General features: G+C 42.6%; 3 long non-coding RNA genes across 3 annotated transcripts; all 3 read right to left on the reverse strand.

Moving 5' to 3' along the window:
* Positions 1 to 13,802: 13,802 nt before the first annotated feature.
* Positions 13,803 to 19,849, reverse strand: LOC118496839. Its single transcript, XR_004899399.1, has 2 exons — positions 17,937 to 19,849; positions 13,803 to 14,739 (listed from the first exon to the last, which is right to left on the reverse strand). It is a non-coding gene; the product is annotated as an uncharacterized LOC118496839 (long non-coding RNA).
* A 9,400-nt stretch (positions 19,850 to 29,249) lies between these two features.
* LOC118496841 lies at positions 29,250 to 52,705 on the reverse strand. Its single transcript, XR_004899401.1, has 2 exons — positions 52,385 to 52,705; positions 29,250 to 31,331 (listed from the first exon to the last, which is right to left on the reverse strand). It is a non-coding gene; the product is annotated as an uncharacterized LOC118496841 (long non-coding RNA).
* Positions 32,927 to 43,204, reverse strand: LOC118496840. The gene is made up of 2 exons (XR_004899400.1): positions 38,915 to 43,204; positions 32,927 to 34,047 (listed from the first exon to the last, which is right to left on the reverse strand). It is a non-coding gene; the product is annotated as an uncharacterized LOC118496840 (long non-coding RNA).
* Positions 52,706 to 72,089: the final 19,384 nt, after the last annotated feature.

Genomic DNA, 72,089 nt, shown 5'->3' on the forward strand with positions numbered 1-72,089 from the left:
GGTTTTATTCCCTCCCTAACAAATATGTTTGACTTATGAAATGAACGGCTGAATGCAGGCCTCACTGCAAAATGCCAGGTGTAGCTGAAAGCCTATTGTAGAGTTCGTGGGTCTCTGAGAATGCTCTCCCCAGAATGCCACTGGAATCACGTAAAAAGTGCGTGTTAAAATGCACACATGGCAGACGGGATAGGAGAGAATTAAGGTTGTTTTGCTGTCTGTGTTCAGTTCCTGGCATGACTGGTGAGTGATAGGTTTCTGATGAAAAGAGGCATCTCTTCCCCTGGTGACGAACACAGCCACAGGCAGCTTGCACTCACGGTGAGAGGCAATTCCGGTTACCACTCATCTGCCGTGAGCTTCTGACAATGTGGGGTCCTCTGTGTGGAGGTGGGCAACCTGTAGACACTGCAAGCAGTTTCAGGCAACAGAAGGATTGTTGTGGAAGTACCATGTTGTAGCTGGGGCCAGGCTGCATTGACCACGTTGGGAGACAGGCAGGGCTGCAAGGCCAAGGCACAAGTTCCTCATGGGTCCTTGCTCCCCATTTTGGATGGGGGAGACACCTGTAAAACTGTAAGAGTGGAGATCACTTTTAGTATTTGAGACACTTAGGACTGGGTTCCAAGGCCCACCCTTCCAGCCTGAGTGGGTTGTTTAATGTCTCGAAATGTCAGTTTTAACATGGGCATAATCATACTTTCATCCTCGTGAGGATTAAATAGGATAACGTATGTCAAACATCAATACAGGGTTCAGGACTCAGTAAGCCTCCAATAGATGTGAGTTTCTGCCGCTCCCAACATCACACTCTCTCTCCATACTCTTCTTTATTTTTAAGCATTGCTTATATGCATTGTTTCTTACCCTGTACCCTTATCCATCCATCCATACATCCATCTATTTAGCCAGTCAGAAAGAATTTGGCCTCAATTGTCTGGGTTTAGGTTGAATCTCTGAACTCCGTAACTATTCAGTTAAGTTAATCTATGCACCAAGTATTAAAAGAAGCATCTTTTCACATATTATATTCCATTGTTCTTACTTAGTAGGTCTGTAAGAGCCATTGTGTTGGTTTCTAAGCTATTCTAGAGTTACCTGACTTCTTAATAAATTCATTCATTCAATAAATATCATCACTTATATTCAAGAACCGTGGACCAGGTGCTCTGCCATCTCCTAAAAGGTATAAAAACAGAAGTTGCTCCTATCCCCAAATTTACAATGGGAGACACCCCAGGAAATAGACAATTATAGTGTGAGGAAATATTATAAAATAAATATCCTCAGTGTTTTATATAAATTGACATCATTCTTCTAAAGATTATTTTTTGAATAATAAGTTATTTGAGGTGCCTTTAAAAAAAGCTCAAGTTGTGCCTTATTATGATATGGACACATTTAATATTTAGCCACCACTCCCCTCCCCCACCCCCCCGTGCACACCAGAGTGTCCTAAATGGGAATCCATCTTCTAAACTTGTGGTTCCCAACCAGGGGAAGTTTTGCCCAGCAGGAGACATTTGGCAATGTCTGGAAACATCTTCTGTTGTCACAACTTTGGGTGGAAGCGCCACTGTATCTAGAGAATCGAGGCCAAGAATGATGTTAAATACCTATAGTGTACCCCACGCCAGCACCCACAATAACGAGTTTTCCATCCCCAAATATTAACAATGCCAACACTGAGAAACTCTATCCTGGACCTAGAGACTTGCATATATTTATAAATTTATACATGTCCACGGCATGGTTGCACCCAAGGGTCACCTTGTTTAGCCAACTCTCCAAACTCTGCTCATGGGTCTGCAGGTACCAGCCATATTCTATAAATCTCTGTTTCAACAGTTTTGACAAACATTTACTGGATAACCTCTTATGAAGCCAGAACTTTCATAATCATTCTCTCATTTAGGGAGTATTGCAAAATCCCACTTTACTAATGGGGAAGCTGAAACTCAGAGAAGTTAAGTCATTTGCCAAAGTTTCGCAGCTGGAAATTGCAGCGTCATGGTTAGCATGAGTTTCACCAAGTCATGCTCAGATATCTCTCTGCTGGCCACCAGCACATCTCCTTCTGAGTAAGTTTTGTCTTAAACTAGTGTCCTCTGTCTGGAGACCCCACACTGACTTGTGGCAGCACATCAGTGTTCAGAAGAGCCCTCTCATGTATTCAAGAGGCAGAAATGCTTGCAGCTGCCACAGCAGAAGCTTCTAGCCCCACGTATCTTCTTCTTATTTGTCCTTTCTGTATTTTGTATGTGCATAATTTTGAATAGTCCCAGGTCTCCTCTCCCTGCCCCAGTGTCTGTTATTACTGAAAGAGTGACAGACTGACCTCCTAGATTCAGGGACAGAAGACTTTCCTGGGAAGGGTGTATCTAGACAAATCCCTCACTCCCGGTCCCCAGCCCCCAGTACCTCTTTTCCAACAAGACAACCCCACTGTACCTAAAGTGACATCAAAAGTCTGGGTGCCATGGAGAGCCGTTATTGTTCCCAGTCCCACTAAGTAAACCCTTTAACTTTTACCTGCCCTCCACAGGCAAGTTACACAGCCAAATACGAAGGCACATGGCAAGCGCACAGTTAATCTTTCAAGTTCATCTTGAAAATAAGGAAGCAATGAATGAAAAACACATACATACAAATAACCCGAAACTATTGCTATTCTTAGGAGACTGGTATGTTACAGGCTTTCTTTTTGTTCACATCATCCATAGATTCAGCAAAGTTTCTCTCTATATATTAAGCTTCTCTCAAGCCCTAGGCCCTGGGCCAGGTGCTCGAGAGAAAAAGATGAGCATAAGCAGGCAAAGACCCTGTCCTCACAGGGCTTACGGCCCAATAGCACATCTAGATTTCAGTCAAGCTCTTTGTATGTGTGATTATGAAACACGCATAATCTGAGGAAGCAGCATGGGGTGTCTGAGAGTGTCTACCAGGACAGCCTCATCAGGCCTGGCCAGGCTGGGCAGGGAGACGTTCCATTAAAGAGGACTCAAGCACTAAACCTCCAGGAAGCTTCTCCACCTTGAGTGTGCTCAGCAGCTGGAGCAATGGACAAGAACGGCACTCTGAGCAGGGGTCTCAGCAACAACACCCTTACTGACGGGCAGAGCTGGGCTAACTTCCCAGGGTGCCAGGAGCAGCGACTTCAAAGCACTTGCCTGCTCATGCACCAAAAGAACAAAAATTTGGTTCCCGTCTTGCAAAGGATACAATTTCTAGTAGTTTGTAAATGTTGACATTTTTCAACAAAATTGTAAAACATTCATTAAAACATGATCAATAGATTCTAAAAAAATCATAGTAATTTCATAACCACCTTAACCCATGGGAAGAAGAAGAACAAGCTCTTGTGTAACAGTAAGATACTTTACATATCTCTTTTTCTCCATGAACTAATAGTTTCATTTCACTTTCCGCACAGCATTTTAAGCTCATGGAATATACTTTGATGCTTTAAATTTTTTTATTGATCATATGTATCTGCTACAGAAATATGTATGTAAATTGACTTTTATGTTTTGTTTGTAATTCATAGGGCTATAAGGTTCTAGGTATTAAAAATAATTTTTGTGCAAAGAAATATTTTTATTATTGCTAAGCCACGGATTAAAATAAAATGGAGACATTAAAATTTTGATAAATATTTATTTAACAAAAATAATGCAATTGTATTGAAAATGCGTCTTTTAATGAGATGGATCCATGAGGCTTTTATGTTTCTGAGAATAATTGTGACTAATCACATGAAAGGAAGAGGATTCAGTATCAATTTTATTTCTTGCTTATTTGTTTTTATAGACATTAAAGGCTCAGAAAATGTGTTTACAAAAACAAGTGCATAAAAATGGAAGCTTTTTTCTAACTATTGTTACTCAAATTTACTACAATCGAGGTATGTAACAAAATCACAGTGATCTAGCATCAAAAATATTTTAAATGTTTTTGAATTATCCCTTTGTTTGCTGTCCTGGAAGTTTTTCACATTAGTATAAGGCATCATTGTAAGGCTCTCAATGGGTAAAATGTATGTTCTATTTTGGTTCCTCCGTCCCCCATGGGAAATAGGAGAATGTGAAATAAAAAGAAGAAATTCAAGGACCAATTCAGTTAGACCAATATTGGGAAAGAGTTCATATGGAAGTTGATGATCCAATATACCTCTTGGAAAAATATGTATAAATCTTCAGAGGTATATATACTTCCGTGTAAAGGTCACTGACTGAGGATCAGGTAATACTCCACTCAACCCAGAGACTGATAATATCCTTGGTGTCATTTCACCTTGCTAACCTCCCAACATGGGGAAAGAAGCTACCTGGGAGGGTGTTGCTCAGCCCCACTCCCCGCCACACTTCTTCAGGCTGAGAGGCTCCCTCCTGGACTTTTCAGATTGTATTCCAGTGTAAGGTAGAGTTCCCTGCTAGAAATGAAATACGAGGAAGGAAATAGGTAGGTAGAAGAAGAATGGATGGTACAACTTGATCCTGGAGGTCAAGAAAAGCTTAACTGAAAAAGTGACATCTGATTAAAGACAAAATAGATGTATAAAAGTCAACCAAGCCAGGAGAAGAAGTGCCAAAGGGAGAATATTTCAGGCAAACAGTAGGTGGAAAGAACTGAAGAAGGAAAGGTTATGAGGGGCTCAGTTTATTGTCAGTGCAATAGGGAACAATTGAGTGTTGTTAAAGAATAAACTGACATAATCAGATCTTCGCTTAATGAACATCTCTCTGGGAACTGCTGGTGGCCAAGCCCTGGAAAGAAGCACCAATCCAGAAAGGAGTTGAACTAGACAGCAAAGAGCAGAAAAGAACTGTCACCTCCTTTATTCTAGACAGCAGACCTTGTTTTATACAACCTGGACTCTTTGCAGCCCCCCCCCCACACTGAACTGCAGCCACTGGTGTCTCTCTCCTTCTTTCTCAATGCCATTGAGTCACTTATCCTGACCTTGTACATTAACATTTGTCTTTCTCTTCTCAGAATAAGACTTCATAGTTATAAGGAAATTCCAAGACTAGAGGAGACAGATAAGATGGGTTGTCCCTCCCCTTGCACTCTGGACACCGACAGCTGCTGCAGCTCCTCTAGATCGATTCCTGACTCTTCCTTTACTGCTGGCCAGATAACAGGTAGCAGAGCCCACTTCTCAAAAACTATCCAGGTTACCAAACATTTATAATTAAAAATTAATATCCTGAAGGTGCTATAAAGGCCTCTATTTTAATATCAGTATGTCTATTCTTTTTATCTCTATCTCCACCATCACTTTACATATTCAGATGTGGGTTTACATTTTCCCACTCTGTAAGAGGTAGATAAAATCTACCAAACCCCCATTGCACATCCAGAGCTTTGTCAGAACCTCACAACATCCCTGGAGACTTCTGGGCTCCCCTTCTACTGAACACTTCAGTTTAAGCCACGCTCACCCCATTAGTGTCTTACCCCATTCATTCTTCATCAACCCACACAACTCTTTTAAATTCCCACCCAATTAAACATTAATGCAAAGTGTGTGAGTGTATAAAAACCATTGACAATAATTTTGGAAGAAGCATGGATTTGTGTCATTGCAACACAGAGAGTTTGAAGTTAAGCTGGAGCTAGCCAAGCTCCTAAAAACTACTAAAATTCTAAAACTTAAACACCAGGCTCTTGCCTTAACGCAGGGCATATTTTTTGTCTTGACATATTTCTTTTCTTGCTCCTTCTCCCCAAGCCTCATTATTGATTCATCTCCCTCTTTCTTTGATGACCATGGTGTCTAATAAACTATACATTTGGGTTTTATCTTCTCCCCCAAAAACTTCTCCAGATCCCCTTTTTTCCTAAGCAGAATGCTGGTATGAGCAATTAATGTAATATCCTCACCCCATTACACATACAATCATATGACTTGATATAGTGCATATTATATATTTTATAATGTAACATAGCATACCATAACATCTTAAAGAGTTAACTATAAAATATCCACAATGAATGACTTAAAGCCCAAAGTAAATATAAACATTAATAAAAACAATTTTAACATACATTATATTGCAAGCTCTTCTTGGACAGAGTAGCATTCCAGCAGGTTAAGCTGCTTCTGTGTGGTATAAAATATGAGAAAAAATATCAGATTCATGGACTGTGGTTAAGTATTGAGTAACAAAATAATACATTGTAGGCTTGGGGGAGAAGGAACAAGAAAAGAAATATGTCAAGACAAGAAATAAGTCTGGGCTATCTGGGCTTGGGCATGGGGGAGCAGGAATATGATTCTGTTTCTTTCCTGTAAAACCTTCTAGAGTCATTATCATGCAATTATTAATGTCTGTGATATAACCTACAAAGTTTTCCAAACATCTTTAACTACAGCACACTCTCACCCAGACCTTCTTGCTGGCTGGTGTTCTGCAGAACACTCTTCAGAAAACACAGTAGCTGAAAGATGACTAAAATTGTCTATACTTTCTAGTGCCTTGGGATTCTCAGACCCCCACCCAAACCTGCAAGTGAAAACTAATCCCCTTTCTTGGCAAGAAAGCCCTTGGTTCCCTCTTCCACCTTCAACTCCAGTGCAAAAGTATTTGCTCCAAGTCCCAGTGATTTAGATTGATAACCTCTGTGTATTAAAAACACATTTGAAACATGAAGTAGACATGGTGAATAACTTTCTAGAGAAAAATTGAATTGAATTGGGTACTTTGAGTTCCTTATGATCAGGAACCAAATCTCATTGACTTGGTGGCCGGCTTATGGTAAGCACTTAGAAAACAGTGGTTACATGAATGAACAGTAATTAGCACACAATCGGTACTCTATAAATGGTGACTCCCTTCACCCTTTTCCTAAAACACAAAAGAAGACATTGCACACATATGTAAGGTGTAGTTCGGGGGCTGATCATCCAGGATTTAGCGCAAATTGCATTGGTACTCTCTGTGTCCATGCACCACCACTCCACCAGTCTTTGCACTTGGGAACCTCACAGCCGTGTAGGACTGCATTTCGATATTCTCATATCTTTCTGAGTTTTTAGAAGTTACATTGACTTTTGACTTGTTTATACCGAGGCCAACTTCTAGGTAAATGATTCAGGATAATCCTTCTCCATTTTTTTCCCTCGTAAGTTCTTGGCCAATGAAGATGAGGTACTGTAGAGCTGAACTGAGGAAGTAAAACATATAACTCGACCATTGAAGAAAACCACCCTGGTTTCTAAATGCACTGGCTTTCTTTCAGTTACAGTAAAAAGAGAGAGAAGCACATCTTGGAAACTGCTGCGGGTGCATTTCTGTGCTTTGGGCTTCGCCACCTAAGAAAGGCATGCAACACACTTCCCAGAAAAGTGACCATAGACTGCCGCATGAAAGGGGTCCTCCTGGGCCTCTGCTGGGGGCCCCACGCAGCTCTTTAGCTGGGTGTGTGTTTTCTCCTCTGGTCTGCTTAAATAGGCAGTTTGTTCCTGCCCAGAACATGTCTGGGCAGGGACTGTCAGTCCTGCCTCCATAAATGGGGATCTCAGTCACTTTTCAACATTGATACCCAGGGAGGTCAGCATCCTTCCCAACTGGCTCTTGCCATCTTCTCTGGAAAGCTGGGCCATACCTTCTAGTGACCCATCCCCATCTTTGGCTGACTGTCTGTAACCACGTTCATGGCGTGTTGGAGGTGTAAGAAAATATACCACAGTTTGCCGAGTATAGTGTGTCCTCATGCATAATGTGCATCCTTATTTTTCTCTAAAAAATATGGACAAAAAAGTGCACATTACACATGGCAAAATATGGGTAAGTACTTCTCTGAGGACCTCAGACCTGCTTACTACTCAGAAGCAGACTGTTGGGACTTGGACCCACACTTCAGGTCCATTGAACCTTAGGTTCCTTTCCCTCTGAGAAGCAATACATAAGAATACAGACTTTGGCCCTGGCTGGCGTAGCTCAGTGGATGGAGAGCGGGCTGGGAACCAAAGTGTCCCAGGTTCGATTCCCAGCCAGGGTACATGCCTGGGTTGCAGGCCATAACCCCCAGCAACCGCACATTGATGTTTCTCTCTCTCTCTCTATCTCCCTTCCCTCTCTAAAAATAAATAAATAAAATCTTTTAAAAAAAAAGAAGAATACAGACTTTGGTCAAACAGACCATGGTTCAATACAGATTTTACCATTTCCCAGGAGATCCTAGACTGTTCCAGATACAGTTCCAAATAAGTTTACAAATATAAGTAAGACCAAGCTCTGCTCTTAAAATGCTTTCAGACTAGTGGGATAGGAAGGGATGTGGAGAAATGTTTTATAACATACTATAAGGATATTTTTGAGGAAGACATGTATCTGAATTAATCTTACCTGTGGTACTCAGGGGAACTAGATGGAGATAGAAATATTTTAAGTGGGTTTTGGAATATGAGTAGGTGTTTTATGAGTAGTTAGAATTGGCAATAATATTCTATAATAACAATAAATTTCTAACTCTAAATAGATAAACAGAATAAATTGTATTTTCTACTTGTATAAAGTCTGATGCAGATGTTCGAGTCAGTTGGCTGTCCTAGGTAGCTCTTCTTTGCACAGTGATCTAAGATCCAAACTACATCAGTTAACTGGTTCTTCTGGATTTTCACTGGATCCTCTTCATCTTCACCATGAGGATACAGATTATAAACGTCTCAAGAAGCTTTAGAGACCAGCCAAAATATTTCCTTACATTACTGGTATCACATTATAACACCTAGAAATAGTCACATGGCTCCATTCAACTGCAAAGGAAGCTGGGAAATGTAGTTCCCCTGTATGCCCAGGGGATTAGAAAAATGAGTTTTGTTAATTCATTGTACTGACTGTGCAAGTATAAGATTTATCAAGAAGAAAGAGCAAGACCTTTCAAGGGAAAGGAGTGGGGATCTATCTTCACAAATACAATGTGAGTGGTTACTCAGTGGAATCACTAGGCAAAACAGAACCTTTCTAGAAAAATATGTTTGGAAATCAGTCAAGGGAACTAAAAGCAGAGCTTGAGACTTATCAAGGAAGGTTACAAAGAGTAAAGTGAAAAGCTGGTCTGGTGGGTCAGCTATGATACAAGTTCTTTTTTTTTCCCACTGGGAAAAAAAAAAAGCTCTTTCTTCTAAAGAGCCTACACATGTGACCTCCATTCCTTGCACAAAGAGATAAGTCCCCAGAGAAGCTCCCACAGAGAAGCTTTGAAATGGTCTGGCCTATTTCAAAACATAAGTTTCTTTCTTTCATTTTCTTTTCACATGTCCAGACAGTTCTCAAACCCCAGAGACCTAAAGACTTTCAAATGGGTCCCAGGCTCACCACTCTGTGTGGGAGCTTTCACCTCCTTCCTGAACCCATGCAGACTGTGCACTCTCGTGTGCACCTGGAGGGAATTTCGAAGGCCAGTGGAGGCATGGTCTGAGATAGAGGTCAGTGGCCTTCAAGGGAGAACCCTCTAGAGGAAGAGGCAAGTGATGGCAATGAGCCCTGATGCCTCCACTCTGTCTTCTCACCCACCTTTGGCAGGCTTTGAGACCAGAGGTGATAACTGACTCTAATTTTGAAACAATCTGTCCAAGAGTGTGCATTTTTTTAATTTATTTATTTATTTTTAGAGAGGGAAGGGGGGAGAGAGAGAGAGAGAGAGAAAGAAAGAGAGAGAGAGAGAGAGAGAAACATTAATGTGCGGTTGCTGGGGGTTATGGCCTGCAACCCAGGAATGTACCCTGGCTGGGAATTGAACCTGGGACACTTTGGTTCCCAGCCCGCGCTCAATCCACTGAGCTACGCCAGCCAGGGAGTGTGCATTTTTTAAGTAAAATTATTATTGGCTTCCATTTCTTTTGATAATATATTTACCAACAAAAATTTACGTGATGCAAAAAAGTATTTTTAAAAAGTTATCCAAATACCATATGATCTTACCTTTAAAAGGAACCTAATCAACAAAACAAACAAACAAGCAAAATATAACCAAAGACACTGAAATTGAGAACAGGCTGACAGAGACCAGAGGGGAGGGGGAGGGAATTTCAGGGGAAAAGGGAAGGGTTTGCAGGAACAAGTATAAAGGACACATGGACAAAAATAAGAGGGGTGGAAATGGGAGGGAAGTGGAGGGGGCTGGGGCCATGGGCTGGGATGGGGTAAAAGGCAGAAAATTGTACTAGAACAATAATTAAATTTTTAAAAAAAGAATATAAAAAAGGTTATCTAAAATCTTACAACTTAAAAGTTGAGCATTGAGTGAATATGTTCCTAGACGTCCCTTGATATATAAAAACAAATGGAAGGAAGGAAGGAAAGTAGAAAGAGAGAGAAGAAGGAAAATAATTATATATCACAATGGAACTGCACTTTACACCTTGGTGTAGTACTTTTACACATTTTTAAAAATCAGTAATATTTATCGACAATGAAAACAAATACAAATACAACTTTAAAGAAACTATCTTTAATTCATTCACCATGTTACTGGGATTTCCTTCACCTGAGGATTCTCCTTAAACTAGCCATTGAAGCCACTGTGCTACCTGCCATTTCTCAGTCTTTCTTAAATTTTTTAGCTTTATTTTCATTGTTGACACTAATACAGATGTCCCCATTACTGCCTTTACCTGTCTCCACTTGGCCCACCCTTCCCTCTGGCCATCACCATACCGCTGTCTGTGTCTGTGGGTTATGTACACTCATTCCTTGGCTAATCCCTTCACCTTTTTTCCTTGACCAAATATTTATTGAGGACCTGCCATGAGCCAGGGCAGTAGGCCAGTGCAGGGAATGAGCAGTCAGCAACACCAACATAGTTTCTAACCTCCCGGAACTTAGGTACAGAAGAATGTTTCTTGGAGCGTGGTTCAATATGTCAGGGCATCTAGATTCATGGATTTAATGCGAGGTTCAAACACTGGCATTTGCAAAGTTCAGGCAGGTGAGTTGGAAGCACATTGCAGTTTGGAACCACTGCGCTAGCAGAGCTGTGTGCCGGTAGAACATCGCCCAGAGGAGGCATGACAGGTGTATATGACCAATTCCAGTGAGGAATCCAGGTCAAAGTAGGCAATGACCCAGGCTGGTGAAGCTAGACTGACCACTCTGGACATGATGTAATCATGGGTGTGCAGACCAGTGTTACCACTGGTGTGGGGAGGCCACTTTGCTCACAGGCAGCAGCATCGTTACAGGTAATGGACTTCAGCAGGTGTGTACGGCAACCTGCATCCTTTGGGTAATCTCATGGATAAATTTTCAAGAATTTTGATATAGGAATATTAACCTCAGCTCCTATGAACATCTGCCAGCAGTGACTTGATTGTGCCCTGGCAAATGTCATGAGGACTTAGAAGCTTCAGCACAAAGACTCCCAGAGGAAGAAACAGGAAAGGGCTGAGGATTAGGGTCAGCTTCCTGCCGAAAGCTGGGTGCTCTCTGTGAACCATGTAGCTAAAGGATTTGATTTTTCTTCTCTATTTGGTTGACAGGTTGAGATCCACACTAACTGTGCAGGAGAGGTTGAGACCCAGCGTGGATGCTGAGAGCCTGTGGAAGGGAACTGCTTTTCACATTCAGATAACACTGCTTAGCTTGGTAACAGGAGGCCAGGTGGGAAGCCACTTAAGAGATTCAAGCAATTATGTAAATTGAATGAATACACTATTTGGAAGACATATAACATTTAGATAACAACATTCAGTTTTTAATCACCCTCCAGCCTTCTGAAGATACATGTTTCTAAAGACTCATTATAAATATCATTTCAGAAAATGTGAAAGGTGCAGAGGTCTATCAGGTAATAATGTTTATTATTTTAATGAGTGAGTAAATGGATGTTTGCTAAAAGACTAGAAGTTAGTTTTTAAAAATCTCCGGAATGATCAATAATTCTCACAGACTCATATCTTTTTTTTCATACTTGCCTGTAATTTTTGTTTGTATTACTGCTAGTGAGATTTAGTATCTCATTTTTTACTGACATCGGGAGAGGCAGAAGTAAAGTTAGGTGTTTCTAGTCTCTAGGAAGATAAACATGGATTGCTACAAAGGGGATTAATTGAGAGTTTGATGATAAGGGAAAATAGAAATATAGCAATAGTAAAAATCAGATTTAAAATTTAAAAACTACAGTTGTCTGGTAGCATTCAATACAGAGACAAGTGGCCTTGACTATTCTTCACCAGCTTTGAGTGCATTACACACTGCAGTAACTAGCAGTCATTCCAATGACTTCTGGTTAGCAAGGAAGTCTGTGATATAGTCACATATTCTAATTTAAAAGACTTGGAGAGGTATTATACATGAACATTTCTGTCGTTTTTTTAAGTTTTGGTATTTTATGGGTTTTGCTTCTGTCATAGGTAAAAGTCGCTTGGCCAGAAGACCTCTTTTCTCCAGTGAGTAGGGTTGCCAGATTGAGCAAAAGAAGTATAGGATGCTCAGTTCAATTTAATTGCAGATAAACAATTAATCACTGGAGATTTATTTGGTATAAATATATCACATTGAATATTTGTGGTTTACTTATGTCTCATTCAATATTTGGGACACACTTACACTTTAAACATTTTTTTTATTTGAAACCTAAATATAACTAGATGTCCTGTATTTTATCTGGCAACCTTACCCAGGACTCAAAGGAACCCAGTGTTGTATTTCAGAGTTACTCCATTCTGGAATTGTTGCGCTGGAGAAAGCCTGGCTGGTTCTATTAGTAAGCTCCATAGAGCTTTTCAGAAGAAATCCATAAACTTTAGGACAAAATAACCTCTTAGAATAATAACCTCCCTCTGAAAGTCTGAGTCAAGTGAGACCAAGCCTGGAGATAGACCTGCAGGAGGTATGCAAATAGAGGCGATAAGCTCTAGGGAAGGAGGGTATAAGGAGTAAATTAACTCGATAAGGCTCTTTGCAAAATGACCTCCACTGAATTGGGCTCTATAGTGAAGGCTTTGGCTTGTATTGAAGCAAGCCCCAAGCAAGAGTATCATGACATCCATTGCTAAAGCTGCCACCCAATATTGTTGGGGACACTGTACTCTGCTTCCCTCCTTTCTCTGGAAGCTTCATTTTAGCCTTAATTTTATGTTTCTGTAATTATCTATCTGTATTGGTCACTCACTGAATTCTTTAAAAGACAGGGAATGTATCCTTTAACTTTATACTGTGTTCCCAGTGGTAGAACATTGCCTGGCGAGCAGTAAGTACACAATATGGTTTGAATGGGTAGCAGGGAAGATGGATGGATGGATGGATAGATGGATGGATGGATGGATGGATGGATGGATGGACAGGTAAAGGAATGGATGGATGATGTGGTTGAAAATATTACATTGTGTTGATGGGGAGGCAAACATTAGCTCTTATACACCTGTATAAAAATATTCATAGTCACTTCATTCATATTATCCAAAAATGAGGAAAAAGACACTATGTTCACAATAGGAGGATGGATAAGGAAATTGTGGTATATTAACCCAATGGGATTCTACCTGGCAATAAAAAGGAATAAATTGCTAATGCACACCACAGGAATAAACTACAAGCATATGATGCTGAGTAACAGAAGACATGTAAAAGAGTACATGACATATTATTCCATTTTTGTGAATATTTAAACAAACTAACTAACTTAGGGAGGAATAACATAAGAACACAGTGCATTTGGGCAATGGAGGGGGTGGGCTGGGCTGGGAAGGGGCATGACAGAACTTTCTGGAAGTTGTTGTGTATCTCAATAGTTATTCAGGGTGCCTAGGTATATGCATTTGTCAAAACTCAACAAATGTACACTTGTGTTCTAATGTAAGCAAATTTTATCCCATAGGAAGAAAAATCTATAAACAAATACTGAATTCTGGTTACATGCATACGTGTTCAGGGGAAATACAGCAATATCTGTGATTGGCTCTGAACTGCATCCAAAAAACATGGGCTGACGGCTGGATGGAGCAATACACACAAGTAAAATAGAGCAGGTATAGCAAGGTGCGAATGGTAGAATCCACGGCAAGTCCACTGGTGCTCACTGTAAAACTCTTTCAAGTTTGTCAGATGTTTGAACTTTTCCATAATAAAATGTTGGGGCAAAAGGAAACTTCTGGCTCACGTAACTGTCAGGGTGCTTCACCCTAGGAAGAAATCCGACCTTCTCTGAGGATATCTGAGAACATCGCTCAGGGTGAGTAAATTACCCCTGAGGCTTTCTGCGGAAGTGGCCCCACTCTAGTGAGAAGCCCAGATTCCATTTAACCCAGCCAGGTAAGAGTTCAGCTCAGGTTATTTTTCAACGTCCCAGTCATTCCAGCACATTCTCCCCTGAAAACACTGCCCATTTACTTAGAAGTAGGAAGGACATCCCCAACACCAGGGTTCCTGTTCCTTCTCCTCCCCCTGCAGTCTCTGGTCTCTGTCCTTGAGTGGCTGGCTCAGGGCAGCCATGTGGGCATGGCTACAAAGTCCGTTGAAGGAGACTGACTTCCTGAGGTCCATACTGGCTAAGCTGCTCCCTCTTGCAGGAGGCATGGGTGTGCCTGGACATCACTCTGCTGGACACGTTCTGCAGCCGCCAAAAGACAGGATTTACTCGGGTGAAATTTAGGCCCAAGGGGAACTCGAACATCATGCCACAATTAGAAGTGACATGTGACCCAGGATTAAAAAGTCAGCTGCCAGAGAGGAACGAACTGCTTGTTTCAAGTTGATCAGATTGAGGGAAAAACTGCTGGTGTGATTCCATCTGTAAAAACACCAGAACATTTCCAGGTTGGTCAATTAATTTTTTTTTAAATAATGAGGTGAAGGTAAGGAATCCCTCTTAGAAACAATATATGTTGCAGGCTCCCTGTAAAGGGAAAAGAGGAGGATGAAGAGCTCCATCACATTCTGCTAGAAATTTCTGTGACTGTGACCCTGGGGCTGCAGGATGGGGAGGACTAGTCACAGTTGAATCCTTCACTCTCCACCTGCAGTCTCCCTGGGTCAAGGCAGAATCAAGCAGCTATTTATTATGCCAGGATTTGAGCCCTCTCATCAGGAAGTCTGCGTCCTGTGACCTCCTACTTGGAGGCATTTAAATTCTATCCACCAAGAGATGGTGGGCTAGTGCAACCAGCCCCTCATTGCCGGAGGCACTCAAACCGACACTGGATATAAGAAGATGAGTGTCAGTTAAAGAACAGAATGGTGTTATAGGCTGACTTGTGTCCCCCAAAACACTGCTGGCACCTGGACCTTGGACTTCCAGGTTCCAGAACTGTGGGAAAATAAGGCATCCACCTTGTCTCTGATATTAATATGTTGTTACAGCAGCCCCAGCAGAATGATACAAGCAGGGATTGAAGGGGGTGGTTTTCAAGTTCCATGTGAGCATGTAAGTTTATGGAGGCGAGGTCTTTGCCCTGTCTGTTACAGTATTCCAAACACCTACAATAGACCTTGGCAGGTAGCAGGCACTCAATAAATAATGAATAAATAAATAGTGTTAGACTTTCCAGAGAACTTGCTGTTATTGGAAGTTCACTACTAAGCACGGTGCTTTTTAAACATCCATGCTGGCCCTTGATATAGGTCTACTGCATTTATGATAGCATGTATCTATTTTTCTGGCTTGGTTTTGGAAAATGTGGAAAATAGAGGCATTAAAAGAGAAAAACAAAATGTTCCTAAGATACAACTATTATAAACATTTTGGTTCATTTTCTTCATAAAAAATATATACATAGGTAAGTTTAAGACAAATTGTAAGTGCAGGATCTTTTCTTTTTTTTTCACAAAAGATTACAGCATACTTTCCTTCCTCATTGCATATTTTCTCAAACAGGATCTTTAACATATACTGCCTATTATTCCATCATGAAGATGTAATGTTGTTTAATCATCTAAAAAGTGACTTAAATATAACAGAAAAAATTTTGATAAATCTGTATGTCCAAAAACACTAATTTTTGAAATTACATTTAGGGAGGCTAAATATTTTCCCCAGGTTTTAATTGGCTATTTTAATCTTTCTTTCTTCTATTATGATTTTCTATTGTCAACGTTTAGAAAATCTTTCTCCATACCCAAATCTGTTCATCACTTCCATTTGGGGGGGATGTTTCCATTAGCAAATCAATATATGCTCATGGTATAAATTTCAAAAATATGTGAAAGCTGAAATAATAAAAAATTCATCTACAATGATTTGAATTTTATTGTTTTCTTTCCCATCAGCTTACAGTATATATTTTCACATGTTTGTTAACATACAGTTCCCATAAAATTTTATATGCTAACTTTAAATTTATTTGTATGATTATAAAATGAACATCTGATCACTGTAAAATTTGGTGGCTGCATAGTGTCACATGGAGAAATTAAAAAGATCTAAATCCCAATCACCAGGCAGAGCTACTGTTAACATTTAGTATTCAATTCTTCCCTTCTAGTTTTTGTCGTATGTGTTTTACATAATTGCAGTGTGTAATATGCAAAATATTGTACTGATTTTAATTATGTGTTCATCTAAAATTTATATTTATGGTAGCAAATTGTGTATCCAAAAGCACAAAATAGAAAATTAAAGTCACTAATAATAGTACCATTCAAAGAAAATCACTATTAGCAACTTTGTATATTAGCTTGGGGAGTGATCCACATGTCTTCTTTGAATGGTAAGAAAAGGATGTAAATGTATATCATCCATACCACAAAGTACATCTCCAGCAATATCCACAGGTTTTCTATATATAAACAGAAGCCTAATGATTAGCATGTACTAATTAACTCATTTAATGTTTGTTCTTTTCTTCTGTATTTTAAGTTTCTCAACTTTGCCTCCAAGTTACTGATTTGATATTCTCCAGAACAATTCTCCCCTCTACTCCCTGAAAAAACAATTTTAATTCTCTTTTTGTAAATTAGTTTCCTATGTCAACCGGTTCTTTGTTACTTTTTTCTCCGTTTATTTTTGTCTTGCAGTTTCTGCTCACCAACACAGAGATCATACTGGGCTTTTTGGCATTTTAGAATTTTCTGCGGTGTATTTTTTGTTACTTTTTCTTAATTAAACGTTTCATTTTTGGTAATCGCACTTCACATACAGTTTTCAGAAACAGCACGCTGAGATACCATGTACCATTTCCAGTTTGCCCAAAGGTAACAATATGTGGAAATAACCTACGTGTTGTTATATGTCACATTTTCATTACCCATTCACCCATTGGTGGATATATATAGATATAGATATAGATAATGGAATATTACACAGCCACATAAAAGAAGGCAATCCTGCCTTTCACAGCACCACAGATGAACTTGGAGGGCACTATGCTAAGTGAACTAAGCAACACACAGAAAGACAAATATGTATGACCTCACTTATACAGAGAATCTAAATAAAGCTGAACTCATAGAAATAGCAAGTAACATGATAATCCCCAGGGCAGGGAAAATGGGGAAATGTTAGCCAAAGGGTACAAACTTTCAGTTACAAGTTCTGGGGATTTAATTTACAGCACAGTGACTATAGTTAACAAGACCATGTTGTATACTTGACATTTGCCGAGACAGTAGACCTTAAACGTTCTCACCATCACCAAAAAACCAAACCAAAACTAAGAAGGTAATTATATGAGGTGATGAATGAGTTAATTAGCTTAATGGTGGTAATCATTTCACAAGGTATACATAAAACAAATCATGAGGTTGTATACTTTAAATTGTATAATTTTTATTTGTCAATTAATTATACCTCAAAATAGCCAGGAAATAGTGCCATTTGCACCAGACGCATTCTTTTGGTATCTGGTGTAAGGCCATGTTTGTTGTGTGCATAAGAACTCAAGCTTTATGAAAAATATTTCAGCCTAATTACACAAATCTGGAGATTGCAGCAGAGTATGCCACTCAGTGACCTGATTTGCAGAGTGTATCACTAGCTACTCTTCGACTTACCCTGAGAAAAGAAATCCGAACTTTGGCCACATTATACATGGGAAAACAGGCAAAGCATGGCTTATGCAAGTGCAAGGTACTTCCAAGGTCATTTCCTTCACTCCTTGACCATATTGTTATTTTTTCAAAAGTCTGTCTCCTTCGTGACCAGGCTGCATTCTCTGAGGACAGGGTCAGGCTGCCAAGCCGGCAACTTGAAATGGAGTCATTTTAAAGCCTGCGTTCTAATAATGGGCGTCGCTCACTTCTGGGCCTATAAGTAATTCAGAAGCCATTGAAATTTCCCAAAGAGAGCACACCGTAGTGGGAGGCAGTCTCCCAGGCCCCAGAGTGAGGCTCTGAGACGGCGAAGTCCATCAGGAGTCGGGCAGGCTGGCCAGCCGGCTCCCAGTGCAGGGAGAGCCCAAAATAGAATGGGGACAGGGTTGATCATCTCTCAGGGAGGCTACTCAATTGACTCCCTTAAAAGTCCATGTTCTCACAAAACCAGCCGACGCTGATGCATTGAACGGATCATAAGCAGGGCTCATACATTTGTGCATGCATTTGTCAGTCGACAAACACTAAGAGAGTACCACAGAAGCATGGGGCAGTTGTTATGCATGGAAAGCACTGGAAAACACAACCACTCTCTACAGTTTTGAGCAGCCCACGGTGGTTTCTTTAGACATTTACTGAGGGACCTCAATGTGTCTGATACGGTGTTAGGCATGCTTCTCCTACCAATCCTGAGATTTCCTAAAGAAATCTCATGTGTTTCCTAAAGAAAACACATGGAAGAGAACAATTAACAAACCACAAAACAAAGATCCACAGTCACCTGTGCTGGATCGATCAGGTGGAGAATTTTTTTTTTCTAGAGATGATTAGTTCCAACTGGTTTACACCTAACCATGTCACTAGGATACAAGAAAAGGTGACCAGGCCTCAGTTTCCAGTTCCCATTGCCCAGTCCCGAGTTAGTGCAGGGTGGATACAGGCAGTCATCCTTTCTGGCTGCCATGGAAGAGGCGGCGAGGGAGGGGGAAGGGTGAGACCACATGCAACATCAGCAGACAGGCCCTAGTAGGAACTCCTGCTGCACAGGAAAGTGAGGAAGCCAACCACACTTTCTCTGACCCATTTACTACACAATGACTCCACGCACCATTGTTTTGAAAGATGGCCACAATAATTTACCCCTGCTCCTTTGCAGTATGAATGTGAATGTTTTTCTCATCAAGAGATGGGGTTTAGCCCTGGCTGGTATGACTCAGTTGGTTGGAGCATCACCTCAAAGCCAAAGGGTTGTGGGTTCAATTCCTGGTCGGACACATACCTGGGTTGCTAGCCAGGTTCCCGGTCCAGGCACGTGCAATATCTGTTCCAGACACACACTGATGCAACCAATAGATGCTCCTCTCTCACACTGATGTTTCTTTCTCTCCCTTTCTCTCTCTAAAAAGCATTGGAAAAAAAAATGTCCTCAGGTGAGGATTGAAAATGTGAGAGAGAAATGGGCTTTATTTCCTCTTCCCTTGAGTCAGGTCACTTTGTGATAGCTTTCGCCAATACAGTGCCAATGGAAGTGATGCTGTGCATGACCCCAGCCCAAGCCTCAACACGCCTTGCATTTTCTGGCTTTGTACTCTCAGAGCAGTGACCTGAGATTACAAAGTAGACCACCAGTCTATGTAGCAATAAACCAGAACATACCAGATGACATTCAACAGCAACTGCCAGGTTGAGTGAGTCTATCTCGTATCTTCCAGCACAGTTGACCCTCCCCCCACACCTCCAGAGAACACAGCCATTTGTGCGAGCCCAGATGAAGCTAGCAAAGCAACTCTCTAGCCAACCCACATAATTATAAGGAAAAATAAATTGTTGTTCCAAGTCGCTATGTTTTGAGGTGGTTTGTTATGTAGGAATGGATATGTCTGACCTATATGATCAGCATCCTGGCTCCTGGAGAGGGGTAGTGGAGAGTGATCAAGTGAGCAGAAGCAGGATGATGGATAGGGGTGAATAAATCAAAACAGCAGCCACCACCCAGGACATCAAGCAGGGCCAGATTCAGGATTAGCTAAGAGATGCTGAGGCAAAACTGGGTTCTGCCCTGGCCCAAGCTCAAGTTTCCTTTTCACTTTGCTTGTTGGCAAGGGCAGAGAGAGGGGCACTAGCCTGAGAGTCAGGATCTATGAGTTCTCATTACTCACTGTGACCTTTAGATATATCACGTCAGCCACCTGTGCCTCAGTGTCATCACCAGCAGAATGTCCTTAACTGCCCTGCCTAATTCACAGCCAGGCCTGCTGTGAAGACTCAATGAGCAAAACGGCTCTGGAAACTGAAACATGATGCAAATATGAGACATGTCTATAAATCAGCTCCGATGCTATAAATTAGACCCACTGCCATGTGTGGAATCCCCACCTCTCTCGAATTATTTGATGAGATAAAGGGAAAGGTTGTATGGCTGGCAGGCATCAGTGCCATCATCTCACAAATAACCACCTTCCCAGAAAAGATGTGCCCAGCACTGGAACCCAGAACACAAAGCACAAGGTGTCCCGGCAGGATTCCTAAGCCACAGAAAAGCGGGAAATGCTCAGAAACATGAATCATCTGAGCCTCCTGGCCTCATCTCCAGATCTACAAAACTGGAAAGTGTTCAGCACTATTGACAGAGCTCTTGACATGCTCTGGGGGTGGAAAATGAATAGAATTAGCCACCACTCATCACATGCCACATGCCAGGGGCTGCAGGAGGGTATTTCTGGGAGCGCTCTTTGTGATTCTTCTCCACTGCACTTTGAGATTACAGAAAAGGAAACTGACTTTCAAGGAGGAAAGTAAGGTTATAATGTGGCAAAAAAAAGGAAGATGGTGGGATTAGTAAACTTTCTATGGATGACAGAGAATATGAAATGGTTTCAAAGGTAATTTTTAAAATTTGATTACATTTCTTGGGGTGCCATTTGTTAATAAGATTCTATAAGTTTCAAGTGTGCAATTCTAGAATTCATCATCTGTGTATTGCATTGCATGTTCATGAAATGGAAAAATAGGCAAAATGCATGCCGCAGAGAAACAAGCGTGAGGTACAAAGTTATAAAACAGCATGCCCATGAACACACAGTTTGGCTGAAACACAGCTGTGTACAGATATTAAGGGGAGATGAGATTTCAACGTGGCATTGAGACTCTGCCAGTCAAGATTCAACCAGAGAAGGAGACCCGATAAGGTAGGTATGGATTTATGTCAGGGGAATTATCACACACTTGTGGAAGCCGGTCAAGCAGCCTCTGCAAAGCTGCTGTCTTGGCATCCAGTGCTGGAGCTTAAAGTCCCCATGGCAAACAGTCAAAAAGGGACAATCAAGAGCAAGCTGGACCTCTGATAACTCAATAATAAATAGATAAGTCACCCAATTAAAAACGGGTTAAATATCTGCAAAGGCATTTCTCCAAAAAAGGATGCATAAATAAATGATCAAGAATCATGTGAGATGATGTTCAAGATCAGCAGCCATTAAGGGATGCAAATCATAACCACAATGAGAGAGTGCTTCACACCTCCCAGGATGGCTGTGATCAAAATTACAGATAATAACAAGCGCTAGAAAGGGATATGGAAAAATTAGAATTCTCGTGCATTGCTGGTGAGAATTTAAAGTGCTGTCGTCACTCTGAACAATTTGGCAGTTGCTCAAAAGGACTTACCATAGGACCCAATAACTTCACTCCTAGGTAGAGACCAAAGAGAAATGACAGACACGTCCACACCAAAAAAGTCCCCAAGTTTGGGCATATTGGCGGTAGTCAGAATGGATGGAACTGAGCACAGAGCTGGGATAACAGAGTCTCACACTGGAGAAGCACTGTGGGTCTGTGGGAGAGGCTGGTAAGATCGCAAAGGGGAGGGACTCTGGGAAAGGGTCAGGGCCTGTGGGATTCCACATGCGCTCGTCACACATCCAGAAGGTACAAGTCTCCCACAGGTCAGGAAGTCTTCAAGCCTTGTTTTCCTCAAGGGGAAACCACCTTACTGAGGAAATCAACTCTCCCTGGGAATTCCCGAGCCAGATTCCCTCCATTTCTCTAGAAATGATATCTTAATTGATTTTTAATTATTTCCATTTCTCCAAGTTAATTACCCCTCAAAGTTACCATCAGAGCTGAGTCACTCTGCCTGCCTTGTGTATATGCTCATATGTGGGGGAGGCGGTGTATGTGTGTATAGGTGTAGTTCACAGGCATACATGTGTTCACACAGCTATGATCATCTGTGATTGTCCTTCTGCATCAAAGAGAATTGACGCAATCTTGAGACTACATGTGTGCATATAGCTGAGAACCACGGTGCAGAAAAAAATGGAAAATGTCTTCATGCTTGTGTCCAGGTTAGAATTTTCCACACTTTTTCAGTTAATGACGACCTTGGTGTCTCAGTAATATTCTCTTGGCAACCCAGGTCAAAAGAAAAACCTGTTCTCTATATTAAGTAGTTAGGTCCAAACAACTTAATTTGTAGCTATGGCCAAACAACTTAGCAGCCACTTGAAAGAGATAACTCACATAAATTAAAAGAAGTCCCCAGTCTCCTCCATTATCCGAATTCTCAATTGTTCTGTCTTTATCCTGTCACCCCCACCCGAGCAGAAGGTCACCTCCTCCCTCATTTCTTGCCCAACACACAGCTTCTGTGCTGGTGACATAACTCGAGTGGTGCCTTCCCCTGCTGTCCTGCCTCCCTCCACGCTGCTGTGAGAGTTGCGACACCTTCTTCTCTGCTCCCGAAGGACTCTGCTCGTGCCCTGAGCACAAGAGTCACAGTTATCCACTGGTGACAGACTGTGTACCTTAAATAGTGAGAGGGCATGTTTATTCATGGCTCTCTGCTCAACTCCTAGTGGGGTCTGTCACCTGGTAGGTTATCAATGCATGTTTATTCATCGAATGAGTGAGTGATGTCACCAAATCCACCAAGCAATGTTGAAGTGATGGTGTACAAGAACTGTAGGAGCTAGCCTGCACATAAATGCACAGCCATATACACACATGCCAGTCCACACATGCACTCACATTCATAATGTGCAGGTTGACATAAACACCCACCTGCTTCCCAGCTAAACATGGATCTGGGTCCTCTCCTTGGGTGGAACACAGGGAGTTTAAATAGTCTATTCAAGGCCACACAGCTGGCACACAGCAGAGTGAGGATTCAAACCCAGGCAAATTAGCTCTACATTCTTAACCAATATGTTCTCCTGCCTCTCACTCATCCTGGCTGAAGGTCTTTCTTAGGTGGGTGTATACAAGCAGGAAGCTGTTCCCAAAATAAGTGATGTGAACTCTTTGTCCTCTGCCCCTCATTCTCACCCCTGTTGCCCAAAACTTTCTCAGATGACCCAGCATCATACACTTTATGAAGTCAGTACATTGGGCAAACACACGTGTTGCGTCCTAATTGGTGCCAGGCACTGGGGTGCTGTTCAGGGCAGAGCCTGTGGTTCCTGCCATGGGAAGACAGAGGTATCTCAGAATATAAAAGGATCATACACAAGGCATAAAAAGGAACATGGAATAGGATAAAGCAATTCATGTTGCTAAGAAGGTTACAAGAAAGCTCCAGAGAAGGCCACCAAGCTTCCCAAAGCTCAGGGTTCTTATTCAGACCAGGCAGATTGAATTCATTCCAGAATAAATAGCCAAATTCTGAATGTTGTTGGTGCACTTAGGGCCACACCACACTGCCCTGTGATAAGGAGACAGGGAGCCTACCCAGTGTTCCACAACCCTATGCCTCAGTTTCCTCCTCTGCAGAAGCCCCAAGGTGCAGGCTGGACTAGATGGACTATCTTTAGCTCCAAAACCTCAGTCCATCCTGTGTTAGATCCAAATATGTGATCAAATATTCATGATGGTTCTCCAAAAATAAGGAGAAAGCATAAAATTTAAAGGAGATGCAGTTATTTTCATTGTTGGCAGAAGAATCTACAGACCAAAGGGAGGAGGCCAATGGCCAAGGAACCCACAGAGACATCAAATCTTCTATCTCTGACTCATCTCTCTTCTTGAGTAACCAATTAGGGACACTCAGATTGCTCCCTCCTGCCCCGCATACTCTGAAACTTAGCTCTTAGTAGAGCACTGCTTAATATCCCTGAGCACCTACCCTGTGTCCAGAATTGTACTAGACCCTTCACATTGACAAGATCTCATTTCATCTTCTTAACAACACTGTAAAAGATAGCATTATCATCCTACTTTTATGGGTAAGAAAACAGACTCAGAGAAGGTAAGTCATTTGCCAAAAGCCACACAGCAAAAGCCAGATGAGAATCCAGATTCTGCATTTAATGTTCTTTCTACTCTGCACATAGTTGGCTTTGATAGTAGGTAGCAGGATAAGGGAGGCAAAGTAAGAAATGGGTCAATAATAAGATGTATTTTCAAGAGTGTATTATCTCAAAGCTTCCACAGTATATACATCTTCTGCTAAAATACAGCATGCAAAATCTTTGAATGTTGAATTTATTTAAAAAGAAGGGAACTGGTATTTCCCTTCCACCGCCACCTTGTTTACTGTCAGCTGCTTCCCACAGCTGGGTTCTGTTTCTTTTCCCTCCTTCAAATTTGTTTGGGAAAATGCCCCTCCCTGCCCCCTCTCCTGATATAAGTACTGAGAAGGGCAGTGCCTGGACCCTGTGATCATGGGAAAACGTACACCAAGCATCACATTTACATTCCAGTTGTTAAAGCAACCATTCAAGAGCCAAGGCACCGGGCCTCAGTCTGGGTGTTCTGAGAAGCAGTCACCAAGGTGGACTGAGACAAGCAAGAGATCAATGGAATGACACACCTATGAAGGATAAAGGGAGAGAGAAGTGGGCTGGGGAGAACCTTCAGACTGCAATGCAGGTCTGACACCCATGAAGAGAGAGAAGGAGGGAAGGAAGATTGGGTGGGAGGAGACACAGTCTTCAGCTCAGTTCTGAGAAAGCCATGGTGAGGCTGATGGGAACCCTCAGATTGAAGAGTCCTGCCCTGGACAGGAATGACCATGCCCCAGGACCCCCTCAGTATTCATTGGCTGTGAACAGCCTGGGGAGAAGGCCTTGGTGATCTCAGATTTGCAGCAACTGGAATCTGTCAGCTCATTATATTTCTTACAGCAGGTCCTTTCATGAAGGGAGATCTGAGGAGCATGCTCCCACAGCTGCCATGCAAAATTGTCTTCTCCAAAAGCTTTCACAATCTTAGTAAATCAGTGCACTTCAGGTGGAGACCTGACTATCTGAGAAAATGGTTGCATTCTTCAGGGCCTCTCCCAAGAGGCACTGGATGTGATGCCGATGTCTGAGTTCAATGAGGAAAGCTAGGGTGTCTTCTGAAATCACATCTGTCTCTCATTTTAATGCAAGACAGTATTGAGAGAATGGTGGAAAGGAGGATCTGCTATCCCTCATGACTGTGATCTTGGAGGGAAGGAGGAGGAGCGAAAGAGAAAGAGAGAGAAAGGAAGGGTGAGAGAAAGAAAGGAGGAAGGGCAGGAGGGAAGGAAGATGTTCACTGGTATTAATGGAATGAGCAAACCACCGCCACATGTCACACTTTAGCTTTAAGGTCTCCCTACTGAGGCCCTTCATTCAGCAAGCAGATATGTGCACCTACTACGTGCCAGACACTATGCAGAGTCCTGGGGATGCTGAGATGCTGAGACACATTTTCACAGTTCCTGCCTTCAAGAGATGAATAGTGGGAAGATACTCAGGGTAATCAGAAATATGAGCAAACATTTACTTTTCTAAGTGCTTTGACAGCAGGATACACAAGGCAGTTATTTGATTGCTATGGTTAGCATGTGTCTGTTGCAAGGAACATAAAACCCAACTCAAATTGGCTTAAATAGGATGGTTATTGCTTCCCATAAATGCTCTTATAACAAAGTTGTATTTTCCTCTCCTTCTGTGCTCAGAAAGGACATCGGCAACCTAAATATTTCGCTTCATGAGGCCTCCATATCCATACAGCAACATCCCTAATTTTTCTACTAAGTCCACAAAGGCTACAACCTTGATGATCGTCTTCCCAAGGTGTGAGAGGCAGCTGATTAACAAAGTAGGATCCTCTCCTGTGCCCTTCATCCCACCCTAACCAATTCTGTACTTTAGCATTTGTTATTGCCAATTAGTGCCCCTCTTTCTGGTGCCAAGTTCTCTATTATTTGAGAAGACTTGAATTACAAATAATAAAAAATTTTAACTCCAAGTGGTTTTTACTACAAAGATGCTACATTGGTGAATGATGAAGGTCTTGGTATAAGGAAGTGCTGGTTTGATCCAGCAGCTCAGCCATGTAAACACTTCCATCTCTCTGTTCGCCGTAGTGTCGGCTTCACCCCAAGGCGGGTTGCACTCATGGTCACAAGATGGTTTCGACAACTACCAAAGATCTATGTTTCCTTGGACCACATCAAGGGAGTGGGGAAAGAAATTACTACTAGAAGCTCTCTGACAAGAATGAGGAAGTGTAGTTCCAGAAACTCCTAGAAAACATCTCTTCTCATTGCATTGGTCCAAATGGGACCATGACCAATCACAATGTCCAGGAAATGGGACTTTACTAATTAAAATCATCCCAGACCATGTACAAGGGTGTGATTTTCTTCCCACAAAGCACATGGATTTGAAGAGGAGAGGTGTTGATAACAGAATTAAAATTGGGGTTTTTATAAAAAATGGATGTTGGGGAGATAACTACAATTTCCACTGTAATGACGATAACAACAATGATAGCAAATGTTTACTGAACCCTTCTATGCACAAGGGCTATCTGAAAGCTGGTGATCACTAGCCTGGACATACCTCTGCTCCACTCGCAACACAGCCCCCAGGAAACCCAGCCAGGAAAGCCTGAGCCAAGCTCTTCTGCAAGACTCCAGCTGAAATAGAGCCCCAGCCAGGCACTGTTCATCTCTTCCTACCTCTTCCCCCATCTGTGCCCACCCTTATCTCACTTTTTTGTTTGCTTAAAGTGTGAGGCAGACATAATTACTGAATGCAGGCAAGATCCCGAAAGAACCACTAAGGTCTTTAACTCAGCCAGAAATCACTTGTTCTAATGAGCCCCACTCATTACTTCCTGACCTCGGAGCTCAATTAATTTTACACAAGGAAAGTGCCAGGTGTCTCTGACTGCTGCTGTTAAAAATGCTCCCATTAAGCCCTGGCTGGTGTAGCTCAGTGGACTGAGCGCAGACTATGAACCAAAGTGGTGCAGGTTCGATTCCCAGTCAGGGTACATGCCTGGGTTGCAGGCCATGACCCCCAGCAACTGCACATTGATGTTTCTCTCTCTCTCTCCCGCCTTCCCTCTCTAAAACTAAATAGATAAAATCTTTTTTAAAATGCTCCCATTAAAAAGTCTGTCACCCCCTGACCCCGGGTAGGGACCTGACTGGAAACTGGCTATAAGGACTCAATAACCTGGCACCAAAGGCAGGAAAGCTGGGTTTTTCTGGAGCAACTGAAAAAAAAAAAGGGGAAATCAGGTCCCACCTGAGCCAAAGTGGCCTCCTTGGTTCAGATTGCCCTCATGCCACTAGAGTTTTCAAAGAAGCCACAGGGCAACTAGGATCTGCCTGGGGCTCATACCCCCCACCCCCACCTCTGCCTCTCTTCACTTGGCTGACTCCTCTTCACCCTTCAGTACTCACACCTTTGATCTCTTGTCTCTTCCTTCAACCTTACAGATTGTGTAAGTTGCCTTTGATCTTCGTCACACCCAGAACCCCTTTTCTCCCCACCATGCATTTAATCCACATTAGCAAAATTGCTCAATTGCTTGCCTATGATCCATAAAGATCATGGGTACCTTAAGAGTAGGAATAGAGTCTATTTTATTTTCAGCTATATCCTTAAACTCTTAGGACAGTGTGTGGCACACATCTGAGGCTCAGTAATTATGGTGAAAGGAAGGGAGGGAAAGACAAGGCCAGATACACAGCCGGCCAAAGGAAGACTGTGTTGTTGATAGTCTTATAGTTCTGATAGTTTTTATAGTTCTATGAGCCTCATCATAGAGTCTTCCTGACTTGAACTTGTCCAACCTTGCAAACCTTGGTGGTGATGATGTAGTGTCTCTGCCTGCCTTCTCCAGCCCCAGAACTGGGGGCTCAAGGGAGTGGCTGGCAGAAGAATCCTGAAAGGGATGTTGCAATATCAAAGTTTGACTGGGAAAACCAGATGCGCTCCTCTTGCAGGAATGGAGTGCATGTATGGGAGCTGCCTGTTATCCTTCACTGTTAGTGAGTTCTTTATTTCTACCTTTCCTACAGGGTGAGGTCTCAGGGACAGAAATATTTCATGCCAAAGTCGGTTGGAGAAACACTGGCTTAAACAAAAGTAAAGGACATTCTTTAACGGAGAATTTCTTAGAAATTTAATATGTTGTGAGAAATGAGTCTGCGAGTGAGATAAGAATAGAGAATTCAATTTTCCCCAAATTAGCAACCAACAGAATTTTTTTTCAGGAAGATTCAGTTTATTTAATTACCACTCTCTAGAACAGTGTTTCTCAAACCATTATGGTGTAGAACAAGCTTGGGGTTTTTTATTCCAATTTGTAGTGGACCAATACATGACTTGTCTCTGCATGACTGGGACCAAGCCCATGCTGCATGCCATTCACCACATGTTTGACAATATCTGTACTAATTCTACCATGTTCGGGGGGATGGCCCATTGAACATTTGGATGTTGAAGCATTGTTTACATTCTTCCTCTAAACTTCTGCATTTACCTTATTGCAGATCAGCAAGAAAAAGTCCATAAAGTAGTGCTGTCATTAAATTCCTGCTAGATAAAATTGCTCTCTCAAAATCTCTTATTAAGTCAGATGCCAAATAGTGTCTCTCAAACTCTCTGTCTCTCTCTAAGAAAAAAAAATACATAGCTGGAGAGCGACCTGGTAAACCACCATCACCCCACCCCCCATGTTAGGAGCTCCCTCTGTAGCACCTAATCCAATGGCAAAAGTTTCTGGAGGAGGAGACAGAAACATACTTCCTTTAGCCCATCAGTTGAGGAGTGAACACCAGGACCAGGTCTGTGAATTGCCAAGTGTCCAAGGTAGTCTGGTCCTGTGGGAGTCAAGGGTTTTTTCCCCCAAGCTCTGCCTATGGAAACTCTGAGAGGGGTAGCTGTCAAACCAAAGAGGTTCTGCAGGTAGGACCCCAGAGGGCTCTGTTTGTTTTCTTAACTCCTCTGGGCCCAGCACAGTCTCTGATGCTTAGGAGAAGTTCAGCTGAGAAGGAGAGAAAAAGGACTATATACTAGGTAGAAAATATTTCAGAGTCAAGAAAGAACTTCTGGGCCACAGAAATTCTCATAGAGTTAAAAGATGGAAGCCAGAGAAATGGAGATTTTGTGCTGACTAGATGATCCAGAATATAGGGAACTGGCGTTTAATGGGGAAGAGTTTGCCTGGTCCTCTTGCTGCATTCAAGAAGGGTAAGAATTCTAATGGAGCTAACTGTTAGCATAGCCAGCCATGATTAGGGAGGAGGAAAACTCATCAGTATCTCAGAGTCCTTCCTATTAATTTCCAGGCTTGCAATTAATTGATTTTTCCTCATTGAATCCCCATAGCAATAAGTAGCTTGTATATAAATATGACAGGTATGCTGGGTGGATAAGAGTATGCCATGGAATATAATGACATTATTAATGATCTTGTCAACCATAAAATTCAATATTTTTTAAATAAAGCTTTAAGCTTAGCTTGTACACGTGTCTGAGACCATATCTTGCATGCCTTAGGAAAGTTGCTGATCCTAAGATTTTTTTTTCCTCTTTGTGTGGCAACTTCAGCTTCTTTTGATGTTTGCCTCTTTGGATAGTACTTAAATAATTAAAGCAGCTATTTTTATCTACTTTATATAGAGAAAGTGTGATTTATATTATTGAATTAGGAAATTATTAAATAGGACTTCATTAAGTAAAGAGAGGATAGATAGATAGATAGATGATAGATAGATAGATAGATAGATAGATAGACAGACAGACAGGCAGATTCTGGATTCTATAATCAGAAACGTGAGCGCCATGAAATCCCAATGAACACGAAGCCCCACTGTGATGCTCTGCAGGTTCCAGGTGCTGACTTCCCACTAACTTCAAAGGGAATCAAGGAGGAAGCAAGTGCAATGCCTTGAGAATGTACCCCAGGCCCTTGCTACCTGGTGAGAAGCAAGTTGCAATGTCCATTGGTTTATTTCTACTAAAGGACCTGATGCAAAAGTTCATCTGCCTTCATGGGCAACCCCCAGAGCTGGTTCTGATAGTAAAGTAGAGTTATAGCTACACCCACAGACCACTTCTGAGTCTTGGCCCCATCACTTAGTAGCTGTGGAGTCCTTGGAAAGTCACCTAACCTCTCCGAGCCTCTGTCTCCTTATTTATACAATAGAGATGGTAAATTGAACATCAGAGCTGTTTTGAAGATTAGAAGTAAAGTTTTAAAGTACCCAGAGCATCACAGATGTCCAATAAGAGGTATTTATTAACACTATTGTTATTATGCATGGCTGGGGATACATGGGGACACATATGTAATCCACAAAGGTCTTTCCCTCTACCTACCTGCTCATGAAATCCAACCCTTTGTATGTTTAATTTGTCAGCCCAGCTTCTCTGGGCTATGGAAGCTTGGAAGGGACCCACATGACCATGACTCTTATGTCACTAGCAAAGCTTTTCTCCTTGGAGTAGGGGTAGTCTCTCCTCACTGGTCTTTCCACTGTCTTACTAGTTCTAGGTTCTAATGGAATCAATGAAGGGGAAACGATGCCATCCCTACCCTCATGGGAGAGGCAGACATTAATCAAATGACATTACCATTGTGTTAATATGCTATGGAGAAGATGTACATGGTGTTATTAAAGGAAATAACAAGGCAAATTGACCTGGTACAGGATACCAAGGAAGGCTTGTCTAAAGAAATGATCCCTCCTAAAAGATAAGGAAACAATCTCCTCCTAAAAGATGAGGAATATTAATGAAATGAAGTTAAGGTGAGGGCGGAGGTAGACAATTATTCCAAGTAAAGAAAATATATATTCAAAGGCCTAAAGCAAGAGGTGATATGGTGTGTGCCGTTGAATTACCCAGGAAACGAGGAGAGTCATGAGACAAGCAGGCATCATCCACATGCTGTAAGACTTTGTAGGACTTCTTCAGGATTCTGGTCTTCCTCCCAATAGCAAAGAGAAGCCACTGAAGGGATGTCAGTGGCTGAAAGATTCCATGATCAAATTGGCACTTTCAGGAAGATATTATTGGGTCTCTTCCTGATGGGACATCAACGATCTTTATGGATGTATTTCCAGGACAAACTGCTCAGCTGGCTCTGCAACAGGGAACCAGGAGGAAGCCTGAGTCAGGGGCTCTTGTAATTGGGTGTCTCTAATCTCTGCTGCCCTGTTCATGTGACCTGAGTGCACCACTGTTTCAATGCTTTTCTTATCTTGGCTTCTGTGCCAAGGAGCTTTCAGCATATCTAGGTTCTCTCTGCCCAGAGGGAAAAAAATCGCCATCCTTGCCCTGGCCGGGTGCCTCAGTTGGAACATCATCCCATAGATCAAAAGGTTGAATGTTCAATTCCTGGTTGGGGTACATAACTAAGCTGTGGTTTGCTCCCTGATCAGGGCACACACAGGGGGCTATTGATATTTCTCTCTCTCTCTCTCTCTCTCTCTCATCAATAAACATATCTTTAGGTGAGGATTAATAAAAAAAAGTTTTAAAAAAGAAAAAAAAATCCCTGGCTGGTATGACTACACTGGTTGGAGCACTGTCCCAAAAGAAAAAGTCATGGGTTTGATGCATGGTGGGGTCCCTATGAGAAGGCAACCAACCAGTGTTTCTCTCTCACATTCTCTCCCTCACATTCATTCCCTCTCTCTCTCTCTCTCTGTCTCTCTCTCACACTCTCTGTCTCTCATAAAAAATGCCGTTGGGTGTGGGAAAAAAATGAAAATCACCATTCTTGATACCAATATCATCTTCTCCTGGGAAAGGAGTCAAAATACTGTTTCAGCTTCATTAAAAGTCAAACTCATTGATGAGTTAATTCTTATTAAAAACTTTTCTCATTTTAATTATATTCTCCCTTTTAGTTACTGGCAAAAAAAAAACAACAACAACATAATGATAGCTAAACTATAAGGTCCATGAGAAAGAGACCTAGTCTTGAATGGTTCTATTTTCAACCTGCTGTACAGTAGTTGTTCAATAAATATTTGCTATAGAAATAAACCTTAAAATATTTTATAAGAAGAAGTAACATTTTTAAAAATCACTCATTATCCTACCATTTTAAAAGAACTTCCTATTTTTGATAGAATATTTTTCTTATGTTTATAGACATGTGCATTCAATTAACTTTTCTCAGCATATAATCTTAGCTTATATATGATATAGACATTGTTTCCAGCATGTTGTTATCATAAATATGTGAGTAAATCTGTTAATTAGCCACTGGATCTTCCTGGTGTATATGCTGATGGACACAAGATAATGCACTTTAACATAAATATACACAGGAATGTATATGTTAAAGTTATAACCCACAACCTAACTGAGGACATTATTCTCCATGCAGAGGCAAATTTTAAAAAATGCAATATGCTTTCAAGAGAAGAAAAAAGGATGGAACAGAGTTTTGGGAATCATCAATAAACTAAAAGTTTAGATTTTGGTATTATTTAAAGCTCTGATCACCACTTTGCCGGCAAAAATATAGGATTCTAAAGATAAAATGTATTTGTCTAAGATCACAGATCTAGGAATCTTCTGATCCCTGAGTCTAATTGCCTGGCCAACGCTTAGGAGGCTCTCTCACTGACACCAATAAACAAAAACGGTCTTGAGAAAAAAATAATTTTATTAATGTTCATACAGGATGTAATAATGAAACAGAAACTTTATTTTCTTTATGTTGTCCATAATAAAATGTGCAGATTGGGAACACCACTTTCTGCATTGGGAACTAATTCTATGAGGCTTCTAGCATTCTCTGCTTTAACATAAGAAAAACTGAGGCTCAGAAAATTCGACTCATTTGCCCAATGTCACATAACTGAAGAGGAGCAGAGCCAAAATCCAGACTTAATCTGATTCCCAAGCCTGTGTTCTTTGTCCTACCGCACTCTGGGTCCTTACACTCTTCTAGTTTTATTTTTTCAATCTGATTAGATTTTCCATGTCTCAGAGACTCAAAACAAAGCATTCTCAAAAGGAAATGTGGGACAAGAAAGCAAGGTGACTTGTGTGGGCAGCACCAAACAATATGAGAGGGTGGAGGGAGAACTTTAGGCTTTATTATTTAAGGAGCCAAAGTCATATATCCTAAAGTCACAAGTACAACATTTTAGCATTCTTTCCCTTAACTTCCATAAGACAAATGCCCAAGTCAGAAAAACATCATTAGTGGGAAACATGCTCTGCTTTGGGTTATGAAAATGTAGCTGCTACAAACCCAAATACAATATGTCAAGTTCACCTCCACCTAAGATTCTTGTCTTAGTTTGGGTTGATACAGCAAATCACCATAAACTAAGTGGCTTAAACAGCAAGCATGTATTCCTCACAGTTCTGGGAGCTGGAAGTCCAAGATCAGGGTGCCAGCCTGGTCAGGCTTTCAATGAGGGCCCTCTTCTGGTTTATATATAGACAGTCGTCTTCTTGTTGTGTCTTCACGTGGTGGAAAGAGAGGTTGGGAGCTCTTTAACCTCTTTTCACAAGGGTACTAATCCCATTCTAAAGGCTCCATGTGTATGATCTAAGTTACCTCCCAAAGAAGCCAACCTCCACACACCATCACATTGGGATTAGGGTTTCAACATACCGATTTTGAGGGGACACAAACATTCAGCCCACTGCAGTCCTCATGTACCCTGCCATTGATTCTCATGGGAACACCAAGACGGGTACATGAAAGAGTCTTGTTCTGTTCTTTTGTTTGTGTTCAGATTCACAGTCTTCTGAAGAGATAGGCACAGTCTGTTTTTCACCTTAATTTCTTCTGTACTTCTTCCCAGAAAGAAAGGGTTCAGTCCTTCAACCTCTGTTTCCCAAAGACATGGAACCTGAAATGCATTTGACTGAAGCTCCGTGACTATTGATAGTAGATGTTAACAGGCATTCCCCAGGAGTCAGTGTAGGTTTGAAACCCTATCAGGAGCAGACAATTTACCACCAGCAAAACTGCCAAGTTCAAGAGGTCAAGGAGATACAAAATGTACAGGGACTCCCCACTGGTCGCCCTGCCCCAGAAAAGTGTTGCCCTCCCCATCCGACAATGCCAGCCCTCAGTTGGGGCTCAAGCTCCTTTTTTAAAAGATTTTATTTATTTATTTTCAGAGAGGGAAGGGAGGGAGAAAGAGAGAGAGAGAAACATCAATGTGCAGTTGCTGGGGGTCATGGCCTGCAACCCAGGCATGTATCCTGACTGGGAATCGAACCTGCAACACTGGTTCGCAACCCACGCTCAATCCACTGAGCTATGCCAGCCAAGGTGAAGATCCTTTATAAATGGCCACTTTCCCTCTCCAACACATGTGAGTTTCTATTCCGACCCTCAAAACATTTGACAGCTTAGGGAAGGTTATTAAGATTAATTCTTCCACCGCAAGACAATTCTCCCATGCACACATCCACACAAGCTCCAAATTGACCTCGTGCTTTGCAAGGAAGGTGCACTGAGTTTCAAAGTCTAATGATGACTAAGGCAGGCATGAGCAGGAGGTCTGTGGCTGCAAGAGGTGTGAGGATCTTTGGCTTACTTAGGAGTCCTCAAAGGACATGCACTGGGGCTCTCCAAGGTCAGGATTAGAATTCACGTGGAGCCATGGACTTCCTTTCATATATTGAAATGGAGCCTTTGAAACTGAGCCGAAGACCCAATTCCATATTTCTTTGTATCTCGGGTGGGGGTTTGAAGCCTTAGTTTCCCAAGACAGACAATATTGAAAGACTCAATATTGGGTTTGATTGAGTGAATGAATGAATGAATGAATGAATTGTGTTATTTCCCTATGCCTTATAAGCACAACTTGCCTCTTTCTTGGAGCGAACCAAGTACATTGTTGCAGTTTTTGAGGTCAGAAAGCTCCATGAATCCCTTTTGTTATTTACTAATAAGTGATTTTAATTTCTCTGAATTGTCCTCCTCATCTGAATGAAGAGGAGCATGATCTTCATCTCAAAGTCTATCAAGAATATTGGGAGGGCTAAAAGTCAGAGGTGCTCAGTAGATACTGGTTTCCTTTCTCCCTGTGTCTTCTCCCACATTTTCTGAATTCCCTAGACCCTAATGTTTGATAGCATAGGGCCAAGGTCAGTACTGTGGGGTCCTGTGCCTGTTTCTGAACAGGAGACACTAGAGCTGTCAAGATTACAGACTCAGAAAGTCCACTGTTTTCATTTGAGTACCAGCCCTATTCTTTACAGCTCTGTGACCTTAGGCAAGTTACTTCACCTCTCTGAGCATCTGTTTCCACAAAGTGGGGATAATAGTAGTACTCACCTTGAAGGGATTTTGTGAATACATGCAGAGTTCAGAGTAATGACTGGGCTTTGAACTGTTCAGTACGTGTAACTATCATGTTGGGTATATATAAATCTCTACTTGAAATTTGAACTCCTCAAGCCAGGAACCAACATATCTCTCACTCTCTCAAACCTACAATCATCTTGCTTGACTCCCTAGGCATACTCTGGAATTAGGGCTGATACTGGTTTGCTCTCACAGCCTTGTGCTGCCTCACTCCACCTTCCCAGACCCCAGAGAGCTTGGGGATTTTTGGAGCAGGCCCAGGGGATTGGAAGTTGAGCCGGTTAGGCCCCTCTGCAGAGCCCTGGACCTTAGGAGAACAGTGAGGCCCAGATGTGCTTGGAAGCTGCCTCCAGCAACACACTCAGCTTCCATTCAAAGAACTCCACAGTTTGGGTGGAGATTTGTGTGGAACTCCTGAGACTTTTTAGCTTGATGACAACACCTGAAACCACACCTCTCCCGTCTTTCTAGGTGTTTCTTTTCAGGCAAATGGGTACAGGAGGGCACATTAAGGTTTATTAAGTAAGAGAAATGCTTGCAAATGTTTACTGCTCCTCCCAGGCCTACAAACAGTTCCCCCCAGTCCTTCTTTCTAAAGCAATAAAACCTTGAGGGAGGTAAGCCCTGGCCTGGAGTGGTGGTGGTGGGGGGGAGGGTTGCCTCTAGCCTGAAGCTAAAACCCAGGTGAAGCCATGGCAGCCCCTGCCCTGCTCCATCCTCCCGGGGAGGAGAGTTGAGGGGGAACCTGAAGGGCTGAAGCTTCTAGGAGACCAGAAAGCCTAAGCCCCTCAACTTGTATGTAGTAACGAGACAAAGGGGGATCTCAGGGAGGCTAGAGGCAGCACAGGGACCCAGGAGGAGCCTTTGGAGGCTCTGCAGCCAGGTCCCTTGATTATACAGGAAGGCAGTTCATAGCGCAGGGGATGCGATTATGGGCAATGAGTCAGAATGCTCGGTCCCAATGCAGGCTCTGCCCTCTACCAGGCAAGCGGCCCTGAGCCAGTGGCATGATCCCTCTCAGCTTCGGTTTCCTCATCTGTTGTGAGGATAATGAGGTATCTGGATGACTGTAGGAGACAATCAATGTAAAGCAAGTACATAACACTGCTGAGAAAACACGACACGTCATTATTTAAAATGTGAGTTGAGCACACATCCCAAAGGACTTGGCCATGAAGCCACCTGTGGTTAACAACAGTGGTCATACAGATCACCCCCTGTGTGTTTGTCTTGGGGACAGGTCTGCCATCTCAGAAAACCCAGAGGAAACCCACAAGGATGTCACAGTAGTGCTGAGGAGAGAGGCTAGCAAGCTCTCTGGGAGTTGGCGTGTGAGGGATCCGCCTGCCATTGACCCCCAGCTTCCTTCTTCTGCTGCTCCCAGTATCAGGTACCCTGATGGGGCCAAGCGAGCATCAAGAGCCCAGAGTCAGCAGACCCTAGGCCTTGACCTAGAAGGGGCATGGAGTGACTTATAGCCCAATGGCAGGACAAACAGCACATGCCGCACTTCCGTGAAAAGAATATAAGAACCCACACCTGGGTTCAAAAAGATACCCACACAAAGAGAAAACAAAACCTATGTTGGATGCTTAACATCCAAGAGAAAGAGTTAGGGCTCCTGGTCAGCATGATTTCTTTTATGATTCTCTACTAAATTAGGTTTTGTTTGTTTAACCTCCCCCCAGTTAAATTTTCATTTGTGGGCCACATTAACAGACCCCATTCCATTTAAAACATTCAGGGTGTTCTATAGTAGGTCACTGATATGCTTTATTTTGGAATTCTTGGGCGGGTATGCACTCTGCCCAACGGAATGAGGAAGCTAAAATCAGAACTTAAAAATGGTGTAGAAAGACTGCTAATGAGCACTAAGATCAATTAACATGCAGATAAGCCTAAATTATTACTATAAGCTTAATTATAAAACTATATGCCAAAGTCAAGATTATTTTTGCAAAAGTCAATATTTAAAGTAAATAACAACAATATAATTCTATACCAATATTTTCATATAGAATTCTTGAACAAATGGGAGGATGATAAAGAAGAAAGTATTGATAAAACTATGCAAAATTCTTAATCAAACAGGAAGGGTTAAATTTAAAACAGGGTATATAAATTTTAAAAATAAATAAAGAATGCAAAGGCATTCAAAGAATCAGCAAAAGGCAATAGACCAAGGAAAAAATAAGAACATATAAAAATAAATTTTAAACCAAGATGACAGAAGAATAAATTGAACAATTATCATTTTATGTATAAGTGTGTCTTTAAAACATACAAAAACACAGATTCTGTAATTTAATCAGAATCAGAATCTAAACAAAAGGACATCAAAATTGTTTTAAACAATGGATTATCAGTTTTAATGAATTTAAAAATAAAATCATAGTCATAATATAGTTTATTATGACAATATGTTATGACAGATATAGTAATATCTGACAAAATGTTAACTGAGACAGATAAAGATGCTTTCTAGTAACAGTTCAACACACACAAGGAGGAAAAAAAACACAAGGAAAAATGATCACAAAAGTGACCATGCTCATCTCCCCTTTATAAAATTACATGTGAGTTGTATTTTCTTATTTTGGTTTATCTGCGTTTTCTCTATTGTCTTCAATACGCATAGAGAGAGAGAATAAAGAGAAAAAGAGTTACAACTCCTTCTCTTTAATAACCACTCTCCTTCCTAAAGAAGCTAATACAGGTCAGCGTCTCCTCTTCTAGAAGCTTCCTCTGATATTACAAACCCCACTCCTGTATGGACCAGATGAGGTATCCTTCTCAGGACGTGTGTGTGTCTTTCCAACTGCTTGTGCAGCAACACCACCAAGGTGAGAGTACTTACACCGTGAAAACCAGCAAATGCCACAAATCAAGCTCACCCCCAGCCCCCAACATAGAAACCAGTTGCTAAACATTTATCAACACACCAGTGTTTATGTCCCCAGAAGTCTGTGCCTGTCCCTCTGTATAGTTTTTGTTATCTTGTGCTGTAATGCTCTACTTGCTTTTCTCCACCACTGATGTGTGAACACCTGAGCAGTATAGCATTTTATCATGTACCTCTAACAGAACCACAGTACTGAGCGTAGAGTTGACAGAAGGAAGGAGAGAAGAAAGAAAGAAGGAAAGAAAATAAAGGAAAAGTGGGAGGAAGGGAGGGAGGGGAGAAGTAGGAAGAGAAAAAGAGAAAGAATATCTGCTTTCTTTCTTCAAATATAATAAAGTGCCCAATTCTCCCTAAATATCAACTCACACCCATTCTTTCTTTGGAGCGTGAAATCCTCCAACTATCACCAAGAGGAAGATTTAGGCACTTCTGATTCCTAAGAAGCAAAAACTTTTGAAACGCAGCCACTAACCTCTGGAACTTCCAGCCAGACTGGGTCAGCAAGGTAGAATGAGACTATTATTGAAAAGATATCTGTTAATCCCAGTTAGGATGGCCAATCCCCGTTTTGCTTAGAACACTTCCTGAGAATGAACCATTCTGCGTCTGCTTCCTCGTTCAGCATGCGGAAGCCTTGAGAACTCTGTCTCTCCACTTCACTGAGCACCAGGTATTGAGAAAGGGCTCCACAAACATAAAGGACTTGAAAAGTTTACCCAATTGGCTCCTACTCTTTTTCAAAGGTGTGGAATCTCATCAAGAACTATTTTGCTGTCATAACCTAATAGGTATCTCTTCGGTAATGATTTATCCAGGTAAAGTGCTCATAATGTGAGTATAACCTAATCTATCATTAATGTAAACCTCCCTTCCCCAGGAGTATGTACACCCAGGCCAGAAGAGGCTCAGAAGCCAAGGAACTTGTTAAACAAAACAAAACAGAAAACAGTAGCTAACCCAACTGGTTTAGCCGGTTTTTCTGATGCAGACTGTATGTATCCACTGAGCTGTTATTTCCATTGTGCTGGTCCAGTTCCTTCAGGTTGTGCCAGTATGTGTGAGTGGCCACTCCTGCTCAGAGAAGAGAAGGAAATGAAAACCACTAATTATTGAGTAGCCTCTGGATTCATTCACTAGTTCAACAAATATTGATTGAACAGGGTGCCAGGCACGGGCCCAGCCCCTGAGGACACAGCTGAATGAGACAGATATTTGGCATGTGCAGACTGTTGGAGGACTGGGCCCCACAGAAAGGAGTAAAAAGCAAATAAACAATGTAATTACACATTATAACATGCTCCAATAAGGCACGAAACAAAGCTCTGTGGTACATTACAAAGGAGAGGCAGGGGTGTACTTAGGAGCAGTTTCTCTGAGGAGGTGGCATTTAAGCTAATGCATAAACTAAAGTATGGTGAGAAATTGGTCATGCAAAGGGCCAGGAGAGGAGCATTCTCAGCAAAAGAAAGAGCAGGAACAAGGGTCTTAAGATGAAAAAGGACTCGGAACATTCAAAGAACATAAAGGAGGTCTGTGTGGTTACAGGGGAGAGAAAAATGAGGGTGGGAAATAAAGAGGAAAGCAGACAGGTGCCAAGTACACAGACCATACTAAAAGATTTAGTTTTTGATGTAAGTGCAAAGAGGAGCAAGTGATGCATTTGAAGCTGCAGAGAGACAAACTGGCTTCAGTGAGAGTTTCCCTCTGAGTGTTGTATGAAGAGCAGGTAGAAGGGACTGGGATGAAAACAGAGAAACAAGTTGAACGGCTGCGCGGACTTCCTTTCAGAAGATTTGGGACTCAGCGACAGGAGAGTTGAACACATGTCCACAAAATCCAACACCAAGTTTTCGGACACAGATCTGGTAGCCCAAAGGAAACAGTTGGTATCTCCACGCCTTTCTCATACTTCTGGCTGTGAAATTTGGACACATTACATCACCTCTTAGAATTTCAGTGCCTTCATTTGTAAAAGCAGTTTAGCTGAATCTCCCAGAGCATCCAGTAAGTTGTTATACACCTTGGTTTCTTGGAAAGGAAAATGACTCAGCTGCTGGAAATAGACCAGTAACTCTAGGCAATCCTCTGAGCCCAGCCTCAGCCAAGCTTGGGTGGAGCCTGACAGGGGCCAGGGTGGAGACCCAGAGAAGCCTGGGTACCTGATTAGGCAGTGCAAAAGCCCCAGGTCCCACGCTGTAGACCTGGAGCTCTGGAATGTGGCTTAGGTGGGGCCTGCTAGAGATGGAAATGGCAGAGAGAAACCCAGGAGGCCCTGGAAGAAATAATACAGATAAATATTTAAATAATTATAGGGTGGAGAAATATTGCTAAGTTGGAAAGCAAAAGCAGAAAGCAGAAAGACAAAGATGGATACACTGTATTTCAAGAAAAATCTGAGATTATCCTACAAGTCAAAAATAAAGAGTAAACCAACTAAAAATGGGCAAAACTCACGAACAGGCATTTCAAAAAAGAAGCATGAATAGTCAATAAAGCTTTGATCAGATGTTAAATAGTATTGAGGGTCAGAAAAATACAAATTGAGACTTCTATGACCTATAATTTTATATACATTCAACTCACCAAAATTGAAAGTTTATAATACTAAGTTTTGAAATGGATTTTGGTCTATGGGATCTTTTACACACTTCCAGTGGACTGTAACATGTTGTTACCACTTTGGAAAATAATTGAATAGTATGTTCCAATAATAAATATTTATATATTCTACGGTCCAACAATTACACTCAGGTATAATTATATATGTATATCAGAATGCACAGCCAAGAATATTCAGAACTAGATTGTTCACAGTACTAAAACCTAGAAACCACTCAAATACCCATCAATGAGGAAGTGGATCAGGAAAAGTAGTGTATTTATACAATGGAATCCGGTACAGGAGTCAAAATGAATGAGCATAATGATATAGCATGCAACCATGTGGATACATTTTATCAAAATGATGTTAAATGAAAAAAGTACCAAAAGATTACAAAGTCTTTTTGGAAACTGAAAAAGTTTTATATTTTGGAATGGGAAGTAGTCACACAGGTGTTTACATAAGTAAAAAATTTTCTCCACTAAAAATTCATTGAACTGTATACTTAATACTTTGTGTACTTTATTGTATACATATTATAAATTAATAATAATTGCCTTAGAAAGATTATGTACCCACTTTATAAAGGTACAAACTGCAAAATTTTAAAAACTCTACTTTTAGTACTACAACTGTACTTTTATTTAATGAAACTAAACAAAAAAGATTTCAGGATGATGGTGGCACCTGAATCTTATTATGAAGAAACATCAGACAAACCCAACTTTTTGGGCATTCTACAAAATAACTTGAACTCTTCATAAGTATCAAAATTTTAAAAACACCATGAAAAGCAAAGAAACTGTCCTGGATTAAAAGACAACTGAAAAGGAATGACCACTAACATAGTAAGTGATGTAGAATTAAATCCTTGGCTGGGAAAAACTGAAAAGCTAAAATATATTTTATTAGCCAATCAATGAAACATGAATATGGATTGTGGTTTAGATAACATCATTGTTTCAATATTAAATGTTATTTATCTATGTTTTCTAAGTGTTTAAAGTGTACATGTATTGCTCTTATAATAAGAAAAACTGAGTTACACAAAAATAGAGGAATGAGAAAACAATAATGAAAATAAATAACGAGCTCAAATGCAATGGATCTCAAAGGATTTCTGGAAAACGTTTCACTACACAGATAAATATGTAGCTTCCATTTATCGACTGCCCACTATAACTCAGGCACTTTAATGTGTCCTCCCTCCTTTTTCTGTTATCATCTTTATTATTCACAAGGCAATAAAGTTAGATAGCGTTATTTCCTATAATTGAGAAAACTAAGGTCTGTATAATTTGAGTAGCATGCCTAAAGTTACTCAGCTATAAATTGTCTGTCAGATATGAATTCATTATTCTTGATTAACATGAGAAACCTCCCAGATTTCTAGTCCACCCAGAATTCTGCTGCTAACCTCAAGAACTTAGTGCCTTATATTAAGTCACATGGAGTCGTGAATGTCTGCCATCACTGTTACTGTGAAGTCTCTCACACCACATGTCCACCTCCTAGGATAATTGGATAATAGATTTTGAAATGCCATAGCTTTGCTTGACCAAGACAGTGCTATAGAAATGAGATTCTGGGATTCGGTGGGGTCCTAAGAAGCCTTTAAGCTTCCACCTGGACCTCTTGGAACACTCTTGGAGCCCCACCACCCTGCTCTGGAAAAGCCCAAGAAACCCCTTGGAGAGGTCTACTTTAAGGGACCTGAACCCCTCAGCTGACAGTGCCTGGTGGGCAATGAGGCCAACACCTAGCCCTGTGAGTGTGCTATCTTGGAAGTGAACCCTCCAGCCCCAGGTGAGCAGGCTCAGCTGCCAGCGTGGCCCAGGGAGAAGCTAACCTACCAAGACCCCCACACACACTTGCCCATACAAGAGCAAAATACAGGATGGCTGTTGATTTAAGCCACTAAGTTTGGTGTCGTTTGCTATGTAGCAACAGATGACTGGAATAGTGGGTGTTCTTTCCTCAGTGATGAAGAAAGAGAAGAAGAGAGGGAGGGAAAGAACAGCAAGAAGTATTTGCATAATAGAAGCCAGCCAGGGAAACACAAACAGCATATGATTTCACTCATATGTGGAATCTATTGAACAAAGTGAACTAACAAGTAAAATAGTGACAGATTCATAGATACAGAAAATGGACTGACAACTGTCAGAAGTAAGGGGATGAGGGAGGCTGGGTGAAAAAGGTGAAGAGATTAAACAAAAGAAATAAAACCCTTATAGACAATGTATGCTGACTACCAGAGAGAATGGGGTTGGGGGAGGTAGGGGAGAGTAATGTGGACCTAAATGGTGATGGAAGGAAACTTGACTTGGGTTGGCGAACACACAAAACAATATATAGATAATGAATTATAGTACTGTATCCCTGGAACTATATAATTTTATTAACCAATGTCACCCTGATAAATTCAATTTTTTAAAAGTATCTGCAACCTCATTCCATGGAGTAAAAATGCACACATGATTAAAATTCTCTTAGTGAGCAAATGTACCCTGATTCCTGGGCTGTTGTGACCTCCCACCCCTGGCCCCTAGCAGAGAGGAGTGCAGCTTGGCTCTGCAACCAGCTGTCTCCAAAGTGTAATCCTTGTCCTCAGCAAGATCAGAATGGTAAAAAGACTGAAGTTCCTGCTGCAATCCTGTCTGTCCAGGCAACTGCAAGAGCAATGTCTACAACAGAGAGGCAGAAGTTTTACTTTCTTGTAAAACTTCTATCAAAGACGTTTATCCTATCAAAGACAGTTTCAACCTTGTCATTTTAACCCTAAGAAATTTTTCATCTATTTTGAAATTTCGGTCACCATGTCACTGAATGGTGATTGTGATGTAGGGGCAACCAAGGTAAGCTAGCCCCTCGTGACCTGCTACCAAAAACATTCATCCAAAAGAAGCTAGACCGTGGCCATGACATGACATACTTGTGCAAGATGCTCATCTGAATGGTGGCCTCCTTCTCCTTGAATTGTGACTAAATCCTAATAAAATAGCTTCTCCTTCCAGGGTCCCTAACTTTTGGAGTGGCAAAAGGAACCTAAGAGTCCATCTAGTCCAGACACCTGACTCTACACTGAGAATTCAAAGTGTTCCAGGACACCTCACTTTGTACTCCAGGTGGAATCATTCTGATTCTCAGACCTTCAAGTTGGTGAGATCATTCATAATGCAAGGAAGATCCTTGTCACTCTGCTCTTCTTCAACCAGGTGTCATTGTGCATTCTCCCATCCATGAGCTCAGCTCTCCCATTGACACTCACTAGGTTGGCAGATCTTGTATCTGAGTTCCATGAGCCAGAACTCATTTCACTTTTGGAATGTTCAAGTGTAAATCTCCTTCTGTGGCTAAACAACTCCAGGCCAATTTTTGTAAGTCCTGAAGGTTTTGGACTGTGTTGCACATGTATTTTTCTCACCAGCACTCTATTGTCATGAGGAATTTAGCATTTGGGACAGAAAAGCATAGGAAGAAAGTCTCTCCCCCATCCATTCTTCCCCCATCATCCATGCATCCATTCATCCATCTATCCATCCATCTGTCCATCCATTCATCCACCATTGAATCTCTCATTAGTTCAAATGAGTTTATGGAGTAAGTGTAGAGATTTTGGAATCTGAAAGAATGGGAATTAAATTACAACTTTACCACTTTTTTAACTGTATGAACTTAACAATTTATTTACCTTTTTGAGCCTTAGTTCATTTTTATAAAATTGAGGTATGAATATATACCTTATAAGATTGTTGCATGAATTAAAAATCATGATGTATAATGTGCCTGCACTTAATAGATGATAGTTATTCTGTTATCCCCATAAATATCAGCTCATTTGGGTGTTTCCTGGCTCTGTGCTGGGTCATAAAGTCTCAGAGTTTCTCATGTTGATCAACTATGAAAATGGAATGAATTATTTATTCACTCTGAAGCTCAGTTTTCTATTCGGTAAAATAGGGTTGGTAACAATAACTAACAATTGGTAGCTATTGTGAAGAATAAGTCAAGTTGTCCCTCTAAAGTACCTACCACAGGGATCTGAAATACAGGTATCACTAAATAAGAGTTTATGTTAGAGAAGGAGGGGATGAAGGCAAGGTCAATAATGACAATAAAGATGAAGCTGCTGCTGCTGCTGCTGCTGTTCCCGAGAGAAATTCATAGATGCCTCTGCCTGAAAGTGAGTACAAATAAACCCTCGGCAAAGCCTTGAAAATTCACATGAAGCAGTCAGTCCAACTCCTGCAGCCTGAGCAATGCCAAACACTCATGGAAAGCAGAATCCATGATGGCAGACCTGGTCCAATTTCCATGTAGAGCAAAGTCATATGAGGTTGAACAAGTCACTGATGGACCACCAACAGGTGATGCCTACCCTCTGTTTAATGAGTGACAAAACCTAGCCCTCTCTCAACATGAACCCTCTCTGTGAAAAGGTAAGAACCTGACTTACGGTAACACAGCAAAACTGGATTAGATAATGTCTATGAAGCACTTTGGATTCCTTGGAGAATGGCCATCTATAAATAGCAGGTGGTAGTATTATTATTAAGCTGGCAACCTCTCATTGAAGTTAACTGCTACTGAGGCCAATGGGACATTTCCCTGGGTGTAGCCTAGGAATCAGGCTTTATAGCAGCAATCTATTATTTATTCATCATTAGATTAGTGACCAAGAAAGAAACACATCTCCTTAAGAGCAGTGGCAATTATTGTCTGTTAAAATACTATCTGTTTCTCCACTCATAAAGACTTGGGTTCTAATACCACCTTCACCTCTGATTGGGTACATGATAATAATATGACTTATTCACTTTTCTGAGCCTGTTTCCTCATCTGTAAAGGAGAAATGATAGTTCTTACCTCGGGCAGGAGTTGTGAAGATAAAATGAGTTAATGAATGCTCAGTCCCAAGCCTATTGTCAGCCATGGGATAACTGTGGTGGCTTACATGGTCCACTTTAAATGTTTAGGGCTTGACATTTATCACCCAAAATTTCTAAGCTGTCTTGTCTATACCACCCTTTTCCTTATTGACTCTGGGCTTTTGTAACCAAGTAAATGGACCTAGTTTTCAGGCCAATGAAAGAGAAGGGAGATATCTCAACAGAAATCCAAGAATACACACATGTCCCTGTGCCTTACTCTTATTTAAATAAGGTTGGCTATCTCCTCCCTAATTCTCTGCCCAAGTATGATTCCAACCAGTGAGGAATGACTGGAGGCAATGGCTGAATTTTCTACAGCAGAGTCTAACCAGCAGCTGCCTTCTCCACCTTCACTTTGCTTGCTGGCAATTGGAGGAGAAATTGACCCGTATGCTTGAATTGACCAATAGGTGAAATACAGAAGCCACCATGAGAGGCTGCCTGCTAGGGCTGCAGAAACCAAAAAGCTTCCCCAAATGAGCACTGCTGGCCCATCCTCTGTTAGGAACAATGGATCATCACATGTCGCATGTGCCCTGGGGCTCAAGAGAACACAACTAAAAAAGAAGGAGGAGAAGGAAGAAGAGAAAGAAAAAGAGGAGGGAGAAAAGGAAGGAAATAAGAAGAGAAGGATGAGGAGAAGGAGAAAGACAAAGAGGAGGGAGAAAATGAGGGAAATAAGAGAAGGATGAGGGAAAGGAGGGAAGAAGAGGAAGGAAAGAAGAAGAAAAAGAAAGGAACAAAGAGAAAAAGTGGGGGGCGGGGAAGGCTAGAAGATCACTGCATTAGTTGTCTTTTGCTATTATAACAAATAACTTCAAACTGAGTGACTTAAAACAACACAAATTTAATGTTTTACAGTTCTGTAGGTCAGAAGTCTGACACAGGTCCCACTCAGCTAAAATTAAGGGTCTGTTGGACTTTGTTCCATTCCAGAAGCTCTACAGGAGAATCCATTTCCTTTTCTTTTCCAGCTTCTAGCAGCCACCCACAATCCTTGGCTCATGGACTACTTTCTCTAACTTCAAAACCAGCAATGTCACATTTCCCTAATCCTTCTTCCACTGTCATATCTCTTTCTGATCACAGTCAAGAAATGCTCTGTTTTGTAAGTGCTCATGTGATTATAAGGGATTCACCTAGGTAATCCAAGGTAATTTTCCCAACTCAAAGGCATCTGGTCAGCAACCTCAATTGCATCTGCAATCTTAGTTCCCTGTGGCCATGCAAAGCAACATCTTCACAGGTTCCTCGGATTAGGACCACATCTTTAATATGTGGACCCCCACATCCTCAAGGATGAAGCTGCCTTCTTGCCTATTCATGACTACAGTGAATGGATGAGGGTCACAGGAAAATAAAAAACCTACTGGTCTGGTTCTTCACACTTTGCTTCATTTAGTCATTACAATTCTGATTATGTAAATTTAATCATGGGAAAACCAAGAATCAGAAAGTTGATGCTTTGCCTATTAACAGTATTAAAATCTGAGATTTAGTCAAAAATTCCTCTCCCTTGCTTGGTGGTGGGACATGCTCTGATAAGTGCCTGAACCCTAACCCTAACCCTAGTCATCAATGCTTCACTTTGCCCATATTTGTGAAAAACAAAACTAGTGGTTAGACCCAGATGACCAGAGAATTTGGGGAAGTCAAGATGTTTTGTTGAAATATCTAGATTTGGGATGGGGGTAGGATAGAATTCTTTACTTTTCATGTATAACAAAGAGTTGGCTTAGGCCAGAGAAAGGTGATAATTTCCACATGATTAAACAACTCCCAATATTTTAGAATATGTATAGTCAAGGAACTGGATGGTAAAAATATTGGGTGGCTCACTGTCCATCAATTAATTAATCAACTTAATTAATTCTCAAGAGAAATGGTTGAGTATCAACTACCAAACATTGTGCTACTCTTCTCAGAGCTCTGAGTCTAAGGGTAAGTAGTCATCAAATGATCCTTTGAGTCATATGAAATAGCTAACACTTGACTCTCTCACCTATAGAAATGGCATTTCATATAGTCCCACCTATAATTACACAATCAATTGTACTAAAATTACGATTAGAGCTATGCACACTCTAAAACAAGAGAGGAGATCACATTTAAAAACAGGAAGACAAGCCCTGTTTCTGGAGCACAAGAAATGATAAAGAGAGATTAGCATGAGATGCATCCATAGATGAGGGTAAGGAGGTCAGGAAGGGTCTTGAGGACCATGCTAAGACCTTTGGATTTAATCCTGATGTAATGTGAGCTGCTAGACAAAGTTTTCCCAACGTTGTATTGTGAAATTTTTCATAAGAAAAAGTTTAAAGGGTTACATGATGAATTCCTATATACCCACTACCTAGGTTCTACAATTAACATTTTGCCATATTTGCTTTAAATTTATCCACCTGTCTATTCTTTGGCCCATTTATTTTTGCTGCATTTTATGGTAAGTAACAATCATCAGTACACTTTTACTCAAACACTGCAGCATGCATGTCATTAATTAAAGTTCAGTATTTGTATACAGATTTTTAGGGAACTTTTCCATAACGTGAAGTCGCAAATCTCGCATGTATTTCCCAAAGAGCATTAAAAGATTTTTAACTAGAGGAGTAACTTGACCAGATTTGTGTTTCTTTAAGATGACTTCAGCTTTGGGGTAGCTGGAGAGTATGAAGAGATGGGATTTGTGAGAGAAATCATGTGGTGGGGTATTCAATGGTTTTGTAAGGAAACATGGATAGAGACTCAAGCGGTGAGCACAGGTGCAGAGAGCAGAGAATGGATTTAAGAGCCGGTTTAGTGGTAAAATGGACAGAACTTGGAGATGGATTTAATTTGGGACAATGAGGGACAGGCAGAGTCAGATTGGTTTCCAGATCTCTGGGAAATAGCGCCATATTTTCCAACATAAGCCAGACTTTGATACTAGGATTGGGGGAGAGTCGTGAGTGCAGGTCTGGACATGGAGTTTCAGATGCTGACTTTAGTTACTTAGAAAACAGCACGTGGAGCTACCTTGTCCTCCCCAGTCAAAAACCCTTCTCTAGATCCCACTACTGGTTAGTGTTTCCATGTGGACCCCTAGAGACGGTCCTGCCTGTCCACTGGGGTCCAGAATCCAGAGTTCTGAGCCACTCTCATCTACTTTGCAACCATCTGGAGCCTCTCCTTTCCACCTTTCAAATGAGCACCTTCCTTTACTTCTGGAAGGGCTGGGAGTTGACAAGACCCAGCCTGGCAATTCTCTGTTTCTCTCAGAGAATGGATACCATCAACCTAAGGGAACTCGTTAGAGGCCAGGGCTTATATGCTGGTCAGCCTGGCTCAAGTGTTCTCAGATATCAGGTCCTGGAATGGTACGTTCACTCCTCTGTCACCCAGAGTCTCCCAAGGGAAACTCCAGTTACCCAACTCTCCCACTTCTGCCCTTTAGTTTATTCCTAATGTCAAATAAGTGCCTCAAGGGAAATAAAACTCTTGGCTACTGGGTGCTTTCGCCTCCTTCCTTTGCCCTTGGGGATTCTGGGCTTTCACAGGCAACCCGGTGGAAATGCAGATTGTCACAAGGGAAGTGCTTTTCCCCACCTCTGGCTTGGAGCTCCTTGAGGACATTGACTGCTCATCACCATCCCCCACAGATAGGCAGGAAGGAAATGATGGAGGAGTGAGGGCACCCCATGCATCAGATGTTTGTTCTATTCTAGGCACCAGGCTGAGCACAGGGGTCCAAAAGATGCATTAGATCCAGACCTTACCTAGCTGAAGAGACAAGCATGAGGGTTAAACAATGAAACCACAATTCAGCATCATAAAAGCATGTGAAATACTGACATACAACGAACACCTACAACACTAGAGACAGGGTTTCCAGGGCAGGCGACCCCTGCAATGGTTTTGACAGAGGGCCAGGTGGACCTTAGGTAAAGGGGGAATCGCATCTGCAAAGGTTACCAGGCTTTCAGCATGGTGCCTGATGTTTCCTCAGAAGCCAGACTTTTCTAAGTTTGCTCCAGTCCAGTCTCTATGAGCAAGCACAGCATCTCCCCATACACCTTAGACAATGGAATAAAACAGCCTTTCCAAATGCAATACCTAAAGGGCTGTTCAATAGTAAACATTTTCTTGCCCCATCTCATATTTCCTCTTCTCATTCTCTTTGAGATGAGTGACAACAAAACAAAGCAGAAAAACAGACTGTGGGTTCAAATCCCAGTCTCTGCCTTTTAATGTCTGTGTGATGCTGGGCAAATGCAGCCTTTCAAAGAAGGTCAGTAATCCCTGTTTCACATGGCTGTCGCAAGCATGAAGTGAGTAATACATGCTCAAGGCAGATAATAATAATAACAGATAATCTTTGTTAGGTTTTTCCATAAAGGGGATGTGCCAAGAACTTGATATGATTTTTTCATTTACTCCTCACAACGTCCTGATGCAGTAGATGCTTTCATTTAATTTAGATTACATGGGAGGAAACTGAGGTATGGAGATGAGCTAGCTCAGTAGAAACAGTATTGTAGCACAGGTAGGCTAATGCCAGAAACAAATGTCTAACAGTTACATTACAGTCCCTTCGTGCCCTCGGACACTCCTAATCTCTTGTGGTTCTTGGACCCTTCTGAGAATCAACTTCTCTGTTCAGAAAAATGTTCAGACATCATAGATACAAGTTCAGAGGTTCCCAGAGTTCCCAAAGTTCACAAGTTATAATAAATCTTCTGGGACAGCAAACCCCCAGCCCACACTGTGCAGAACTCACTGACAGCCTCCATGTGAGTAAGAGGGGAGAGAAAGAACCAGAAGAGTGGCCCAGGGAAGGTTTTCACAACTTGCCCAGACTAGTGGAGGCTGGAGTCTGCCCCGGGGGAGGAAGACAGGCAGGAGCACCCTGTCGCGAGAAAAGGAGGAGTCAGGGAAGGGTGGGCTGGCCCCCAGCCAGAGGAGTACCTCCCAGGAGCCCAGAGCATCTGACTCAAGGTGGGGGTCACTGAGGCCGTCATGCCTGCCAGGGAAGCACAGGGGAGAGGCCCGACAGGAGCCAGAGCTGTGTGCAAGCGGCGGCGGCGGAGGCAGAGGTCTCACTCAGCCTAGACCTCGGGGCAGGGTGGTGCTGGGACAGCCCAGCCGTGTGTCTGTAAACCAGATGGGCCCTGGCCGTAGGAGGCTTGGGGAGGACCTGGCAGGGTTCCCTTCCAAGGGAGGAGCTTGATCAGGATAGGCTCCCAGGAAGCCTGGGGTGGGCATGGGGCCAGGCCAGGGTGAGGCCACTTCCCAACAGCCCGTGGAGATAGGGTTCCCAGCCTAGCCTGGGAGGACTAACTCAGCCCACGTGGGCCAGGGTTGAAATGCTTGCCTCCTTCTACCTTCTAATAGGGGTTATTTTTTTTTCTATCAAGAGTTTCAAGTATTTATGAAGTTGTTTGGGGTTTTTTTTTCAACTTTTTATTTTAAAATGATTATAGACTTGCCAGAAGTTATAATAATAATAATAGTAGTAGTAGTAGTAATAGCACATGGAGCCTCTTGGCTCTAGCTTCCCCCAATGGTGGCATCTGTAACTTCTGTATAATAGCAAAGCCAGAAAATTAGCATTAGTAAAATATTATTAACTAGACTACAGTCCTTATTCTGTTTCCAAATGTGTGTGAAGCCTTGAATCAATGATTCGCAATTACAGGACATTCCCTCAGGGCTGAGCCACCTCCCAGGACCTTGAAGTAAAGTTGGCATTGGTTTAACTAGCAGGCAGGACAGGAGGTAGACAGAGGTCAGGAGAGAAAGACAGAGACCCAAGGGGCAGCCATTCCTTCAGTCACAACTGTGACCATGCAGTGTGGTTCAGGCACAGTGAAACCGGACCTGGCACCTTCTATGAACCAGCCACACCATGGCACACAGGCCCAGTGGGATCCAGGCAAATGCCTGCTGGCTTCCATCCATGCCCACTTTCTTTGCCTATATGGATTGAATGGCAGCTTCCTCCAAACCCTGCTCATTTCTTACCCTTCCCCAGACCCAGGAATGTGACCTTATTTGAAAAAAGGGTCATCCTAAATGCAATTAAGAATCTTGAGATGAGGTCATCTTGGATTATCCACAGGGTCCTTAAATCCAATGATGAGTATCCCTATAACAGAGAAATGCACAGGAGGCAGGATTGGAGTGATCAACTGCAGGAATGTCATGGCTACCAGGAGCTGGGAAAGACAATAAAGGATTCTCCCCTGGAGGCTCCAGACAGAACGCAGCTCCGCCAAGCCCTTGACTTCATATCCTAGCCTCCAGGACTGGGAGAGAGCACATGTCTGTTGACTTAGGCCACCAAGTTGGTGGTAAGTTGATATGGCAGCCCTAGGAAACAAACGCATTCTGTAATTCAAACCACACAGCCCTCCGGTTTGTTCCTTACCTGGGCAGGCCTTCGGATCCCAGTTTACCAATGAGAAAACCGAGGCACAGAGCAGTCCTCTGATGGGCCCAAGGATGCAACGCTGCTGAGTGGTTGTGCTATGACTCAAATCCGTCTCTGGCTTGCTCCCAAACCCACAATCTTTGCTAAGATCGTTGAGAGCCTCCTAGAGGGACCGCTGGTTGCCTGTTACAGCAAGTTTTTGTTCTAAAGCTTTAGCCTCACTCAAGAAAAAAAAAAAAAAGGAGCCTACCTACAAGTCTCAAGCACCTGAAAAAAGACATTTACTTGGTTATCTTCTCCCTCCCTCTGCCTCTGTCTGAGACAAGAGGTGGAATGTGTTGCTAAGTAGGAGGGTACAGTCGCTGCAGGAGAAGAGGAAGATTCTGTTCCACTGACTTACTCCCCAGCAGAATATCACTGGCTTCTGCTGCAGATGTGCACAGCTGCTGTCTCCAGGAGCACCCCAAAAGTTCCCCCTGCAAGCCAAGTTCTAAGCCAGCCAGTCCGCTCTATGCCTCTGAAGACCGAGTCAGGCCAACTGACCCTCACAGTCCTGCCCTGGCCTGGGGAAGACCATTCTCCCCACGCATTTTCCTTGTGAGTCCAAAGACTATTTTATTCTATTTTATGAAAAGGTATTACATATACATCGATGGAAGAAATTAAACAATTTAAAAAATAAAGTAGGAAACATCTCCCTCCCACTGAGACACCAGTTCCTGAATTCCCCTCCCCAGAGAATAACTCTAGCCAGCAAGCATGGACAGCTAGACATATTCCATTTTTACACAAATAAGAGGACTCCATTAGCCTCATCCTGCACCTTCTTTCTAACTGATACAGCTTGAAGATGTTCCCATAACAGCACACATTCTTGATGACAGCTGCTATAGCATTCTTTTGCAAAATCCACTCTAATTTCTATAATCTGCCCCCTATACAGCAACACGCGGGGTGTTTCCAATGTCTCCTCTCTGGAAACAGTTCTACAATGCATGTCTTGTACACTTACCTTCACACATAAATAAGAGCATATCTGCAGGGTTAATTTCCGAAGGAGGAATTGCTGTCTCAATTGGATGCATGCCTTTTAAAATTGAATGGATACTGTGAAATTGCCTTCCAAAGGGGTGGTAAGAATTTATACACCCAGCCAGCAGTCAGTATCTATTACCCTACGATTGTACCATAATAGTGTGTTATCAAATCCTTTCTCTTTGCAAATCAGATAAGTAACAATAAATATGTGAGTGCTGGGAAGGAGCTGGTGGTATGAGAAAAATTTGCATATATGTATGCATATGTAAAAATCATTGAACTGTACACATAAAATTAGTGTACTTAAGGTACTTTATTGCATGAGCATTATACTTCAATAAAAGGAAAACAATGTAACCTAAAGGAAAAACAGGATGCTAAGTTTAAAGAATGACAGGGTCTCCTCCTTCAAAAGGGTGGTTTGAAATGCCTCTCTGTAACCCTTGAGATAGTGAGGCTCCCACGCAGGAGTCTAGCATGTGAAGAGGGTTTCAGACACAAGGAAGAACCCAGTCAAAGGACAGGGAAGGAGAGTGAGTGATTAGAGGAAGTGAAAACAGCAAGCTAGGGAGACTGGTCCCAGATGAGGTCCAAAAGGTTATCAGGGGCCAGATCAAACAGAGTCTCTTAGGCAAGAAGTTTGAGTTATTTTTCTCACTGCAGTGAGAAGCCACTGAAGGGATTGAAGCACGTGAGTGGCATGATCCAGTCTATATTTAAAAGGAGAAATCACATGGTTGCTATATGGAGAGTGGTTTTTAGGTGGGCAGAAATGGAAGCACAGAGATAATTTACAAGGCTACTGCATTCTTCAAGCTGAGACATGGGGGTGGTGATAAAAATAGGGAGAGGTGGGAGGATGGTGAATGTATGTGGAGGGAGGATCTGTGGGACCTCCACACAGATGACCCATAGGATGAAATATGAATGGGGGATAAGAGTGAGGGGACTGTGAAAAGACACTGCCAGCTTTCTGGCCAAGTGGATGGCACCACACTCCAAAACTGGAAGAAGTTTAAGTAGGTCTTGTTTTAGACTCTGAAGAGAAGAATCAAAATCCTGGTCTTGATCCTATTAAGTTGTAGACATCTAACAAGCAAGAAGCATCAAAGGAGAATCACCCAGGAAGCAGTCCTCAGGGGACTGTGAAAGGTCTGCCTCCCCATGCATTTGCATGTGGACCCAATCCACCACAGCTCCTGCCTTAGGCTCAAATGCCAAATATTGTGGGCATTGTCCTTTTGTAGCTGTGGAATAGATATCTCTGTTTAATGGGCATATCCGTTCTCTGCACAATTTGACTCTAGGCTCTCCCAGGGCAGAGACTGAGTGTTCACCCTCTAAATCCCCAGGATCCTAGCACGTGCTCCCAAATTGGGTACGTGGCTGAGCTGACGGCTCTTCACAGATTAACTCAGCTGAGTTCTGACTATAATCCAGTGAGGGTCTGGCCATTGTCAGGAGGAGAGAAGAAAGTCCCTCAACACCCTAACCCTTTTGGAATCCGAAGATCTCAGTGGCATTGCTTCTAGCACCCAGAGGAGCAGACCCCACATAGGCCTTGGCGAGTGGCAATGGGCCAGGTGGAAACTGCAGAAGGTTCGTGAAGTCCCACAGAAGACCTGACCCAGCCTTTTCTGGGCCAAGTCCCACCACCGCCCCAACAATCCCATGTCAAATATGCCATCAGGAGAGTCAATAAGGTTCCTGAATGTGGTTTATTTTGTCCGTCCCCGCAACTAGCCACCACCCCTCCTCCTCCACCTCCACGTTAAATCCTTCTTTCTCAAAGGCTCTTGGCTCTTTCCACTGCTCTTAAGGGAAAGCCCAAGCTCCTTACCCAGGCACCCATGGCCTTTTATGATCTGGCCTCTACCAACTTTTCTACCCATAAGCCCTGACTCATACACTTTCTCCTTCTTCCCCAAACATTTCAGGCCCCACAAACTTGTCCTTTTGCTCTTTTCTTGAAAAGGCTAGTTCATATTTGAAACAAAGCAGTATGGGAAGGTGCTAAGCTTTGTCAGTGCACAGGACAACACAAAGAACTTGGGATAGTCTTTTCCACCTATAAACTGGTAAAAAAATTTAAAAGATCTAGAATATCTAGTGATTAAAAGGGAAGAGAGGCCGTGCATGAGTCTGTTGGTGAGAGCATAGGAGTTGTAACATACCAACTGTTGAAGGCAGATTGCTTTGGTTGTGATCATCAGGCTTCCCAGATTCTTTCTCACCACAGATCGCAAACAAATACCTATGTCACACATGTTCACTGCAGCCTTCTTTGTCAAAAGTAAGACACAACTTAAATGTTCCCCACCAAAAAACAAAAACAAACAAACACAAGAAACAGAGCATCTAGGTCATTTACGATGCATCCAAACTGCTGACTTCTATGAAACTGGTAAAAAGAACAAAGCAGATTTGCATGGACTGATTTGGACGGATGTGCATAACACACTGTTAATGCCAACACAATGTAAAATAGAATAATATGATTTCTGTTTGGGAAGAAAAACTGAGAAAAAATCTGATGCATGCATCATTTCTGCTCAGGGTGCCCCCCCATCTTGGGCAGTGGGAGTGGGGAGCCATGAACAAATAGGAAAAACTCTCACTTTTTACTTTGTCCACTGCTATATAATTAGCATATTTTCTCACAGGCATGCACTCCTTTTGAAATTAAAAGAAGACATCTATAATAAAATGTAGTTAATGAAAATCTTGAAAGGGCTCCAGGGCAAAGAGTTAGCAGTGGCAATTGCTGCCAATAGTTCAAGAAGAATCAAGCCTCAAAGAATATGGGAGCTTGTTCCCCAAGATCTGAAAGGGGTTAGTGCAGGGAGGTGGAGGGAGGGAGAAGGGAGCCATTCGCACTAGGTCTCATTTCAAAGAAGCCTGCAGGTTAGGCACTTCCAGTGGCATGTTTGTGCAAAGGAGCAGCAAGATGTCACAAGAACTAAGATGAGAATGTGAACAGTATCTGGGCCCCTGTGAACATTGCTTTGCTCAGGACCGCCAATCTCCCAGCACCCATTATCTGGCTGAGTTATCAGCTCTCCACCTGTGAGAGCCAAGCCTTGTCCTTGCTTGTGTGAATGGTAGGAACATACCCCAGAAACAGAAGTTCATGATGAACACCTTGGGAGAGAAGTGATGCCCAAGGAAGAGAGGATAAGGCTAGTTTTAGGGTACAATGTGGCATCTGGACCTCAGATCCACCCTTAGTCCTATCCCAAACTCTGCTGTCTGTGTCCCAGGGGTGCAGAGGGAGTAAAGAATGGAAATGCATGGGGTGCTGGTCACATGGGTGTGGCCATGAGAAAATTCAGCAGCTGTACACTAAAGATAAGAATTTTATTTCTAAAATCAACTAAATAAAATAGAAAGAGCTATATAATTTTTTTAAGCCACAGCAGACAGGGAGAACCTAGAAGGGAGGATCCTTTAGACCCTAAAACAAAATGAGAAGAACAGGTCATTCACTCGGGCATCTTGAGGGTCCCAGCCTGGGTCCCAGCAACAGCAGAGGCCACGGTGCTGGTGGTGCCCATAACTCTGTGTAGATACACAGAGTTACAGATGTAGCTGCAGAGACAGATGCAGACATAGGTTTAGCTTTAGGAACTGTACTCACATAACTGATGTTACTAGAAAAATGTCTGCAATGATACACGCTAAACTAAGAACAGGGGTTACCCTGAGTGAATCATTTTTGAGATAATTTATTGCTTTGTCATTTGATTATTCTTACAAGGAACATATTTTTTAAATTACAGTGCTGTCAGGGTTTTTCTCCTTCTGCTTGTTGACTGACCTTGTCATATATCCTTCAAAGTACAGTATGTTCCCCATCGACATTGTCTCTGACTTCTTGGTACAGGTTTTCTCAGTGTTGTCCTCCCACCCAAAAACACTTGTCCCAGAATCTCCTGGGGAGATGATTCAGTTGGGAGGTTCTTGGATCCTCTTCCTAAAATTTCTGAAGTAGACCATCTGGGGCCCATGCATCTACATTTTAACATGATTCTGTTGCTCACTGTTGTTTGATCATCTGAGTTAGATGGAAAATTTCTCTCTCACTTCTGGGTGCCCAAGCCTTTTAATTGCATTCATCCTGTGGTCCAGGGTTTATTTGACCCTATGTCTATCTCCCCCACTAGACCATGAGCTCCTCCAGGGAATGGCTATATCTAATTCAACTCAGTTTCCTCAGGGTGTAACACAGAACATAAAATGCTCAATAAATATGCATTGAATGAATGAATGAATGAATGAATGAATCTCGATCATCACACAACCATTGAGTTCCCAAGGATGAGACTCCCTTGGTGGGCCCCGTGCAGATAAGCAACTGGGCTCAGTTCAAGTAGTACATTTGTGCCTCTCTGAGGAACTCTAGTCTATGATCCCAGGCTACCATGGGTGGAGACAAGCCAGACCTAGCCAGACAATAGGGAAACCCCAAAAGCCAGTGGAGCCAGGCAGAGGAGTGATCCAATAATCCAGATCATGTGGTTTAGCTTCTGTGGCTTGGGTTGACTCTTCATTAATCTTAAAGAGACTGTGACACCAATCAGGTTCCCTAAGACCAGCAAGTCTAACCTCTCCAACGGTGCAGAGCAGTGATCCCAAGCCTGCACTGTGGGGCCAGCAACTTGGGTTCAATTCCTGTTCACTTTCTAAGTGTAGATTTGGGTTGACTCCACTATGAGCCTCAGTTCCTCCATCTGAAAAATGAAAAAAAAAAACCAATAGTACTTAACTCAAAGGGTTGTGGTGTCAAGTTAAATCATCCATGCAACAAATACTCATTAAGCTCCTGCTATATGCCTGGCACTGTTCCAAGTACTAGACAAACAAAACCGGCACACGTGCACACAACCTGTCCTGGGTTAATCCATGTAGAGCAATGTCCGTATCAGAAAGTAACCTCTTCAGGTGGTCAAAGGAGACTTCACATTGAGACTTGCCATAAGGAAGTGACTTGAAACTGACTGGTAGTTACTGGAGCTAAGAATTAAGACTCTCAGAGAAGAAGGTAGCAGAAGTCAGCCACAGATCCTTGGTGATGGCTAAGGGGGTATTGTAAATGGCCAATGAATAGTGGCTTTGGAAATCACTGCTTTCTTCTGCTCAGCTTACTCTGGTGTGCCCAGAAGCAGAGCCTCCCAGGCCACGGAGCAGGGTGGGAGGACAGGACACCAACATGTGCCAGAGCCACAGCGCGGGTCACCAAGCTCCCGGTTCCCCTTCTTGGAAATAAGCAGCTCCCTTTTGCCAGAAGAATGTAAACTTAAACAAGAAAGCGCTTCATGATTCAGTGGCTAACTCAAAGCTCTTGGGTAGTAAGTGGGCCTGAATATGTGGGCTATGGCTTTCCACCTCCCCCAGAGTGGGTGGGGGGCAGGGAAGAGCAGGTTTCCTGAAGATGAGAAAGCGTGGCCTGAATTTGCATGTGCTTATGCCTGTGTCCGATAATACATGCATGTGTTTATGTGTGCCTCTGTGTGCCTGTACACGTGTGGCTGTTTCCACATATGCATGCATCTGCTCGCATGTGAGTTTGTGAGTATATGGGCCTGTGTGTTTTGCCTCAATTTCTGAGGATCTGTGTTTGTAACTTCACCCTGTGTTATTGTATATTCATGTCTCTGTGTATGCCCGTTTGTACCTTCCTGTGTGTGTCTCTGTAAGTGTGAGCATGCTCAAGGGAAGAACAGTGAGAGAAGAGAGGAAGCAGACATTTGAGTCAGAGCCTGCCGGGGAAGGGGGGTATGTGCTAGACAAGGACTTGACATGTTCTTGTCACTGCCAAGGATGTGGCAAGGAAACAGACCCACAGGGTGTCCCATCAGGGCCTCCAGAAAGGGCCTTTGGAGCTCTCTTTCAGCTCAGGAGGTTGTTCTGGCCTCAGGAAATAAGGCAGCCTCCCAGGCACAAAAAAGCCCAGCAAGGCCTCCAAGGGGCTCCCTGTGGTCTTGCCCAGGGGAGCTGGCTCTGTGAGTCCTGTACATGAGTTTAGAATCAGAGGAAATCCTGGCACCACCTGTCAATCTCTGACCCAGGAACTAAAACCCTTCAATAGGAGGGGAACAAAGGCTGCCCCCAACTCATGGGCACTGATCGGGCATCTACAAAAAGAACAAGCCTATGAGCCTGGCCTGTCCCCCCATGCCCATGCTATTGGTCATCAGCAAGAAAAACTATGTGAGTGACATTTAACTTCATACAGTGCCCCTGCAACCACCCCAGGGGAGCTGGGCCCAGGCTTGACAAAGGAGAATGAGTTAGACCCACGCAGGAATGACAATGCTGGAGGTGCTGCTGAAGGTTAGGAAACAACTGTGGCATTAGGCTGACTCAGGAAAGTGACAGGGTGGGCACAAGCAGGACAGTGAGATGAGAAAGAATATTCTAGAGAGAAGGCACTGACACTCCCGGACCCTCCCATCTAGGGAAGGTTACAGAATCTGGATCAGAGAATACTTCATTTTCCTCTGAGGGTGGCAATTGTCCTGTGATTGTTCCCCAAGTTGGGGAAGCCTGGCAAAATAGTTTAAGAGGACAATTGCCCTAGACACCAGCTACTTCTATCCGGGTCTCAGCATCCCCAGGCTGTGGCCTCCTTCCTTAAGTCAGTTTGCTCTGAGACCTTGAGAGCCTCCAACTGTCCTGGCTCACCCCCAGCCAAACCCACAGATCTTCGTGAGGGAGAGGGGTCTGCCTGCCTTTGGTCCCCAAGCTCAAGCAGTTGGAATGAGGCCCAATCCTGAGACAGATGGCTGTCCAAACTCACTCTGGGACTTTCTGATGGGACTCAGTTTCAGCAGTTATTTTCAGTTGAGAAGAATGAGGGCAGGGGCTTAAACATCAAGGTGGGCATGCGAAAAGCTGTGTATCTGCCCACCAGCAGGAAGGAGCACTCCATGAGAGTGGGGGGAGGGTGGAGACAGCCTTTTCCACAAATGTGCACAGACCACCCTCGCAAGAAGCCAGTGGGGCATGCTGAGCTGATCCTTCACCCAGCCACTGCAATCCTCCTGGCAGTGCTGTGACCATCCTCAACCAAGGCTACCTTCTGATAGGTCAATTCCATTTTAGGGCCCCAAGAAGCCCAGAGTGCACATCCCTAGGATTCCAGAGCTCAGGTGGAATTGGAGTCTCAGCCTTGACCGCAGTGGTTCTCTCTCCCCTGTGTGTGAGTCCCTCCAGGAACACCTTTAGAGAGAGTTGAAGCTAGGGAATGATCATTGTACTCTCTCTGCGTACCAATTACTGTCATCAGGAGGAGAGAGACCACTGTGCCCTGGCACTGAGACCAGCGAAGGGTAGTGAGCATGAATTATGCATGACACGGGCCATAGAGATAAGAGTGGAATGGGGAAAATCATAACCCTATTAATAATGGAAGTGCAGTTTGTAAACTCTCCACCAGGAATAATTTGCATTGCAATATAAACAGGGAGTATAACACAGAGCAGCCGGCAGTGGAGCCTCAGTGAAATGTAAAAGCCACCATTTCAAACATTACAAGTCATGATTAAATTATAAGAATTTGTTCAGCAGAATGTACAAAGAGAGGGCATGTGCTCCAACTCCATCTGAGCATGGGGGCAGCAGCCCTGCCTCCACGTGTCTACTGGAACATAAACCCAGGGTTCGGGTCCTTGAGACCTTGGCAGTTGTTATTGTCATTCTCTGCTGCTGTGGCTGTTGAGTCCTTACTAGGCACTCAGGTCTAAGCATGTTGCGTGCAATCACTTGTGTAATTCTTGAAGAAACCCTACAAGGAAGTCACTATAACATTCCACTTTCAAAATGAGAAAACTGAGGCCCACGGAGGCTAAGGAACTCGAGTTTGAACTGCACAGTTGGTAAGTTGGGTGCGTTGTAATGCAAACCCAGGTATTCTGACCTCTGAGCCCACCCTCCTATGCTGCTCTGGCGTCTCTTGTAGAGACTCAGGTGCCCCTTTGTGGGTCTGCTCAACAGGGCTGATGGGAGGGAAACTTGGAACCATCCTTTTAAAAAATAACTTGGCCACATGTTAGGAACGTGGTCAACTTTTGATCAAGTCATCCTTCAGTTCTAGGAATCCCATCTGAAAAAAAAACATTATGGTCTCTCTTAGCCATTGAGGTATAATCAGTATTATTAGCAATTTCTATAGAAAAGCTCTGGGTACAGACATGGTTTTTATTTCCATGGTGTCACGTGAAAATTTTGGAAGCAACCCAAGTACTCAATAATCATCAACGGTTAACCAAACAATGGTGAATTGCTATGCACCCAAAGGGGGGCTGTTGATGAAGAATTGGAAATAACATGGAAACACACTTGTTAAGGAAAATAAGATTTGAAAAGACAGACCCAGTATGAGCTCAACTGGGTAAAACAATAGATGGAAAAATATGGGAATGTACCTAAAAAGATAATAAGGCTTGTCTCTTTGTGTCAAAAGTACATGTGGTTTCCTTTTCTCTTCTATTTCTGTCTTTTCCAGGCTATCTACAACAAGCAGGCATTACTTACATAATAGAAAAACTATATAGATGATATAGATATGGATATAAATCTGGATATAGATACAGATGTAGACATAAATGGAGGCATATTGTGGTCCTCAGTATGTGTAAATTTAAAGGGCCCCTCACCACCTCAATTGAAGACACCAAACAGAACGAGAAACTCTATGTCCCCCACCTCGTCATCCCCATCCCACAAAGTCCTGTGGTTCCTCCCACCCCAGGACTGTGTCTCACTCACTGTGTATGATGAGCTCCCTCACTGACCAGAGTTCAGAGCTTCCTGGACCAGAGGACTAGACACTTGCTTCCCACACAGGTGAACAATGCCCCATGTGCCACAGATTTTCCTCTCCCATTTCTAGAAGCATCCACCAGTGGGGAGGTACCTGCCATCATCTGTCAAGCCAGAACTCGATGACCCCATACTTGCTCCCACGTGAATAAGGCATGGTTAAACGGCACTGGGCTACGAGACAGTGCTGGCAGCACACTGACCACCTGGCTGTGGGACCTCAGGTACGTTACCTGAGTTCTCCACACTGCAGTTGACCTACACATAATTGAGAGTATTTGCCACCAGCACATGAAAGTCCGTTTCCTATCATGGGACTGTATAAGCATGAGCTTGTGTGAATGTGAAACAAATCTAAATGTGAAGTATATTAATGCAGTCTTGGAGTATGTGAACACCTGATAACTAGCGTAAAGGCCCACCTGCTTAGGCCAATTTGGTGACTGGCTGCAGAGTTAGTGAGGGCACTTGGACTGGAGCAAGATGACACAGCAGTGTGACTGTAGTGAGCCTTGGACAGGGTGGCCAAGCTCCCAGCCTCTCAGATTGGCCATAGCATTGCCATGTGGAACAGGTTCAGCTGAATGTTGTCACCAGTGGCTACTGCCCCATGCAGTGACCCATGAGAGTCATTATGAGGGAAACCCTAGCAATGGACGAGTCAGACCTCCTCCTGGTGGATGACAGAAGCAAGGGAGATAGCTAGGTTTTCCAGCATAGGAGAAGCAGGATGCCGTAGGCCTGGGAACCTAGGAGTCTCCAAACGGCCTGGATGGGCAGCTCAGAGACCTTGAGCCCTGGCGGGGGAAAAGACTGACAGCCAACTGCACTCCCCACTGTCCTCAGCACATTGTTGGCATTCCAGAGAGGAGAGGCAGAGAATTAATTTCATGGTGACTTCCTCCCCCAACACCCATGCCTCCCCAGCCCACACAATCCCCAGCCAGGTCCAAATGAGGGTCTGTGTCTTGTAGGAAGACAAATGATCCCAATTAGGAAAATGCTTCTGAGGCCCCCACATTCCATTCTTTCATCTGCTCCTCCCCAGTATCCCAATGAGGCTATGCACCCAAATGCTGGGCACAGGGGCATGCAGTTGGCACTCAATAAATGGCTCTTGGCTCTGAACCACGTGGGTTGTTTAGCTTTGCTTCCCTGAGCCCCAGCGTGCCTGCCGAGAGAACCTCTTTCCTTCTATTCCTAACTCCTACCTCTTCTGAATTCACTCCACTTTTTTTATCCAGTTCATCAAATCCCAAATAATTGTAAGAAAAATGAGAGACTTTAAAGGTTTTTCTCATTATTTAACATCAGTCATTCATGTCACTACCTTTCCTGGCTGGCTTCAGAAGGATAAAAGCATAGTATTTGTGTTTAAGAGGTTTAAGACCAGAATGAGAAAGAATAAAAAAATGATAAGGAGTTCTGTCGAGAGGCCAAAGGGAAGAGAAAATACTTCTCGAGCATTTATTATGCCCCAAGCACTGTGCTTTGCATATATTATTTCATTTATCCATGATAACAGCCTCATGAAGTAAGCCTCATTATCCCCTTGTGACATATTAGGAAACAGGTTTGGAAAACTGACATCACTTCCTAGTGTAGATTTCCTTCTTTCTGCCTGGCAACAAATAAGCTGGACCTCGAGGTCGGGTAGTCAAGAGCCTTACTACTACGTGTGGTCCATGGACCAGCATCACCGAAATGCAGAATCCCAGGTGCCACCCCAAACCTACTAAATCAGAATCTGCATTTTAATAGACCCCTGAGTAATTTGTGCGCACATGACAGTTTGAGAAGCCCTGGTCTAGATCAGGTGCTCCATCTTCAGAGAATATCAGTCTATTTTCTGATTTAGCAGTTCTGGGATAGGGACTCAAGAATGTGCACTTCTAAGTTGCTGGTTGATGCTAACTAACACCACTGATTCAGGGAGCATGTTTTGAGAACCTAGGATCTGAAGACACCCTCAAAGCTCCAGCCATTCACCTTTTTCTCCTTCTGTGTATTTAATGGGCATTTGTTGAGGCCCTGCTACCACCACCTGGCACCACAGCTAAGCCACTGGGGAGTCAGAGAAAGAGAGAGAGAGAGTCCTAGCTCACGTGCCATCCAAGGAGGCTGTCAAACCATCCCTGCATGCTGAGGGAATCTGGGTGCCATTGAGCACTGAGCAGGGACATGCCAGGTGAGTGTGGGGGCTGAGTAGACAAGGTCCCATAGGATCAGTTTGCACTTAGATCAGAAACAAGCCAGAGGATCCCTTCCTGGAAAGGTGGGGTGTTTTACCCACTGGGCATTATAAACTCAAGGCTTATGGGTTCATTCAAAGACCTCCAAAAATATTAGTACTTTTAGAAATATGGTGCCACTAGATCATTAGAAATAAATGTGAAACAAATAAATATATGTACATTAAATGCCTGCAAAAGAAATGCAAATGGAAACTACTGAATGCAGCTAAACTTGTGTGCTTAATTTAAGATGTGAGTGCATTTTAAAATATCTTTGATGATGTAGGAAGAAAACTCCAAAGCTTGGAGATCCTGGAGCCTACAAATATCCTCAACCCTCCTACAGGAGGCAGCAGACTCAGGAGGGAGGGAGGGCTCCCAGCATAAACTCCGTGCTTATGCTGTCCTGCAACCCCCCTTTTGTGCTGTCCCTGGGAAGGTTTCCCTGCTGACAGTGTCCCCTGGGCTCAGGTGGCAGGAGGCCTGCAGGGCTTTCTCTCAGCTGCATTTCACACTTCCTTGTGCTTTCTGCCCCAACATTCTGGCGACTAACGCTTTTTGTCAGTCACCACCCAGGGGTCACAGAGAAAGCTTGTCCATGTGCCCATCACAATCCAGGTACAGCCATAGGTGCTGACATCTTCTCACAGCATCATCCTGACCTGATCTTATTGGCCTTTACATGTCACTGCCCAAAAAGAGATCAGGAATCATCAGGGGCCAAGAAAGGTTCCCAGGAGCTGGGCTCACTTTCCTTGATCCAGGGCAGGAAAGTAGTCACAGAAAAGCAGGGATGGATGGGCAAAACTTCAGCAGAGCTTTGAAAGCCCAGACCTCCGGAGGTAACAAGGGTTCTAAGAGAGGAGAAAATGTAGGGAACAGGCTCTGTCCAGATGGGGCACAGAATCACATGGGTATCCTCCTTTCCAGAATCAGTTACAAGGAAATGATTGAGCACATGGCCAAATGTTCATGTGCACAGGTGGGGCATCTCAGGGTCATTTATAAGAGTGGAAATTAAAAATGCCATCATTGACTTTGCTACCCTGTGCAAGTCAACAAACTCTTCAAGCCTCAGTTGCATCAGCTGTAAAATGGGAAAAATAATGATACTCACCTTATGAATTTATGATGAAGATTAAATGACATAATGCAGTGATGTATTTTGCACAGTACTTTTCAGAGAGCAAAGTTTCACTAAGTAGCCACTGCTAAAATTATATCCTAAAATAATATATCGGTTACACCAATGTGGTGTGCCAAAAGAGTGTGCAATAGTATGGCAATTCAAAGTGGTTTTCTTTCCAAAAAGATGTACTAATAAAAGGGCCTAACTTACGGTGTAACACAGGATAATATTTATCTGTATTTTCCATGTAAAAATGTGCATATTTAAAATGGAAGAGTGGACCTTATTTTTCTTATTGGACCTTCAGTGTGGGGAAGAGGCAATCTATGTTGGTTTCACTGCTGGGGACAGGAAGACCTTGAGTGAATGTGGGAGGGGCCTGGGACACCTGGTAGAGCCAGGTGAGGAATTTCTCTGGAAGAGCTGATTTTCTCCTTTAAGAAACATTTTCTGAGTCTTCGATACTGGCTTAGGTGTGTGTGCATGTGTGTGTATGCATCCTCTACCACACATGGATTCCCCATAGCAGTGTTTCCAGGTTGTTCTCCACCACCCAGGGGCTTGCTCAAACTGCAGACTCAAAATCCAGATGCGTGATCAGAATTTCTCAGGAGGAGAGGAGACATCCTGTACTCAGAGTGTGACTCACCCACAAGAGATTCATATGCACAGAATGAGAAGAGTTTGGTAAGTCTGAGAATAGGGATTTTTATCCTGTTTACTTTCAAATAGCCAGTGCGTGCCACATAAGAGGCTTAACAAATGATTCATTCAATGAATGGAATGGTCAATCAATGAATTAATCTATCAATGTATCCTTCCAACTTTGGGGACAATACGCACATACTGAGCTTGAGCTATACTAGACTCTAAGTCCCCTAAGGATGAGAACCAGGTACACTCTGTACACAGCAGAGTAGATGTTCAATAAATTTAATGATGTGATTAATTTTTACTAATTTTGATGAAAAGATCAAAAGACTCTCTTTTTCTTAGAATGACTGACTTTTTAAATATATTTATTGATTCTGGAGAGAGAGAAACACAGATAGGAGAGAGAAACATCAACCGGTTGCCTCCCTTATTGCCCCACTGGGGACCTAACCTGGAACCTCGGCATGTGCCCTGACCAGGAATCCAACCCATGCCCTTCTGGTGTACGGGACAACACTCCAACCAATGGAGCAATCCAGCCAGGACAAGACTGACTTCTTTCCTGAGCAGCTAGTTCCTGGTCACAGAGGGGCGCACTGTTGGCAGAGCCCACGCACCCCATGCAGACCTGAGGACTCTGGTAACGAGAGTCCCGCCAAATCTCACCCTCGTTGGAAAAAAAACAAATGTGATCACAAAACTGGCCATTGTAGCTGCACCCGCCTGTCAAATTTATATGTTTCTCTGGCGTTGACAAGCTTCTTTGCCTCATTTCAGCTTTGCCATGACACACTGGCTTGAGTATCATTTGCACCGACAAGAAAATAAAGGGACTTGTCCAAGTTTCTTCAGCTACTGAGTGGCATCACCAGGCCATGTGAACCCTGGTGGCCTAATTCTGATATCAGGAATCTTCGCTAATATGGGGATGAAAAGACTATCTTCTTCCTCTGCTTGCTCTCCTTGGCCCAGACAGGCAGACCCAGTAGCAGGAAGCAACCCACTAAATGTGTTGAATATCCCCCTGCGAAGATTTAAGCAACAAAAGATTTCACAGATGCCTCTGATTCACCACCTTTCAACGGCTAGACCAGTTCTGCTTGTTTGCGTAGAACTGCTGAAGCTTCCATGAGGAAGCCCCAGTTCCAAAACGGTGGATTTTGTCCCAAGTACCAATGCCCCAGAATGGTTTCTATTATTTTCCTGGAATTCCAGAATTGTGCAACAGTGTAAGCTACGGAGAAGATAAAAATAATAACAGTCATGCCGGAGAGGAAAACAGAAGCAAAGACAATATTTTTCAAATATTTTCCCAACTGTCATTTTAATAATGGTCTAACAACAGAGTATGCCAATTTCGTTCCACAGATACCTGTGAATGCAAATGCAAAACAAATAGTAATTAATGTCTCGGTGTGAAAATCAAGCAATTGGTATTAATTTTGCATCAGACCTGAGATTATGCACATTCAAAATCAAGATCTGTTTTCAGCAGCAACTGTGACAATCACGGAGAAAAAAATGGTGAGCGGTGGCTCTGAGATTAATAGATTCCACACAGCCACCCCTGATATGACCTTTCCCTGGCTCCCCACTAAAATACACATTAATGTTCTCACAGCTAAGAACTGTAATCAACCAAGCCTCAAATTCGAGGGATCACTTTACTAACTATAGCCATGAAAAGAAGGTAATAAAATGAAATCATTCTCGCTCACACATCTTGACTTTTGAAGCAGGCACTGTCAAACCCCAGTTCATAGGCAGAGATCCCAGATTTTGCTGATTAAAAAAAACAGACACCTTATAATATAGTCACAGAGCTTTCTAATGCCATTGTCCCAGAAACCACCAGGAATGACTTTCCACTTCATCTGAGAGACTATCCTCGGACCACACATTGGAGGGAAGGAGAAGAGTTCCAAGGTGAGATTTTCGGTGGGCAGAGTCAATAAAAGGAGTCTGAAAGTTATATTTCTTAGAAGTTGTGAGTTTTCAGTTATTATTTCTAGAAAAGGGGAGAGAGAGAACAAAAGGGAAAGAGATAATCTCAGAATGTTCCAAAATGTGTTTTCCATTTCATAATCAAAGAACCAGGGAACAAAAGATCCCGGGACAGTTCAGCAAACTGCACTGTCATTGGTGCGTGCAAGGAAATAGAAATTCACGCTGTCCAACAAGGTAGGCACCAGCTCTAGATGACTATTTAAATTTTTTAAAATATATTTTATTGGTTATGCTATTATAGTTGTCCCAATTTTTTCCCTTTGCCGCCTTCCACCTGGTATCCCTCTTTCATCCAGCAATCCCCGTACCCTTAGTTTATGTTCATGGGTTGTATGCGTAAGTTCTTTGGTTTCTCCACTTCCTATACTATTCTTTATATATATAATTGAGTATGCTATTACAGTTGTCCCATTATCCCCCCTTCACTCCCCTTCACTCTGCATACCCCTTCCCACCCACATTTCCCCCCTTTAGTTCATGTCCATGTGTCATAAGTTCTTTGGCTTCTACATTTCCCATACGATTCTTACCCACCCCGCCCCAATCTATTTTCTACCTACCATCTATGCTACTTATTCTCTGTACCTTTTCTCCCTCTCTCCCTGCCCCCCAACTCCTTTGTTACTAACCCTCCATGTGATCTCCATTTCTGTGGTTCTGTTCCTGTTCTGGTTGTTTGCTTAGTTTGTTTTTGTTTTTGTTTTAGGTGTGGTTGTTAATAATTGTGAGTTTGCTGTCATTTGACTGTTCATATTGTTTATCTTCTTTTTCTTAGATAAATACCTTTAACACTTCATATAATAAGGGCCTGGTGATGATGAACTCCTTTAATTTGACCTTATCTGAGAAGCACTTTATCTGCCCTTCCATTCTAAATGAAAGCTTTGCTGGATAGAGCAATCTTGGATGTAGGTCCTTATCTTTCATGACTTGGAATACTTCTTTCCAGCCCCTTCTTGCCTATAAGATCTCTTTGGAGAAATCAGCTGACAGTCTTACGGGAACTCCTTCGTAGATAACTGCCTCCTTTTCTCTTGCTGCCTCTAGGATTCTCTCTTTATCTTTAATCTTGAGTAATGTAATTATGATGAGCCTTGGTGTGTTCCTCCTTGGATCCAACTTCTTTGGGACTCCCTGAGTTTCCTGGACTTCCTGGAAGTCTATTTCCTTTGCCAGATTGAAGAAGTTCTCCTTTATTATTTGTTCAAATAACTTTTCCACTTGTTGTTCTTCCTCTTCTCCTTCTGGTACCCCTATAATTCAGATGTTGGAACTTTTAAAGTTGTCCTGGAGGTTCCTAAGCCTCTACTCATTTTTTTTGAATTCTTATTTCTTCATTCTTTTCTGTTTGGTTGTTTCTTTCTTCCTTCTGGTCCACTCCATTGATTTGAGTCCCAGTTTCCTTCCCATTACTATTGGTTCCCTATACATTTTCCTTTATTTCACTTGGCATAGCCTTCATTTTCTCATCTAATTTACAACCAAATTCAACCAATTCTGTGAACATCCTGACCACCAGTGCATTGAACGGTGCATCTGATAGATTGGCTAACTCTTTGTCTCTTAGTTGTATTTTTTCTGGAGCTTTGATCTGTTCTTTCGTTTGGGCCATTGTTTTTGTCTTGACGAGCCTGCTGTGTAGAGAGACGGGTCAACCCAGTTGCTGTGTTGAGATGCTGTATGTAGGGGAGGGGTCCAAGAGGGAACAATGGCACTTGCTCCGCTCTCTGATGGATTTCAGTCACTTCCTCCGCATCCCACAAGCAAATTGGGCCCTTCTGGTGCTGATTCCCAGGTGGGTGGGCTTGTGTATGTTCTAGGACCCTATGGGTCTCTCCAACAAACTCTCCTATGAGGCTGGGACTTTCTCCCACTGCTGCCTCAACCCCCACAGGTGTTTTCAATCAGTGGTTTGAGGCCTTATTTCTCCATGCTGGGGCCCTGGGTGTTGTGGTCTGTCCCACTCCCCCTCTGTTTGGCCTGGTTTATCTGTGCACAAACGTGGGACCACTCAGTCTGCCACTGCCTTGCTGGCCTGCAGCAGCCTTGCATGCACAATCCGCCCCCTCACTGGGTCCCCCAGCGTCTGCTTTGCCACCTCCCAACTCTGCCCCTCCTACCAGTCTGGATGGATATTTCTTCTTTAACTCCTTGGTTGTTGGACTTCCATACAGTTCAATTTTCTGGCAGTTCTGGTTGTTTTTTGTTTTTAAATTGTTACCCTTCTTTTGGTTGTGCAAAGAGGCACAGTGTGTCTGCCTATGCCTCCATCTTGGCCGGAAGTCCTCTGACTATTTAAATTTGAATTAATTAAAATATAAAATTCAGTTCCTAAGTCCATGGCCGCATTTCCAGTGCTCAGCAGCCACTCGTGGCTAATGGCTAGTTCATTACACAGCATAGACACAAAACATTTCTATCATTGTCGAAAGTTCTATTGGACAGCTAGACAGCTCTAATCTAGAGACTCCAAACATAAACGTCAAGTGCTGTATGCATGTTGCTTCCTTTTCCTTCCCCATTTGCTGCTGTGCCCTGGGAGGCAGACCTATGTGGGATACAGCAAAGGATTATTTTGTCCCCTGCTTTCCAGTTGCCTTCAGCCATCGGGAGGCACCAGCATGGTACCCTAGAACATGAGACTGAGGTCAGCAGTACTCTGGCTTCCTCTCTACTGGTCACTGTGACTTAGATGCCTCTATCTATTAAAAGCTACAGCTCTCATCAGGCAATACTCCACTCAGCTATTCTCCCTGACTTATGGTCCTGTCTCTCCCCTCCTTAATCTTCCAAGCCTAGGGTAGTAAAGGTGCCTCACAGATATTAGACTTGGGGTACTATATCACCCCCTTTTGGAATCCTTGAACTCTTCCCATACCTTGGGAAATAGCCCCCTAATAAATCTTTCATCAATTACCCCATGTGAGTGTGGGATCTATAGCCCTGTGGGGGCAAACAATGAATTTAGAAACATCACTGTTCATTTAACAATGATCAAACAGGAATAGCACAGGAGTTGGCAGATTTTTTCCATTTAAAAAAAAACTATTTTAGATTTTGTGGGCCATACTGTGTCTGTCAAAATGACACCACAGAGTGAAAGCAAGCAGCCACAGACAGCATGTAAATGAGTGAGTGTGGCTGTGTTCCAGTAAAACTTTATTTACAAAATCAGAGAAGTATGGGCCTGATTTAGCCAATAGTCCATAGTTTGCCAAATTTCGCTTTAGTGTGTAAGTTTTTTCTTAAAGATATAGAGAAAAGGCATGCCTCTAAATTTGTTTATTTAAAAAAGTTAGAAGAACATCTTGGAAATTATATGCATTTTTGTTCTCAATAAACTGCAAGAAGGCATGCCTTCCAGGGGAAAAAGGATATAAAAATAAGACCAAAATTCAAAAGCAAGTTGCAGGCTAAGATGAAGAAAAGTCTTGCTGAGATATAAAGCAGTCAAAGAAACTAATGTACTCTTAAAAATCACAGTTTATGTTGGAAGTAATTAAGAGCAGAATTTACACTACAGAAAACTGAGTTTCAGATGAAGAGAAAATTTGAAATGTATTTTCTAGAATCTAGAGTTGAAAATAATAAGCACACAGATGGCATGTATGAAGAACAGAGAAAAGTGATTCAATTTACAGAAAGAAAATAGATGTTTTCCTTTAAAAGTCTTCAAAAAAACATAACGACACTAGAACACCAATCAAATCTATAGTAGAACATTCTCAAACTGAAAAAAAATGATCTCAGATTGCAAAACAAAATGGTATATGCTGCATGAAGCATAATTGATAGAAATGAAACCCACAGCTTGACA

This window comes from Phyllostomus discolor, chromosome 9 (genome assembly GCF_004126475.2).
Source record: "Phyllostomus discolor isolate MPI-MPIP mPhyDis1 chromosome 9, mPhyDis1.pri.v3, whole genome shotgun sequence".
NCBI classification, from domain to species: Eukaryota; Metazoa; Chordata; class Mammalia; order Chiroptera; family Phyllostomidae; genus Phyllostomus; species Phyllostomus discolor.